The sequence below is a fragment of the Homarus americanus genome, unplaced genomic scaffold (assembly GCF_018991925.1).
Source record: "Homarus americanus isolate GMGI-L3 unplaced genomic scaffold, GMGI_Hamer_2.0 scaffold56333, whole genome shotgun sequence".
Taxonomy (NCBI): domain Eukaryota; kingdom Metazoa; phylum Arthropoda; class Malacostraca; order Decapoda; family Nephropidae; genus Homarus; species Homarus americanus.
In genome coordinates this window covers 9,225,766-9,297,854 of record NW_024734940.1, presented here as the reverse complement: position 1 = coordinate 9,297,854, position 72,089 = coordinate 9,225,766, and the positions used below count along the sequence as shown (strand labels likewise).

Genomic DNA, 72,089 nt, shown 5'->3' with positions numbered 1-72,089 from the left:
TTTCATTTATCACTTAGATACTGTGTTCACGAAGGTAATCAGATAATATTTGATATTTAATGAGTAAAAGTCATTAAAGTTCATTTTGGCATTGGTGAGCTCCAAAAGAAATACCAAATTTTTTTATTCACATCTTTGAAAAATTACTACAGTACCAGCGACAAAGTTGACAATCAGCCGTGTGTGCCATTTTGTGTTATGTTCATTGAAAATGCTATTATGTACTGTGTATATATTTAAGAAAAAGGCAGGAAAATATCTTTCCATAATATAGCAGTCAGTTTATATGTGTAGGATCTGACAATGAAAGAGTGTTTCATACAGCACTGCATTAGCTATAGGGACAACAAAGCTGATAACATGGCTGTAGGGCTGTTCCAATACTGTACTTTCCTCCTTCCGATGCTGCCGGGAACTAATGTTTAATGAAAAGTTTACTATTGTTATCTAGACATGCAATTTGCAGTGAGGTATGGACGGACATGGCCAAGCAGAGAAGGAAGCTAGCGAGGTGCTTCGCTCGTTTAACATCATCGGGGCTCCCCGCTCCACACAGGTGAGTAGTATCATCCACACTATTTTAAATTTTAATTTTTTTTTAGTATTTCATAATATTTAATATGTATAGTTAGAAGCTGAACCTATGTAGAGCATTAATTTTGTGGGAGGATGACAACATACTGTACAGTGCAGTACAGTACTTCAAATGATCTATCAATGGCCCCACAAACACATACGGGTATTATCTGAAACCTAAATACGGTATTCAGGTTGAGAATCCTTTATCCAAAATTCTTGGGGGCGAATGTGTCATAGAACTTTTTTTATTTTAAACTACATATTGAGACATACAGTCTACAACTAAATGTCTAACCTAGTAAAATTATATCATAGCCCCTGTACAGTATTGTACCCTATACCAGAATATTAATATTATAATTCTGTGCAACCAATTTCTAACAGTATGTAGTGACAACTGCTTCCAAATACAGAATGACTGGATATTTAATTAGACATGAAATATGTATTATGTTTCATTTCTTAGAGAAACATTCAATATTTTTTAATACAGTATGTTTCTTGTAATAAGTTATTAAATGATTACAATACAGTACAGTACATGAAAAATATAAGCTCAGATTATTTGTCCTTATTTTCATTAGTTGTCAATGTGACGAGCACTCTTAACTTTGTTTATGTAATGATTAGGTATAAATTATCAGAAATTTTATTATATCTTTCCAATACTAGTACAGTAGAGCAGGGAATCAGTGCTAAGACTAAGCAGGCATATCATTATACGGTATATTAGTAGTTAAAAAGAAGTAATGATTGTCCACATTTTTCTCCACGTACTGAGCTTTTATTTACATAAGTAATGAAAGAAAATAAACTGAAATATTCATTACTTTTTAATGATAGCTGTTAAGAGTAAAACAAAAAAAATATTACCAAAGTTGTAGTCGCAGTTGGTTTGCTATTGAGGAAAGGGAAGGGGAATGTCTATTAAGTTGTGAGATTCTATTAGGAAAATAGAGTACAGTAATTGTGAAATGTGCTGTGTACTACTTTTTTATACAGTATATAGGAATAGGTATAACTTGCAAAAATGATCATTGTGCCCCTTCATTTTATAAATCCTGGGTATGTCACTGGTTAGATTATGTACAGTACTGTACTAGGAGAGGTGGGAGCAATCAGTCAACAAGAGTGTTAAACCCAAGATATGAGACTGTTGTCAACAGAGTTGTAACCAGGACTGTTTAGGAGAATCATGGAGAGGTAAAGGAAAGAAGGAAACTATTTCATCATTGTAGATTTTTTTTCCTGATTGAGAATGTGACCGTATGAATAGGACAGTAGGCTATCTTTATTTGTGGAGTTATCCGTCAGTGTTCCTTCTCACTTAAAAAATGTCTTGTTGCATTGCATGTAGTATTTTGGCATTTGAAAAGTTAATTATCTGTTATACAAAGGATGTTGACATGATGTTAATAGTTAGTGTATAAGCAGAGTTTTACATATTTCAAAGTTTCTCAGTGAATTGTGATGATGCAATAAATTTTTTGACAGGCACACTACACTGTTTGTGACATTGTTTGGGTAGGTTATGTCATGCTGCACTGTAGGTTTTTAAATGTTGTGTGCAATATGTGTATCCTTAAGGGTTTCACTGGGTTATATGTAAGCAATTTCACTGGTAAGTACTGTAATAAGTTCATTTGTATAAGACTGTATAAGGATACTAATGATGTTTTACAAAATCAAATGTATAGTACAGTACTCTACTGTATATTGAATTTTATAATATTCAGTTGCTTATGGTTTATATAATTTTAGACGTGTTGATGAAGCATTTCATGAAATCTGGTAATATTCCATAAAGATAAATAATTGCAGAATGAACCACAGAACCTTTCTACAAGTACTGGTACCTCGCAGCCCATGGTGATGGTGCCCCCACACCCACCACCACAATGGCACATCCATCCACAGCCTGTACACATAATGGCTTATCAGGTAAAGAACTTGTTATTAGTTGCTCTTGTACTTAATGGTTAATACAACCTTGTTTACTTTTATTGATTTTTATATAAAAATATTGACGTAAAACATAATATACCATGAATCGGTCCTTGTGTCTTGTTGTTCGTAATTTTTTCCTTGTCGTAGGTAAAGTATAATAATTCCATCTTTGCTGGTGTGTAGTTGAAATTTCACATGAACATAAATTGTTACTAGACTTAAAAGAGCAGATTATCAGATTCAAAACCTTGCACAGTATCTAAAATCAGTCATGCCCAAAAATCTTTGGTCAAATATGGCAACTGGCATATTATATACCATGGCACTCTTTGTTTTCACACATGTTATGTTGTCACAAGTTGAAAATACAGTACTGTACAAAAGTAAATTTTTATGTATGTATCTAGCAACTGAATAACAATTCATGGTACAATACAGCACCTGCATATTGAATACCTTAACCTTTAGTCCCCGGGTGACGTTCCAGTATGTCCGACCAGCACGCCCCGGGTGATGTTCCAGAACGTTTGCCTATTCCCGCCACTTTTTTCCCCCCCCGGTTTATCGGGGATGCCAGCAGCACCCTAACCCAGGGCTTAAGGATTAATAGCTTAGGGTTAGGTAATGTTGAAATTTTCCCTTGCGCCGAAACACTAATACAGTTTTTAGTTTTCCCTCATATATTCTGGCTCTACAAGCGGTGGATTTGCTCTTACATAATTTACTTTTTACCATCCACATTTAGTTTTTTGGGGCTAATGTTCATATCTACATGGTGAAGATCATATGAATGCTTACATCACAACGGTAACATTGTCCTCACATGTTGAGGTAGGAGGTCTGAGAAACGAGGATAATTTTGCTGTTATATTACAAACAATCACACGATTGCCTTCCTCTTCTTCTTTTTGTATAACTTTTTGTAGCATTAATGTCATTGCTCAGTTCCTTTGGTATGAATACAGTATACTCTCGATTTAGTGGAATCCAATATAACGAACTCGAATTAGCGGAAGGAATTTTTTCCGTTATTTTTCACTCGATTTAGTGAACTAGTTCACTAAATCGAGATTAATTCTCTTAATACACTCACCTACGGAAACACCTCAGACACATGATGTGTACATTATACCTGGCTTGCTTTAAACTTGGGGGGTTCGGTGTTTGTTTTAAATTTTTTCTGTAAATTCCAAACTTTTTTCCAATTGATAGCCGCAATCTTTTGACTTTCGCCCCAACACCACTTCCCATCTGAGACTTCTCAGAGACTATCAGCATGATGTCTAAGCACAGTCATTAGTTGACCGAGATGTAGCAGTGAACAACACACACGGTGGCGGCGGGACACAGACTGAGCGGATGTAAACAAACCCCACGCGAAATTTAACAGAAGCTTGCTCCATTTAGCGATTTCGCTAAATCAAGCGAAAATAGCGGAAAGTTCAAATTTAGCGGAAATTTCAATTTAATGGAAAGGGGTGGCTCGAATTAGTTTGTTAAATTGAGAAAATACTGTACTGCACAGGGACTTATGTAATTCAGTGCAGCTGTACGTTACATGTCTAAAATTAACCAAAAACACCAGCTACCAATATATTGTAGAGTGGATTTGATTGGTGGGAGGGAAACAGGGTTGAGCTGACTTTATTTCTCTTCATGTTTTGGGCTACACTGAACCCGTCTTCAGAAACCATACAACAAGTGGAAGAAGTCAGAGACTTATGTACCCCGGGTGCACCTCACCTCGTGTCGGACACTGATTGGCTGTCATTTACCTGACATGATTACCTTACTGTGTGACGTCAGCTAGGTCTTTGGCATGCTTCGACCAGCACATAAAACCCTCCCTCTGGTTTGTTACTTCACTTTTACAAATATATGCTGATTTTATGGCCTTTCTTATCCCCTTATCTAACCCTTTCTGCATAATCATGGCGCCCTGCCACTTAGCCAACTGTTGACATTGTTCCAAATGCCTAACTAGAGAATTTGAGGTGTTATGTCTACATGCATCTGTTTTGTGTCAGCTCAACCCTGTGTTTCCCTCCCACCCATCAAATTCACTTGTCCTGGATCAATCACATACTGTAGAGTGTATACAATAATGAAAATACTAATTTATGAAATATGTATTTAAAATTTTTGCCCCCTAGTCTTCTGTTCTTGTCATATGACATATGTTTACAGGGCTTCGGTTCACTTCTATGGCATTTTGTAATTGCGGGGTACTGTTTGAATCGCCACAAGGACCTGGTTAGATTATGTTGCCAAGTAGGCAGTTGATCTTTCACTTGCTCAACTTTTGTAATGTAGGGCTCTTACTCTTGGATTTCACGCACCTCACGACATGTTGCTACCCCCCAACCCCCAAGGAGGGAATATTAGTGTTTACCTTAAGTAGGCTTTGTGTGGCTATACACTAACGAACTGTCTATGACAGACAAAACATTCCTGGTGCCAATTTATTGTATATAGATTTATATTTGAATAGTACAATAGTTAATCCAGTATGACTTATGGTAGCAATAGTTAAGTGACCAAAAATGCCTATATCGTGTGAGATGGATATAAAGTTGTGTGTTACATTCATACCCGGTAGGTGTATTTTTTGTGCTACTCTGATTATTTTCAGAATATTTATATTGGGTTTACATCTAATAATTGTATTTTAAATTGGTAAGAAAACCACTTGAATTAAATTATCAGTCAGACAAGTTGGTATATCTCTGAGATTGATATGATTCATATGAAATACAAAAGTTTGTTTTATTTTTAGCCTCAAGGAAATCCTCCAACATCTCAGAGTGACAATAACAGTAACCAACAACCTCCCAGTGGGCAACAACAACAGCAACAACAACAACAACCACAGCAGCAACAACAACCACCACAGCAGCAACAAGGTCCTCCACAGCTGGCCCACATGACTGCAGATCAGCTGTCTCAGCTTCAACCTCCCCCCTTAGAGCACTCCATATGGTCAACAACTGACATGGGTAAGAGGCTTCATTGATTCTTCTGTCTTATAGTCTTGCAATTCTTTTCCCCAGGGTTTTGTTAAGCACCAGGACCTTGGTCAAATGACTCACTTATAGTTTTCTTGCTTGATCCTGGCGCGCTCTACCTACACATTTGTATCGTTACCATAGCATGTGTTTTGTTGGAAAACTACTTTAATCAATTTAATCATAATATATTTAAAGCAGTGACACAGTACTGTGTTTTGACTTCTAAATGAATGGAATGACAACACTGCCTGACAGTTTCAGTCAAAACAAACAACTAGCATTCTCCAAAAATAATATTGATACTGTAATATTATTGATATGTCCTTGTTATAATCAAAGCAACATAACAATACATCACAATTATTATGATTCCTTTCCTGTGGCTGTGGCTGTGTTACATGAAGAGTGTATTACGCCCAAAGAATAAATTTGGTGCCTTCAGAAATAATGTTAGTGTACTGTATATGAATAATAACTTCAGAGATACATTGTGACTACTTGCCAACTTATATATGTATGCAGGTACAGTACTGTGTTTAGACGAATTTTCTCTTTCCGAGGAAAAAATTGCACAAACTCATAAGTTTTCAAGGCACTGTTGAATGTTTTTGCATTGGACTGTAGTTGGACAGGCACAGAGCTGTATTTATTTATGCAAATGTACTACTCTAAACAACAATATATTGAAAATAAACGAAATATACTACTGTATACATTAAACTGTACTCACCAGGTGATACAGTACAGTACTGTACATACAGTACTTTCACACTTACTGAATGTACAGTACAGTATACTTAACTGTAATCACTTTTTATGTCTTAACACTGCTTTAACGGTATTCTTGGCAGATTATATGCTGGTACAGTACTGCACAGCACAGATTGTATATGAAAACAGCAGTGAGCGAGCAAACAAGCTTGTAGAATGGCAGCAGACAATGAACTAAGTGCCATGATGCTAAAGTTTGAGGAGATAGGCTGCGAGATACATCAACCAATCATAGGCATCCCATGCACTCACATGACAGTAGGAGCCAATCCGTGTGTTCGGCATGTGATGCAGTCTCCCAGATTTTTATAGGTAATGGAGAGTTCGAGGGATCAAAAATTCTGGCTAACGGAGAGATTACTTTGTGTGTGTGTGTGTGTACACGTACAGGAGGTCCCTGACTTAGGAATGCCCGCTGATACGAATGGGGTTAAACTTGAAATTTATATTATTTTATTTACTTGATTTATTTTTTACTTTCATTTGCTGTATTTTGACATTCTATTTCTTCTTTTGTCTTAAAATGAGTGATTTTAGATGTATAGAAAGACTTAGGCTACGATATAGTGGGGTTTTAAACATTGATATACAGTACAGTGGTCCCTCGGTTAACGAACAGTAAACAAACCCAGACTGAACCTGTACAGGGAGTACTGCATATAATATTATCATTATGTTAAATAAATGTTAAAATGACTAATAATTTTAATATAAAACATTCAAAAATATTAAAAAAGCTCAAATTTATTGATACAGGGTATTTACTCCATTGGAAACAAATTTAAACATAGAACAGATTATTGAATTGGCTGAGTACTGTACCCCCTCAGCTGATTCTCACAACAACAAACTGGTATGTGAGTTCCCTCTACAGTACTGCATATATTATCAATATTTAATGTTAAAATGACTAACAATTTTAATATAAAACATTCAAAAATATTAAAAAGCTGAAATTTATTGATATTTTCTCCATTGGAAACGAATTTAAACTTAGAACAGATTACTGAATTGGCAGACTGAGCCATCAGCTGATGCTCACAACAAAACGTGATTTTCGTAAGGATTTCGTTAATCGAATTTTTGTTTGTTAACCGAATTGAAGATTCTTATGGAAGGTTATTTGTTAACCTAGGCGTTCGTTAACTGAGGGACCACTGTATGTATGTATGTGTGTATATATATATATATATATATATATATATATATATATATATATATATATATATATATATATATATATATATATATATATATATATATATATATATATATATATATATGAGAGAGAGAACAATGGTAAAAATCCCACTATATCATAGCCTAAGTCCTTCTATACGTCAAAAATCACTTAATTTAAGACAAAAGAAGAAATGGAATGTCAAAATACAGCAAATGAAAGTAAAAAGTAAGTCATCAAGAAAATAAAATACTGTAAATTACAAGTTTAACACCGTTCGTATCGCCGGGCGTTCGTAAGTCGGGGACCTCCTGTATTTTATGTAAGGCATAGCTGCTTCATTTCTTAGCAAAACCCCCGCTTCTTACTATGATGTTGAGTGGCTGGGCAGGTACTCAATCCATGATTCACAGCATTCAACAGGTAGAGGCTTACCCTACACCCTTGGCAAGATGCTACTCCACTGAAGGGTTGTTCCTACAATTCTCAGACAGCTCAGGTACACCCGCTGGTGTACTCACTTTATTGCTAAATGTTTGTGTCTGTCCATTAAGAAATCCGATCCTTGCTATACATTTTCGCCCCCCAGGCCCTGATGTGGGTCAGTGACCTGTGCCCGGGTGGGCTAATCCCCATAAAGAAAAAAATTATATTACTTGTGGTGGTAGTGTTGTAGCTCGAAGATTGGAACAGATTTTAAAGGGAATGAATGTGTGGCGGATTAAGGAAAGCAAAATCGTACCCCTGTACATATCATTAAGTATTCGACATAAAGTAAATGAATGGGGAGATGTAAATGGAGATAGATTGAATTGATTGCTATGTGTTTTAATGCAGTATGTGTGAAATAATAGTGAGGGTACATCACCAAGAGACTTGATAGATGCCAAGACTGTCTTTATCCTGAGGTAAAGTTATTATAAATAAGTGTTTTAACAGTAAAAAGGTTTGTACATTTGTTGAATAATAAAGTATAATTGATTAAACCTAAATCCAGTAAGTGGTTAAGTATATAGAATTTTGGAAGAAATTTAAGAATGACAACTTACCAAAAAAAGACTATTGGTTGCAATTGTGTGAATCAGTTCATTAATCACCTAGAGGAAAGTATACAAAATGTAGTCAAACAAGTTGTGCATCCATGTTGCTGTGGATGCTTTGTACTTGCATGTGTATTTTTGCATGAGTTTCCCTGTAGATGTTTTTATGTAAGTTCACTAGAATCAACCACAGAATGTTTTATGATCTCAGAATGGGAAAAACACTTGAAAACTAAAATTTTAGGTTTCTTACCTCCTTACATTCTTTGATATTATTGTACATTGTATTATTGAATCATTCAATCAGTCACTTAGCTTGGGGTTACTTTGCTGTGTGACGAATAAAATATTGAAGGAGTTCCCTTACTTGTTTTGGGGGAATGTGAATTATGGAAGGGAATAAGGGATTTTTATTCAGGGCTTAAATGATTCTAGTGGATGTGGTATTTTACAAAGGCAAAGGCAGTAAAGGTCACTATGAAGATTTTAGAACAATAGCTCATAAAGCTTGGGGTCTTCACAAGGGTTGTAATTATAAGAATTATTTTAATAAACTTAACGTGTTGCCACGTAACTATGCCTGAGGATATGGAATAAAGGAACTGTAGCTACCAAGTGATGGGAGTAATGATGTACTTGTACCACTATTTAAATACAGGTATAGGGGTTTGTAGAACATAAATAATTTTGATTCAGGTACAGGTATCAGCTTAATAAATGTTCAAGAAAAAATATATGAAAGACAAAATTAAGAATTTTTATGCCTAATGCCTCAATTAAGCAACTACAGTAATGTATTTCCCATAAAGTCTAGAGGTTGAAAACCCGGGTAGCCCTTTAAATTATTGGGTGTACAGTAAATATAACGACGATACAGGGTTGTAAGTCTTGAAGACAGAAGCTCTGCAAGTTGCATGCAAATAGTTATATATCTACAAGTACTAAGAAGTGTAAGTTTAGAATAGGATAGAAAGTGGGAATGTTGCTTAATGCTTTGGACCTTTCATAAATAGTTGATGAGAGTTATTGACAATCAAAGGCAAAAGTCGTCGCGGTATTGTCCGAAGATTAAATATAACTCGTAAAACATGAGTGCCCCCTACCGCAAGGCAGAGCGCATCAAAAGTTTACCCCTTCGGCATATGTTTTCACCAAATTTCACAACATGACTTTTGTCTTTCATTGTACATTATGGAAAAAAATGGGAGATTGTGTGAGGAATAACTGGAGAGTTATCCTTGAGAAGAGGATTCAGAGAGGCTCGACTGGAAAGAGTTTAAGAGATTTTATAAAACATCTCTGTACGAGTAATGAGTATTGGTTTCACCCAGCCCATATCTCATAGAGGTATTTCTATAGTGTAGGAATAAGACTGACATGAGGGAGATAGTTTTCTCTATACCATTTGCTTTATATTATTCAGATTTATGCTTATGCTACATCCTGTAATCTGCAAAATATTTTTGCTCACCTGGAACATATAAGAAAAATATCCTATCTTTCTTTTCCTTGCTTCTGTAACATTAAAGATTTTCTTTAAGCTAACCAAACACACAAGCTTGCTCACTCACCTCGCTCTCTCTCTTTATATATACAGTAGACCCTTGCCATTTGCAGGGGTTAGGTTCCAAGAAATAACGCGAATTGGCAAAACTGCGAATAGCAACTTATACTACCTTAGTGCACTAATGCACAGCTGATCAGCTGCAGCAGCACAGCTCCCTTTTAATTTATCTAATAATAAAACTTTTTTTGTCAGGGTCATCACTGACTTCTGCTTTTTACATTTCATTCCACTAACACTGACACTGGGCAGTCTTTTAGGGGCCATTTTACACAGAAACACTAAGGCCCGAATTCAAAACGATGATTTGAGCCTGAGATTTGATCTCGGCTCAGGCTTGCGAATATAAATTCCTCGATTCGAGATTTCCTGGAGTGGGTTACCCATATTCAAAACATCGACTTGAACCCCTGATCGAGTAGTCTGCTGCATTATCTTCAATTACAAACAAGGATTCGAACACTGAAATTCTAGCCAATCACGTTTCAGTTACATCATTACAACAGCCAATCACCGTCGAGAGTAATGTTTACAAGATTATGGTGGCAACTATGACTCAACAAGTTTTTACGGAGGACGAGAACTCTCTCCTTGCACATCAAAAGTTACTTATATTACTATAATTGCAATCAAATTATGATAAAATTATAATGATTTATGGTACTGTGTTACAACGTGCTGTGTTGTTATATGATAACAAAGAAATTCATAGAGGAAGAACAATTACATACAAATTGTAGATATAATCTGAAACAGGTGTCAATATTCATAACCAAAGCAAGATGAATCAATGCAGGGCGTAGTAACCTTGCTAGGTTCAGTGAGGTTAGGTTTCTTTCTGTTCTTTTTACCCCACATTTCCCCTGATTAGTAATGTTAAGAAAAGACTTTCCTTTATTAATACATTAAAATCAAAATACACTCGGCATTGATTCAGTTATATTGAAAATACATCAAAATAGTTTTCCCAAAGAAAAATACCCAGAATAAAGAAACATAAGTGTTCTTTACATTTACCTGCTTGGTCTTCATGGACCCTAAACACGAAAGTGTTGTAGCACGTTACTATAACTCATTCAGTAACCAGAATCTTTCTTACTTGGAAACTATTCGTTGCGAAGAATCTCAAAACAGTCGTCAGCTGATGAATGGGAGGTAGAGGTGAACCATAGCCAACAGGTCTGTCAAGTAGTTGCTCCATATCACAGAAAATATCAAGGAAGTCTCCCTTGCTGAACCTATATTGTTGTTTAAATTGCATGCCTTCATAAAAATTTATAGGATTCTGCCTATGTACCATTAGTCTTCTCTCTACAAAATTTCCAATTTGATGGTATAACCGAAAACAGCGCTCTGTCAAAATTCATGTCGACTTGATGTCTTGAATGACAGATCGACCGTTAAACCTGCTTCCAGGCTGAATTAACGCGAGGATCGACAATTCCGATCTCAAACCCGATTTGAAACTTTGTGTTGGGTCAAGCTAGCATTCTGAATACCAACAATCTTCGCTCGATCCTTGGTTTAAACCTTCATGTGGTTTCAAATCACTGTTCTGAATTTGGGCCATAGTGTTCATAGTGCTGGAAAAAGAATTTTGTTAATACATTACATCCCTACTTTTATATGGGGAAATTATGTGATGGAAAGTAAATAATAACTAGTAATTAAGTATGGTATTGCTTTATATGTAATGCAATAGGACTAAGTTATATTTTCTTCTCTTGTAGATGGCCAGAATGGCATGAACTCCAACTACACCATGAGTGATATTCAGAGCCAGGAAGGAGATACCACACTCAACACCAATGATATTAATGAAGAAGAACCTGAAACTAAACCGAAAATCAAGAAAGAAGTTAAGAAGAAGAGAAAATTGGCAGATCTTTTAGCGGAGGGTATTGACCCCACAAAATTAGAGGAAAATAGTGATCAAGTGAGAGAACGTTTTGGGAAAGGTTGTGAGTGTGAGGGAGACAATTGCTTCAAAAATATGAATCCAGAGTTTGTGTTTCGACACAGATTAAATATCGCAGAATTAACCAAGAATGAACACGACATGTACCTAATGGGAGTGACAATGGCATGTTTAGCTAATCCAGAAGAAACTTCGCGTCACAAAGAAAGGAAAAGACTCAGGGCATCGTATGTCTTCCAAGGGAAGAAAGTATGCCTAGATGCTTTCTTATACTTGGAAAACTGTACACATTATCAACTGAAAGCCATTAGAAAGCATGTTATGGTTAATGGTGTTACTCCTAGAGTGCATGGCAACCATGGTAAAAAACCACCAAACACATTTCCTCTTGACACCTATCAGCATGCTGCTGCTTTTTTACAGAGTTACATTGCTAGATATTCCCCAAACACGAACACTCCTAAGAAACCGAATAAATCGGGCAAATCTCCTCCAGTTTATCTACCAGCTGATATTACAAGAAAGAAGATTCACAATGCCTATAAGGAATATTGTGAACATTTTGAGCCAGATGTCAAGGTAATGGGTTATTCATCTTTCAGACATTTCATGAAAGAGCAATTTCCCAATGTTAAGTTCTTCCGAATGGACAAAAAGGCTGAACGTGCTATGGGTCCAAGTGATGATGACGACGAGGAAAATGACAATGCCACTGGTGCACAGAATCCACCGGCTCAGCCACAGGAACAACAGCAGCAGCAGCAGCAACAGCAGCAGCAGCAGCAACAGCAGCAACAACAACAACAACAACAGCAGCAGCAGCAACAACAACAACAACAGCAACAACAACAACAACAACAACAGCAGCAGCAGCAACAGCAACAAAATCAGAGACAAGATCAACAGCGTGTAGACACGGGTGCTCAGCAGGTGATGCAACAGCAACCAGCACAACCACCACAGGAGCCCCCAAAGGATGCTCGTAATACACCTCCAGTAACAGCAACACCTACTGCTACTGTTCCACCGAACACTCATCCTGGGGTGCCTGTTTCCATGCCACATGCACCCATCAGTACTAATTACCCTGCCTATTCTCACGTCCAGTTACCCCTCAATTTACAGACACAGCAGCCTTTATACTCTGCGTGTATGCAGCCTGGTATGTTTGCCCCAGGACAAGCACCAACTCAAGTACGGCCTACAGGTTTCCCTTACACTAGTCTGTAGGTAACAGAATCACATAAGCAAAGTGTCACACACTTGTATATGAGCAGATCATGATTTTGTTTGGTTATTTAACTCCAAGAAAATGGGACCAGGACAACTGTTTCTGTATATGATGTCTCCAGATATAATTAGTCCTGTTTGTTAGGAGGTATAGTACTGCTAGACTCAATAAGTAGGTGCTAGTAACAGCCAGCACAAGAGTGCCTCTACCACAAATGTTCCCATCATTAATTTGTATGGGTCATTTGAATATTACTTACTAATGGCTTCCTGAACATAATTCAGGGGTTATAACCAGAATTTGGGTGTATGCAGGTTATTGAAAACACTGGGTGCAACATCATTCAAATTGCAGTGCCTAGTGCTCCTCTGTCCTCTGGAATTCTGTTGTAATTATAAGAGGCAGAGTGAATAGTACCTGACAATGCGGGTTGATGTGTATATTTGGCAGCTGATCTTTCTAAACTGTTTCCACACACTTCACTGAATCATCTGGTGAGACCTAGCTCTAGCAGGTTATGGTCGTCAACATAAGAGTTAGTGTTGATGCAAGATCTCGATAAAGGCTGTGGATTTTTTTTTTCCTATTTCATAAGATAGAATATTATAGGTTAGTATACCCATGTCAAGAGAATATTTATAGTTACTCAAAAACCCATTTTATGTCCAGACCTTTTCATTGTCGAGCTAAGAATAATTTTTTTTAAGTAAGTACTGTAATGTGTTTATTGCAAAATCTCAAAACATTTAAAAGAAAAATCCCAGTTCAGTATTGAAATATGTACATATTTTTATTGAAGCTAGAATGCAGAGCAAGGGGATGGTTTATAAGAGTTGGCTAAAGATTATGTGCCTGTTCCATTTCATGTTTTCATACAATATTTCTCATCATCATCATTTCTTAATTTAGTGTTATTTCGAGGGAATTGATTTTCAGCAGTGCTGCTGTGCATTTTTCATTGTATACCATAAGGGCATTGTTATGCATGGAGTTCCAAGCCACTGTATAGGCCTTAGCTTTCCAAGTACAGTATATAAACATAGATAATTTGATATGAGCAGTTAAGGTTTGCAGGTAATTATGAATAATTGTTCATTCCAAATGGGCATTAATTTCCATATCCAGTTGCCAATAGTTGCCTCTCAAAAGGAGAAGGTAGATTACTGTGTACATTGTTTGTAAATATAGTATAAAGTTGTGAGGGGGGGGATGAACTATTTTTCATTTGGAGTAGTGCCATGGAAGGCAAGATTGAATGACATCTGAGGAATGACATGGGTAAAGTATATTTACTGTGTTACCAGGTAAAATTATAGTATACGTTACAACAAACCATGCTGGTAATTCGTTTGATATTACCAGATTCAAGTGCCAAACGAGCATCCATTGTGCTCTTCTTTATTATTGTTATTATTATTATTTTTTTTAGTGCCGCTATGCATATACCCAAGGTAATTTTACCTTATGTTTTGGGAAAGGATTTTTCATGAAATCTTCATGATAAAAGATCTCTCAACTTATTTATTAAGATAATTAACATATTTACCTTTTACTTAATAAATTCTCACCATTTGTCTTGGTAAACAGACTAAATCTTGCTTCCATACATCACTTTTTGACAAATTTATTGTGGCAATTATTTTCTCACACCTTTGTTCAAAATGTAGCTCTTGTATATGCATTTCTTAAAAAATATACCTAGGATTTGCCCTTAGGGGTCATGCCATGATGAACAAGAAAAGCAGGACAGTGACAAACACCTTCACTATTTTTAAAATATTGGAAGTCATTAGTGCAATGATGATCTATAGCAGTTACCAGTCAGTACAGAGGCAAGATTTCAATACCTTTTTTTTTATACCACATAGCATATTGTTTGGAATAAATGTCCAAGCCTGTGTTTCATAAATTCACTTTGTCTTTGATATCTTTCATCAGTTTAATAAATATTTTTTTCTATCATTTTATTGAGTTCATCATTACGTTACATAATATTACTCTTACCAAATATCTCTGCACCTTGCTACAATTGTTTTGATAATTCAGATTTTATTCATGCCTCTGCACAAAAAAATCATTGTTGTCATTCATTATAGTGCTGGTGATAAAGATGATGTGCACACATCACTGAATTGTTTGAAGGATAGTGAAGATGATTATCACGGTCTTGGTTCTTATATGCATTAATCGTGAACATGTCTCTCACTTGTAACTTATTTATACTGTACCTGTAGCTTTAAATTTTCCCTTATTGTCTCATCCTCTGGCTTTACAACCTTCACTGCAGGGATGAGTTTGGCCTCTTATAACCTGAGTTGTTATTTTTTTATGAAATATTTAATGTAAGGTTTTCTGTTTTTCAGTTAAATGACAAATAATTTTTCAGTAATGTCCAATTTGTCTTTTATCATAATGACATTTAAAAATGATTACTTAATTGTTCATTTACAATCTACCTCCCTTTCTAGAAATCAACTTCCTCACCTCAAGCTTGCCTTCTCTAGTCTCAAACAGTTTTGCTTTCCTCTGTCAGTTGCAAGCGGAGGTTGTTGGGTGGAATTTGTTACGAGCCAACAGTTTCTCTCTCACACAGCAAATGCAAGTTAATGGGAAGCCATTATATATATTCACATAAAGGGGTCTTATTCGTGTTACCTCACTCAAGTTTTGACTGTGTAGTCAAACAGTAATAAAAGTGGGGTGAATTAAGGTCGGGTGGATATTATTAATTGGGCAGCTTTTGTGTTGTATGTATATAATTGATCTCGGCAGTCATTAATTACAAATTCTTGTTGGTAATATTATAAAAGCATTTTTGGTTTATTTATTTTTTTTAACTTATTTTGTTTTTTCTATGTCCCTCATTGTGATGTCTTGTAGGAGTCTGATGGAAAACCTTGGAATACTTTTGTATTATCATTCCTAACTCATCCTCCCAGTATTGTGATAGATGCCATCCTGATCACCAGTACCCCATCATAATGATATCATCCTGATCACCATTAACCATCATGGCAGCACCATTCCAATCACCAATGACCATCTTAACATTCTTCTAATCATCATCATCATACCAACACCATCCTTATCACCATCAAACCATCATTCCACCACCATTCTAATCACCATTAATCATCATAGCTTTACCATCCTAATCACTGTTAAATGTCATAGCACCACCATCTTAATCATCATTAACCATCATAACAACACCATCCTAATTACCATTAACCATCATAGCTCAGCTTCCTAATCACCATTAACCATCAGAGCAACACTATCCTAATCTGCAGGAAGTCATCATTGAGTACCTTCCTGATCACCCGGAGCCCATGAGAGCACAAAATCCATTCAGTATTAAATTGTATGATACTTTTTTTTTTTTTTTTTTTGCTTCTCTTTTATGTATCTTCTTATTTATACAAATTTACTTGGATGTTATGCATTGTTATTTCAGTTTATATATGAAATGCACTTGGGATGTCTCATTCTCTTTTCTACTCCAACTATTCTTATGCTGATTGTGTCTTGAGTGTTTGATAATAGTGAAGAAAAGATTGTCCAAAATATAACTTATTTATTTTTATCTTTGTCTCGTTGAATGTTGGTGGTTTCTTGTTTGCCAAGTCATCTTTCTCTATTTCTCCAAACTACTTTTTGGTGGTGTCTGTATCATTCCTTATTATTGTATTTTATTTATTGAAATTAAAAAGCCTTCATCTTGCAACATGGCATAAAGAAACATGTTCTTTAGTACTTCAGGGGAGTTGTAAAGCTAAATTGGCTACTGTCATATACAGGTACCACTATGTATGCTGAGTGTCTTTAATGCCTACTTTTTCAAAGATTTAATTTTTGTTTTTATTGCCAGTTTTTTTTAAAGTAATGGAACTCATTTTATTTACAGTAACTTAATATATTGCAAGTCAAAACGTCTATAAAATATAAATTATACTCATCTTTTCATTGCTTTCAAGCTTTCACTTTTTAATTTGTTCCAATTGAAAAATGGGGAGATGGTAAATGTGACAAGGTGGAGGTATATCCACAATATCCTAGAAGTAATACGGGAGGCCCATGGGATCACTAATGTGTTGTCACCCGTATTGAACCAACCGCCTTACAGCAAGTTGTAGATACATACAACTGGGTGTATCCACGGAAGATTTCCGGAAGACTTAGAGTAATTTTTGTATAAAATGCTAACAAATGTAATAGAATAATAAACTGTGATATGAAGGTACATGTCTTTGTTTTTGTATCTTTAATAGGTACTGTATTTAGATTGTGGAAAAGTTTGTATCATAAAAGTATTACAGTATATTTTTTTCCAAAGTTCATTGGAGTTTATTTTTAACTGCAAGCTATCATGTCATATCCTTTTATGGATATATATATATATACAATATATATATATATATATATATATATATATATATATATATATATATATATATATATATATATATATATATATATATATATATATATATATATATATATATATATATATATATATATATATATATATATATATATATATATATATATATATATATATATATATATATATGTATATACTGTATATATATATATATATATATATATATATATATATATATATATATATATATATATATATATATATATATATATATATATATATATATATATATATATATATATATATATATATATATACAGGGTTAAACTTGAAATTTGCAGAACGAACAGTATTTTATTTACCTGATGACTTATTTTTTACTTTTATTTACTGTATTTTGTCATTCAATTTTTTCTTTTCTCTTAAATTAAATGATTTTAGATGTATACAGTAAACTCTGTTATTCGGGGGGGGGGGTTCCAAGGAATGAAGCAAATAGGCAAAACTGCGAATACCGTAGCAACTTATACTCCCTTAGTGCACTACTGTATACCTATACCAAACAACCATGGCAGCACTCATCCCCTCTTTTAACTTATATTATAATTCAACTTTCTTTGTCAGGGTCATCACTGACTGCTGCCTTTTACATATCACTCCACCAGTACTGACGCTAGGCAGTCTTTTAGGGGCCAATTCACACAGAGACACTAAAGTTTTGATCGTACAACAAGAGATGCTGCGTCACATGCAATGGTTCAGTGCGAACAGAGCGAGAGGAGACGCTGCTGGTGCATGGGTGACTCATTGGACTGCGGGAAAAGGCTCACAAGCTAGCCATCATCTACTTACCGCAAATTGTTGAAATCGCGAATGGCAATGGGCTACTGTATAAGGACTTGGGCTATGAATATACTGTTCTGACTTAAAAACAGGGACCCCTTGTACAGTCCTTGTATACTACTGTACTGTACTAATGGTTAGTTGTAACAAGAAAACACTCGGTTGTTCATGGTTTTTGTTAAAGAACTAATACAGTAATATTGTTTGCATTTAAATAATAACAGCACTTAGGCAACAGTGTATGTTTTGTAACTTTACAATAAGTCGATAGGTTCAGTGCGGCACTTGTTTGCAGTGAGCTCGGGTGAATTATTGCCTTTCTTCTTTATAATGTGTTCATTGTAAATATTTTTTGATTCGTGTACATCTGTGGTACTGTATTTGTTTGCTCGATGGACATCATATTTGTGAATCTTGGATATGATATTCTTAATGAGCCATCGAACTAATAATAATAATAATTATTTACGGTTTATTGAAAAAGTTCAGTAGCCTGAAGGCTGAAAATATACATTGAACAGAAATGACTTATTACATACAAAGACATGGGGTGGGTGGGTCATTTAACAAAAGCTTTCATTACTAAAATGAGAAGGTTCATGAATTGAACATACAAATTATAGTTACAGTTGATGGCAGGAGCTGGTATATTGCCCTGCGGTGTGAGGTCACATAGGCCATGTACTGCAGTAACCCGTCCTTGGATGTTGATGAGGGACCTCACGTGGTCATGGAGACACCGGGTGGTGTGGTGTCCACGTGGTGCAGTAACTCGTCCTTGTGTGTTGATATGAAGGACTTTTCGTTGTCATGGAGGCATCGTGTGGTATGGTGTTACAGTATGAGACACCGGGTTGTGTGTTGTAATGTGGTATCACAGTACCTCACTCTGCTAAGTTGTGTTGTGTTATTTCATGGTCAGGTGTAAAGCAGACCCAAGATTGCTCCCAGAGTGGACTGATTAACATTATACCGACTGGTCAGAAGATGGTGGTCGGTTCTCAGGGGTGCTTATCTCAGGGTGTGGGCCTCACTCGTAGGTTACGGCTCTTGCTGGTACTGTGTTAAACACTGTTCAACACTGATCCACTTCTTTCCAAAATGAAATTTTTACTTTTGGCAGGATTATGTTGATATCCTGGTGGGGAAGAGTGGTTGAGAGGAGGGACTTGGGGAATGGGCCAACATTAGCCAGGGCAGCTGCCGCAGCTGGAGTAACGCCTGATAGGTATTGACCCTCCCGTGGCCAAGGATGTAGCTGCTGGAGGTTTGCTTTGGGGTCTTATGTTGAGTACCTACTGCTTCTGGCTGGGTCATTCTCTGTTTGGCTGTCATATAGACAAGGTTACTGCACCTTTCACAGTCGATCAAGATCAAGGCCATGTAAGTGCTTAAATTTATCTTATCATAAGTTGTTTGTTTTCCTGCAGTGATATAAAAGTTTGTGATGGATAATGAAATATTGGATAAATAAACAGAAAAGTTTTGGATCCCTGAGCCAGGATGTAAATCCAATTTTCCCTACTTTCACTTGTTATTATTAGCTTGTCAAAGACATTGTAGCTTCTGGAGAAAAAAATTTGCATTAACCACAAACTTACAGCTTACAGGTGTACTCAAATAGCTTTGGTAAATGGGTTTTATATAATTTAACACATACTTCATTCTGTGTGTAAATAATAACGTACACTACAATACTTGGAGTTTAATGTGCAGTTTTTGCTTGGGGCATATGATGTAAAATGGAAAAAATCATTCTCCAACATGAAATTAGATCTTGCTAGTGTAGTGAATGACAATTGTATGAAAATACTTTACTTGAATGTGAAGAGAGATTTGAAAAGGAAATGAGAATAAGTTTCTCATTTATGGTGTTTTTAAACACACTGTATTCGGTGTATTGTTGAATGGCAGACTGAGTATAGGGTCATCATTATCATTGTTTTATGGCCATTTTTCATGCTAATGACAGTTAACCATAACTACCTGCTTGTACAGTCATAAAAAAAAATTCTGCACCCCTTGGTCTGATGGCCTCTGCAACGATCATTGACTGAGGCCATGTTAATTTGGTAAGGTTGGTATTTCTGGTTGTGTGATGCATTGTATAACCAGTATGATGTATTTTTTATATCACATAGAGTTAATATAGAGAAATTAACAAGAATAACCTGTGTAAATGAGTGTTGTTCAGAATTCTTGGTTTGGTGTGTCATATTGTATAACACCATGAGGGTGCAGAATTTTTTTTTGTTGACTGAACATTACAGTTGTTATTAGTACCATGTGTACAGTACTGTACAGTATATTTGGGTTTGAATGATATTCATCAATCATTTAAGATTTTTGAAAGTGTTTTTAAAGCCTGTCCTCAGTCTATAGAGTCTGCAGGTTGCAACACAGGCTAACACATGTCCTTGATACTGGCACTAATTAAGCAATTGCAATACTGTAATACAACTTTCCTCTTGCAACCCTACCTTCAAGATGGATCAGTCACATGAAAGTTTACTACTTAGGCAGAGAGTCAAATAACTTTTCGATGCTACAATAGCTTGTGCACACAGACTGTCCATTGTCTGCTGATGGCCCTACTAGATTTCTAGTACAGTACAGTATCAAGCCACACTCCAGCCAACTTGCTTGAAGTGGGTCATTCTGGAGAGCTTCTGGTCAGAACATTTAAAATGTGCTTACACTCCATATTTTTCTCCCTGTGTTGATAGCAGATAGTATTGAAGAGGCACAGTATTGGGAGAAATTTGAGAAATGAAGGATGGAATGGAGTCAAAGGGAATGAAAGTAAATGTGGTGAAAACAAAAGTTTTTACTAGTTATTTGTAGTGGTGTGGGTGAAAGATCTGTGTTGGAAAATGGCATGCAGTATTGTTTATAAGAAGGCTATTGGCAGCAACTCAGTAATGTCCAATGAGTGTGGAAGGTGGGTACACAAAGAGGTGCAGTGGTGTATATGACACACTACATAATGTTACTGACTTTAAGCATACTGTTTATGTACAAATAATGGGAAGATCCCATGTAGAGGTTACCCTAAGAGGTCAGGAGGGAGGAGAGTGAAACATGGACAGTTAATAAAGGATGATATAGTACATATTATTGTGTCAAAGAATAAGGTGAGTTTCATTATGAGGTTAGGTGTTACCTTTGGTCGCAAGTGTGGGAAGGTCAGCACGACAAATGACTGCTCGATGAAAACGACAACTGATCTACCTCTAAATTTTCTTACCCTTGTGCATCTTCTGACCCATTTGGTCTTCTCCACTCTTTCCACTTCCTGGTGAATCTGGTGCAAGGCACATTCTGTTCACACTCTGTGTACACTTTCTTATCCATAAAAAGTTGGTATCGATGGTATCGAGCCTGTTATCAATTGTCGATAGTGCAATAATTTAACAAACATGTAGATAGTTTGCCTGATGTGCCAAGTAATCGAAGTGTTCAGACTTGTCATCTAGTCATAAGAACTCTTGTCAATTTCCAGAAATAGTGTTGACTGCTGCAACGCGCTTCATAACACCCTTTCCTCACTATTCTCTCATTGTGGACTTAGGGCTCGTTGGAAGGTAAACATCCCAAATTATGTCAACTCTTGTTACATGATTGAGCTGGGATTTGATGTAGGGTAGAAACACTGGTTTGACATTCCTTGAAGGTTTTTGTGCCCATTGGTTTCAGCATATCGATGATTACAACACCACCCAGTATTATAACATCGACTACTGAGTCATCTCCACTGAATGTACAGAGCTTGTCCAGGTATTCTGTGAGATCAGCCTTCTAGTTTCTTTCTCGTGTGCTGGACAGTCACTCTTAAGAGACGATACCATCTGGGTTGCTTGAGATGGAACCCTCAACGGTGGTCGACTGAACAAAGGCATGTTGTTTTTCTTGAAAAGGGTCGCATACATGTCTTGTTCTTTTCACAATCCGCTCTGTAACATTCTTCTCGTACTTCTTCTGGCCCATCTTGTTGTGTATGCATCGTACAGTGTTGACTACTGCCTGTCAACGACATCTCTGCTGCCCAGTACTAGCAGCTCCTTGCTATCGTGAGCAAATGTGGCCTGTGCAGACAACATAAGCTCGTGGTGTCAAAGACCATCCTGGTCGGTGCTGTTTCCAAGGCAAGCACTTTCAAAAGTCATTTATCACCCTCGCAAGTTCTGGTCCTGCTACCATCCACCACAAGAGAGCTCTTGGATTTTGCATTAAACCGAGTGCCCTGCCATCTTCTTTTACAACTGCATTGTTTTGCTCACATGTATGATTTATAGCTAATGTTGAGAAAGGACCATTCTTCTTGTGAACAACAAAGCCACCCTGCGCTAATTACCTTGCTATAACTGGAAGTCTTTGATGCAGTGTCGCCATATCACGTATGTGAACGGACAACTATCGAGATTAGTGGTGTGGTTTAGGGAGAAAAACTATGTTGCTATTACTGTTAAAACAAAAACATAGAGTGGAGAGTTGGACTCACGAAGACCTCGCATACACGAGGAGCTCAAGCTGCATAACAGTAAGCCAATACTGGAATTGTGGAGATGCATCAACTTGTTTTCCTCAGTGCTGTATGCATCATAGGCTTAATGAAGGAAAATTGATAAAGTACCTCGTGTGACCCTTGTTCATTTGACGTGTGAGTATTTAAGAAAGGAGTCAGCCATTCCAGATGTAGGAATATTGGCATGAGTCGACATTTGTCTAACCACTACCAGTGTACTTAATATTTCGGGTACTCTCCAGAGTTAAGGAAGGGTTTATTTGTCAGCTCCATCTTAAAACCTAACCATACCTAAATAAGTCATTCAAAGGGTTGAGTTGGCAGTTATGTATTTTATTTAAGTAATAATGGACTACTGTTGTGTATTGTGACACGTCATTATCACTAAGGTGTCCCGCGAATGGCCTCTGCGAGAACAGTGATCGCACCAAGGTACCCACCACCTGTATTAATTGTGAGTCGTGAACTGCAGCTGGGCTGGTCACTACTCCCCTCCTCCTCCCGTTACATCACTCGCCTTTGGGCTGCTGGTGAGAGAGTGTACCCTGTTTTGGGGTAGAGAGCATGGGCAGACCGGAGAGGTCCCACGTTGTGAGGGAAGACCATGAACAGACTGTTAGTGAGGTAGGGTAACAAACTCAACCAAAAGGGGAGAGGGTGAGTGGTTGTTTCATAGTTGCGGATCCTGTGGAGGTGTGGGTCTGGCTCGCAGGTCACGCCTATTTTGTGGTCAGGTAGGGGAGGTTGAGCTGCACAATATCTGTTGGCGCATATCCTAAAAGTTATGCTCCAAGTTTCGAGGCGTCCCGCCAAGTACTGTACTCTCAAGTATAGTTGGGATGTCTCACTGTAAATAGTGTCGACTAAGTCAGGAACAGCTGAAACATTGAAGGGCGCAAAGCTGGATACACCCTCTGCTAGGTTAACACTGACCACTGTAATTCTTATCTGGAATTGTTCAAGAGAGTTTATGTCTGCACTTGAGAGGAGCTAAAGATGGAGTTTTTTGTTCCTGGCCTTCAGGGACATAAACTCTTCAGTCTCAGAGAGAACTACTCTGGATCTTTAATAACGACCAGGAAGTCCTTTGTCTTCTCAGAATAGGAGTTCCTTAGAGCCAGGTAGGCAGGGGGACCTGGTCCTGTCCCTGTACTTTGGGCTGGTCTACAGGTATTTAGTATTCCACCAGGTGGTCTGAGACTTTATGGATCTTATCTGGGAGCAACAGAAGTCCTTATCGGATAGCGCGTATGGCTCAGGTTGGGACCATGGTCAAGATGCATGGGGTGGCTTTCTTCAGTACAGGACTAGTAATGGCTTATCCTCTTCATTAGTTCGCATACTCTGCAGTAGGAGTAGGGCGCGTGGCCTCTCGTACCATCTGTCCTTTTTGTCTTGGGGTGTTCCGTGGCAGATTGTTTCACCAGTTCTGTCACCAGTCTTAGATATTAATTTCTGGTCAGGGTGTGAGGCTGGTACATAGTCGACGTAGTCAGAGGTTGTGTGGTGTAGGAGGGAGGTACTGTCATGAGACAAGAGGCTGGCACTCTTGGAGCTGGAGCAACACTACAGTAAAAGATTGGAGGAGAAAAAAGATGGATGGAGGGCAGGACAACCAGGGTTGTGGGGCGTACAGTATACTCAAAAGTTGGTCACACCTGCGACTCAAGAGAATCTTACAACCTTTAGTATTAAATAGTGAAAAGGTCCACATTAAACAAGCCACTTTTACGGATCATGTTAACTTAAGTTAAAAGTCATCACTTGGTCAAATTAGATACCCAAGATGCCTGTATTTGTTGACTATACTACCATCAAAGTTGAAAGGTGACTTGCTGAAGTCTACCCCAGGGTGTGATACTTTCTGAACGATGGCACGTGAGTTCCTCTCCCGTACATTGATCCTCTTGAGTGTAAATTGTACAGTCATTAGCATATGTACCATTCTGTGGGACAAGATTATAAATGGGAGATTTTCGGGATATGGTCCTTTTTAGGAACATATGAAAATGACACCGACTAAACTAATTAATTATCGCGGAGGTTTATTAAGTTACCTACTACCCCGTTAGCTCCGCATTGTTCAGCGCTACAATACAAATAGTGGTGGTTGATCCAAGCCAAGCCAAACCGTGCAGAGGTTCAGGTGGTGTGTATTTACTAGTGGATGATTACTGTTCCCTGACTAATATAGTTGTTTTATTCGTATTTAAAACTATAAGCACAAGAACAAATATTGGTATAGAAAGCAGATACAGAAGCAAAGGGGGGGGGACAAAATCCCCTTGGCTCCCCAGCGGACGCCTATGATGGACCCAGAGATATTATTGTCGTTTTTCTAACATTAATTGATGGATGTCCTGGACATTTTGGTGCCTTAACTTATATATAAATAAATGTTTATTTATAAACTACTTCAGCGAATCTTTTACTCCCAGGTTTGTAATCAACATGTTTCATAATCATTTCACACACATTGTATGTCAATACAGTATATCCGTTCACTTAACACTTAACATACATTTCCCACTGTTAGTTTAATACAGAGTGAGATAAGCGGCTCCTTCCTGCGACCTTGAACCAGGTAATGCAAGGCTGTAATACGCCCACCATCTATTGATTTCTGCCTGCACGCTACCCGTCTTAGTTGAGCCTCAAGAGCAGTTCATGCCTTGCTCACAAGGACGGTACTGAGTGTATCAACTTATTATAATAACTGGAAAGCTCTTGTGTGTTAGTGTACTTGAAGGCTGTTGTAATTATGGGCAGATCCTTAGAGTCCTCCTGTGCAGCAGGCTACTCAAGCCTTTATTCTTTTTACCAAATATGAGAGTAATGAGAGGGAACAAGTTTAAAATGTCACATTTAAGTCCAATTTAAAGATTTTTCCCCACACGGGTACAACTGGTGGTGAGTGTCTTATCTGGGGAGCTGGTCGAGAACGATGAGTTACTTTATCGTGTAATGAGGGGGAGTGACCACAGTTTGGCCTCGGATTGTTTGACCTAGTTGTTATATTAGGTTAGATTGACCTAGGCTAAGTGAGGCGTAACACTGCTCTCGGTGCTGTTACAACGGTAACGAGAGGACCACCCCGCTCTAGCCTTTATTTGGGACGTCACCTGCTGACGTCGGTCACAACTTTTAAAGACGACCACCAAAGGAACATTTCTGGATAGATGACGAGCAGGTGACCGTAACAATACTTATATAATTTAACACCAGCGATTTTAGGCAACGACTCGTTACTTTAGGCGAAGGTCCTCATAAATTTGAGGATCAAAAATGCTTACCTGATTTATCCTTTACCTTATAAACACAAATGAAAGAACGACTATTTTCCTCTTTAATTTTCTATAACATCAATTAGTCTGTGAAAAGAGATTTAACTTTAAATATACCCAAGTTAATTGTGTACATATTTCTGCCAGTATTTTATGAACAAAGATAAAGGATATATTCATATTAGTGTTTTGTTTATGCCAACTTAATGTTTATTTAGATACATTATTCTTTACAATATAAACAAATATCATATGGTACAGTACAGTACAGTACAGTACATTACAGTACAGTACAGTACATTACAGTACAGTACAGTACATTACAGTACAGTACCCGTAGTGCTGGTAACATAAGATTACATCGTTGCTTAGAAAAATTCCTTTGTTCAGATCGGTTCATGATTGTTTTCGGCCCTTATGTCCATTGTGTGGAGTGAACAAGAAGTGTCAAAGTCGACTCCCAAACTGGGGGTCATGACCCCCTTGGGGGCCGTTTGCTCGTTTCAGGGGGTCGTAAGGTAAGCCTTGTGGGCAATCACGAAATGTGTCCTGAGAGGCTAAAGCTCTGCCTAATAGGAAATATTGTTTCATGTTTTCACTACTGCCTTACACAATGAGAGATTGTAAAAACATAGTGTGTTAAAAAAGATAATCACGGTAATTATTTTGGAATAAGGTGGAGTGAGGTCGTTATGAAAGTAATCATCGGGAAAAGCTATAATGACACAAAACAGTTTGGACCACTGCTTGGGCAGCCAAGTAGTTGTGTATTTCATTATTTGGGGACATCACTCAGAAAAGCATTTTTCCACTGGAGTTGTCTCTTAAATCTTGTCATTTGTACGTCCGTTTGACGAGAATGTGAACTGTGATCTTAATATATTACCAGTATGCAGACGACTGAAGGAGGTTGTCTTATTTCTGTCTCCCGGCTAAAATTTTAATTTTGCCAGCCTGAAAATTACAGTGGAATCAATCATTATTATCACAGTTACTTCACGTGTAGGAAGTAAAGGATGGACATTATGAAGGTCAAAAGAAAACTGGGAAACAGAGTTGGGTGGTATAGCTGATGCCTGTCTCTGTGACGACACGGGTTCACCTCCACACGACTCAAATGTGACAATAATAGTGTCTACTGGGACCCTGATGCACATGGCAATCTTTCTCCAGATACTCCAGGTTCTTCCTCCTGCACTAACACTACCCCTGCAGGGGATGGCGCCGTCACAGTCCCAGTTGAGACTCGAATATATGGGTGCAGGAACCACAATCCATGATGTAACACAAGGGTTAAGTTATACCAGCAGGCAGCTGAGTCTCCTTTATGACAATACCTGTTAAGTTACTTGATGTTGGATATGGCACTAATGACGACATAAAGATGGCACTAATGACGACATAAAGATGGCACTAATGACGACATAAAGATGGCACTAATGACGACATAAGGATGGCACTAATGACGACATAAGGATGGCACTAATGACGACATAAGGATGGCACTAATGACATAAATGGATGGCACTTAAGGATGGCACTAATGACGACATAAGGATGGCACTAATGACATAAGGATGGCACTAATGGCGACACCAATGACGACATAAGGATGGCACTAATGACATAAGGATGGCACTAATGGCGACTTAAGGATGGCACTAATGACGACATAAGGATGGCACTAATGACGACATAAGGATGGCACTAATGACATAAGGATGGCACTAATGACGACAGGATGGCACTAATGACGACATAAGGATGGCACTAATGACAAGGATGGCACTAATGGCGACTCACTAACGGATGGCACTAATGACGACATAAGGATGGCACTACGACATAAGGATGGCACTAATGACGATGGGATGGCACTAATGACATAAGGATGGCACTAATGGCGACTTAAGGATGGCAATGACGACATAAGGATGGCACTAATGACATAAGGGCACGGATTTAATGGCGACTTAAGGATGGCACTAATGACGACATAAGGATGGCACTAATGGCGACAAGGATGGCACTAATGGCGACATAAGGATGGCACTAATGACGACATAAGGATGGCACCAACGACATAAAGACACTAATGACGACATAAATGACACACACTAATGACATAAGGATGGCACGACATAAGGATGGCACTAATGACGACATAAGGATGGCACTAATGACACATTTGGCACTAATGACGACATAAGGATGGCACTAATGACATAAGGATGGCACTAATGGCGACTTAAGGATGGCACTAATGACGACATAAGGATGGCACTAATGACGACATAAGGATGGCACTAATGACATAAGGATGGCACTAATGGTGACGGATGGCACTAATGACGACATAAGGATGGCACTAATGACGACATAAGGACGGTGACTTAAGGATGGCACTAATGGCGACATAAGGATGGACGACATAAGGATGGCACTAATGACATAAGGATGGCACTAATGACGACATGGATGGCACTAATGACGACAAGGATGGCACTAATGACGACATAAGGATGGCACTAATGACATAAGGATGGCACTAATGGCGACTTAAGGATGGCACCAATGACGACATAAGGATGGCACTAATGACATAAGGATGGACACTTAAGGATGGCGACTTAATGGACTTAAGGATGGCACTAATGGCGACTTAAGGATGGCACTAATGACGACATAAGGATGGCACTAATGGCGACTTAAGGATGGCACTAATGGCGACATAAGGATGGCACTAATGACGACATAAGGATGGCACTAATGGTGACTTAAGGATGGCACTAATGGCGACATAAGGATGGCACTAATGACGGCATTAAGGATGGCACTTGAGCCAACATTAATGAGGCCACTAAATGCTGGACAACGATTAGTACAAAGGGGCAATAAGGTATAATAAGAAGTGATATAGAGTGGCACTAGAGCGGCACTTGAAGCAAAAAGAGACGTTTGAGAATGTCAAGACTACTTTAAGGATGACGCTCGTGGCATTGTTGAAGACCCCACAAAGGATGAAATTTTAAGGTGGGTCTGGACTATCTGGGAACACACACACACACACACACACACCATCATTGTGCCAGTGTCAACATGCTGTCACACCTCCCACTGACCCCTGTCCTTCCACGGCCTATGATGGATCAAGCCTTCACGCCCTGGTATATGGATGAGTCTGGGATATAGATAACATTTGGATATGGATGAGTGGGAGAATAAGGCTGAGATAACAGTAGTTTATAACCTCATCCAAGCTATAACCTTCTAGTTAAGTTAGTAAGGTGAGGATAAGAAGTATATTAACTGGGAGGGGGGGGGGTCGTTAAAGAGGAATTAGATGTGGGTCATTGCAAAAGAGTTTCAGGAAATCTTTAAGACGACAGTAGAGGAGTGTGTACCCTGGAAATCAAGGAAGAGAGGGAAGACCAGGGAAACCACCAAAAGAATATATTATACTTTATCTATGAAGGAAAAACCGGAGCACAGAGAGGCCTAAATTTTCCCGATCAGGAAATTAGATCAGCTAAAAGGCACTTCAAGGGGAAATTAACCCAAATAATAAGAAATATCCCATTTTTTCATGTATATACCAGAAGCAAAAGAAAAAAATAACGTATGCTGTTGGCTCTCTAAAGGACAAGAACAGCATGACCCAGGAGGAGGATAGACACATAGCAGTTGTTCTAAATCACTACTTTGCATCAGTGTTCAAACAAGAGACCATGGGTAACACGTCAGTAACCAGGAGAAAGTATACCTCAGGGGTGGAAAATGAGTTGAGCGATATAGCGGTTACAAAGGAAATCATCAACAAAATAACTCAACTAAGGCCTCTATTCAGGAAAGCTCTCCCTTAAGGTAAAGTGCCTAGTAACTGGAAACTTGCCAGGGTCGCCCCAGTATACAAAAAGGGTAAAACATGCAGCAGAAAACCACAGGCCGATCAGCTTAACATCATTATGTAAACTCTTTAAAAAAAAATTGAGGGAAGCCATCATCAAAGCAGACCGAGCTCAGTCTCAACCCACCACAGCTTGGTTTTATGTAGAGAAAATCCTGTCTGACAACTTGATATATACTGTACATCAGTGTGTGTGTTTGTGCACCCAAAAAATTCACAGGTGGCACATGATATACCTGCATGTGATATGAAGGTAAAAAATCTGAAACAGAAATAAGAAAAGATCCAAAACTGTCGCTATGGTTCACATCTTGAGGGAATAAATTCAAGACCTGAAGTTTTAATCGTGAACAGGAAATCACTGAATAGAAAACATAAATATTCTGAATCATCTGACAGTTTTTTCAGTGTGATTATATTACATAGTTTTGATAGGGTGTATCTTGGGAGCAACAGAATTGACATTAATGCTCTCTGCTTTAAAAGTAGATGCATTAGTTAGAATATTGACATGTAAGTGTAGCAGGAACCGTTACTCAGCCTACACCGGCAGATGTCTTTTATTCATCCATGTACAGTGCAGTGGTAAACAATCTGAAAGTGCAGTGGTCTGGAAGAGAAAGTTTAAGAGCGGTATTTGAGGTATGTGACTCGATGTATCTCTCTTGATTCTTGATATTAGCAAGTTTATGTCCTAACCTACAATTAGTGCTGCAAGACCTTAGTTGTTGAAGCACGGTAACACATTTAAACGTGACTTAGTGGGTAAGATAGTGTAGCATACAATACGGTACTTCAATGTTGGGAGTGTCCAGGGAAGAGTTTTGGGTCAACTTATATAAATGACTCTACTCCTCAAACCTATCCTTAGAATGGTTTTTGTTATTACGTGTGCCAAGTGGAGGTGAGAAGGATGGTTTACTATTGAGAGTATCATTTTCTACATAAACAGCACTTGTATGTTAGAGACGCCGTTTGTCGGCTGACCCGCTACAAAAACTTAATGGAAGATCCTGTAATGGATTTAAAAAAAAGGATTTCTACCTTCTGCGTATAAACTGTTGTTAGATGATGAATGAATGACTGGCTTATATAGCTTACAAGGTTATAAGGCTCCGGCCCTTTAAGAAGAGAAGTGGAAGTAGAGATGGTCTGTTGGAAAGAACTGTTTGAATTAATTGTGGCAGTGTTCTTAGATGTCCTGGGGAGTGTCTAAAGAATGTTATGTTTCCTGGCTTTTCAAGGTTAAAGGAAACTTTTATTTAGTGTCTCGCGTTTTAAAAGATTTGTGTATTGCAGTTTAAAGCTGAGTTAGAGATCAAGTGTAGATTTTATTTTCCGAAAGCCATACTGCCCTGGGGAAAAATATATTTTTTCTAAGAACGAAATAAACAAGAAATTATTGATTTTTCTATAAAAATAAAGAAAAAACAGCCCAATGTCAGAGAGGCTGTTAATATATACTGTAGTTAGTTGGCGAACCCGCTAGCTTTGCGTGTCACTTGTAAACATAAATTTGATTGGACTACGTGCCTAGTAACTTACAGTTTGTTATATTGGGTTCGTATACCACGATTCTGATTGATTATTTATTATATTAGAGTATTAGTTTTATGTAAATAAGTAGTGGGTTTTCTGTTGGTTGAGTTTTGATTGCGACTCCAACTTTCATTTGGCGAAACGTTCTCCTTGCCACTGAGGTTCCATCTTTTTGATACCATGGTAGTTGCTCCTGGGAAGTGGAGCGCTTCTGCCTCTTCCATTATGGACACCTATGATGGGTTTTATCTCTAGGTGCTGTGGCATCTTAGGAGGTCTGGACGTCTTGGGTGCAGTTGTTTCTGTTGAGTAGGAGGACGGGACTGAGACTGTTGACTTTTTTTTTTTACACACTGACCACGAAAATGGATCATAATTTATCTGTCCGGCTTTCAGTGTGGATAAAGGCTAGACATAGAGGGCCGTGATGACTGATGTTCTCCATTGTAATTAACGTTTCGAAATGTATTTTCTGTACAAAAAGTTTTTGAAAGGGAGCACAGTACACACTGGATTATCAGAGTTGATGTTTATCTACGTATAATTTCCACAGGTGTTTGCAGTATGTTCAAAAAGTTAACATTTTCTACAGCGTCGTGGGGTAAGGCAGAAGGGTCGTATTTAGTAGGAAAGAAAACGTGTAATTAGTTCTGTGTGTGTGCAGCACCACAGAGACTTTTATGGGTCCAGTAAGTGAAGTAATGAGGTTTTATCATCAAAACTGGAGTATACTATTTTTAGGTAGACGAACATTTCAAACACTTTAACTTTTCTATTATGATTTCGTAACTGACAAGGGGGATATTTATAATGTAGAAATATATATATATATATATATAACAAAACAATTAAGTTGTCCAGTAGTAACTAATGGAGTGTCCACTTTATGTTGTTTATATTTCGTCTGTGAACTATTGTACTTGGCTGGACTGTGCGACTCATTCGGAGACACATTGTGGGTAGCGGACTCTGCTGCCCCGCACTGCCTTAATATCTGATACTGCAGTTGTGTCGAGGAGATGCGACATCGCAGCCTAATATAGTTTTTAAGGCATGATCCTCTTTATCATGTCAGACTGGATATTTTGATGTCAAATCCGAAACTATTTAAGCAGTGAAAGGAAGTTCAGGGCGTGAGTCTGTAGGTGGTATTAGATGTGCGGTGCTGGTATGTGAATCTGGGTGTAGAGACGAACTTATACATTGTAATCTGTGGAGACAATGTAAATATATACAATACATTCTCTCTTACCTCACGATCCTTTTACTGTCATGTGGATCTTAATTTGGGATTCAAATAGATATGAAGTAGTGGAAGAGGATTCGTGGCAGGCTTGGACGTTTGGAACTCCATTTATGAATGTTCTGAGAGGAATCTCACCCCTGAAGATGTGAATTCCACGAAAGCGGTTGGACACTTCGCGTTTTCTTTTTTCTTATGTGGTTATACGCATGCATGTACATGGATCACATGCACCTACTGTGCAGTGATTTATTTGCATATATATATATATATATATATATATATATATATATATATATATATATATATATATATATATATATATGTGTGTGTGTGTGTGGACTTATTTCTTTGCAATGGTTTTTACAAAGTCAAGGAGTTCATCAACTTCTGTGGCTTTCTTGTGGCTTCTGGCGGCTGGTTGGTGACGTCACGGGTGTTGTGTTGAGTTGACCTGGGATCGTTTGTATTATTATTATTATTATTTTTTTGCAGATGAATTAAAAAAGAGACAATACACGTCTCTTAGTGTTCGTGATCTATGTAGAGTGTGTGTGTGTGTGTGTGTGTGAATACAATAACAGTCTTGATAATACAGGGTGTACCAGGCAGCTGCCGAGACACTACCTTCAAGTTACCCGCTTCAGTAAGGGGGAAAATCAAACTGGGGTTAACACTACCAAATAAATTGTCATTTAACAAAATCCTAATGTTCGAATAGGTTAGGTTAGTTTGGGCTCGTCCAGGTGAGATAAAGTAAACGAATGTTTTGTTAGGCTCAGACAGATAATTATGTTAGGCAGAATTAGCGTAGACAGTGATAGATTACAGTCAGTTACTAACTGTTAGAGAAGACAGTCTTATATTAAGAACACAGTAGTAAGTTAGGTTAGGTTAGGTTAGGTTAGGGTAGGGTAGGGAAGAGAAAGTCAGGTTATATATTCCTGACTTAAGTATCGTAGTTATGTTATTTTCATCTATTAATTAACCAGTTGATGACCCTCAGACCTGTTTAGGGAATGTTTTTTTGACAGCAGACACACAAACACACAGTTCCCCCCCCCCGCCCCCCCACTCACCACACGGGGACTACACCTATTCAAACTTGACGTCAAACACTATTATTAAGTTTTAAGTCAATAAACGAGGAGGTGTTAAGGTCTAACTTAATATTAATCACCGTCATGAGTAACTAAGCCAACAATTGACCTGAGTTATTATCTCTTAGGTCACCTGCACCTACCCACCAACACCTAGCCACCACTACCTACCCACCTACCTGCATCTAGCCACCGACACCTAGCCACCTAAAGCTACCCACCTGCGCCTGGCCACTAACATCTAGCCCCACCATCTAGTCACCTAAAGCTACTCACTTGCACCTACCCACCAACACCTAGCCACCACTACCTACCCACTGCACCTAGTCACCTACACCAAGACCACCTACACCTAGCCCCCAGCACCTAGCCATCTGCAATTAGCCACCCAGGAGTTTTTTCTGGCCTCTACCGTGACATTAATTAACCCCAGTGAGAGAGGTGGAGAGGACCCTGAGTCAAGGGGGAAGATAGTGCTAACCAGAGTAAACGGGCTGGGTCAGTGTGTGACGTTTGTACACACACTGAGTTTAATGGAGTTTACTGATAATTTGACTCTCTCTCTCTCTCTCTCTCTCCTTAACAAGACACCCTGTAGCAGATTACAAGTTTCTCTCTTTCTTTCTCATATAACAAGAGAGTTCAACATGGTAGAGCGAAAGTATTCATATATTTAGCACACTATAGCAAGGTATAGCAGAATATAGGATGGTAAAGTATAGCTTGGCTGGGCAATTTTTTTTTTTAACACTTGAAGCGGCTAGTTTATTGTGCACCCCATACTCATCCTGTGAGCGGTAGCGCAAAAGAATTAGAGTTCACAAAAGGTCTGTATAACTAACCCTCCGTGGTCAGGATATTATGTCATTGACTGCTACACAGTATTTAATATACAATGTTTGTTTAGTTCTGTACATAAAGGGTGACTTATTCACAGCTGCGTGAGTACAGGCGTGTGAGGCAGTATGTCTGGCCACACACTTTGTTATTCACCTTTGTGTGAGAGGTATTCAAGCACATTGTGTGTTTGGTTCTATACATGGTAACTGATACAGCTACTGAGTGCAAAAAAAGTGGATACAATCTTAATACGTCGGCTGTCTTGCCATTAGAGATAAAGTGTTGTGCCATTTCACACAGTGTGCTTGTTTATAGTGAACGAAGATGTTATAAAAAAAATAGCATACCCATATAACAATGCATTAAATAACAAAGTATAGCATAGTATAAGTAGGTAGTGTATCTGAAGCAAAGTTTACCATAGTTTGAAAAAGACATCTTTTCCTGTACGTGGGAGTACCTTACTGTAGTGTGGATATATATGTTCACGGACACTGTAGAGAGATTTATCATTGTGTAGAAATGTATTATATGGTATAGCAATGTAGAGCATCGTATAGGCATATTGCTTGTGGTATAGCAAGGTATAGCGGAATATAGAAACATAAGACAACCTGAAGATTAGCCCGAGATTATTTTTCCTTAAGATTAACCACCCTAACCTAACCTAACCCCCAGTTAGTGTTAAGGTCGTTAATGTGAAGGTAAAATAAACTAGGGGAGGGTGATCTTCAGGTACTTCGCAATATATCTCGGAGTATAGTGAAATATAGCGTAATATAGACACATACCAGGTGTTAGAGGTAAGGAAGGTGAGATACCAGGTGTTAGAGGTGAGGCTGGGTAGTGGCTGACTCTGGGAGGTTGAGCACAGGTAACATGAGCCTTATATAAGACAGTGATGACGGCGACGACCAGTGGTGAGTGTTGGTGATGACCAGTGGTGAGTGTGTGTTGATGATGATGACCAGTGGTGAGTGTGTGTTGATGATGATGACCAATGGTGAGTGTGTGTTGATGATGACCAGTGGTGAGTGTGTGTTGATGGTGATGACCAATGGTGAGTGTGTGTTGATGATGATGACCAATGGTGAGTGTGTGTTGGTGGTGATGACCAATGGTGAGTGTGTGTTGATGATGATGACCAATGGTGAGTGTGTGTTGATGATGAGTGTGTTGTGACCAGTGGTGAGTGTGTTGATGGTGATGACCAGTGGTGAGTGTGTGTTGGTGATGATGACCAGTGGTGAGTGTTTGTTGGTGATGACCAGTGGTGTGTGTGTGTTGATGGTGATGACGACCAATGGTGAGTGTGTGTTGATGGTGATGACCAGTGGTGAGTGTGTGTTGATGGTGATGACCAGTGGTAAGTGTGTTGGTGGTGATGACGACCAGTGGTGGAGGCTGTGTGTGTTGGTGGTGGTGACGACCGGTGTTGGAGGCCTTGTGGTGGTGGTATTGGTGTTGGAGGCTGTCTGGTCAATACCACGAGGACCATCTGGTTAGAATTCTCCACAATATCTCAGCACAGTGGGGCCAGGAAGTTGTACAAGAGACGGCCATTATCTAGAGTCTGCTTTCTGTCACTTGTCACCAGCCACCTGCAGTAACATATCTTAGGCTGACCTATAATAGGACCGTAAGCTGTTTCAATACGGACTGGCCGGTGCTGGCTGAGTAAACTGTGACTCATATTAGATGGCTCCAATTTCCAATGTCTCAGTTTAAATGGGTTCCACTCCAGATCTCCTCAAGCCTAATGTTCACTGCCATACCGAAGTAGTGACTATTACTCTATCACATTGTATTGTTAATTTAACTGCTACACAACAAGGACTCCTAGAGAGGGTGTGGAATAGTGCCTGCGAGACTATTACCCCTCCTCCTCCCCTGTACTCCACTTGTCAAGAGGCGCTCGGTATCTGGCCCTCCCAACTCTCTCTCTGATCATCACCGTGACCTCATTCTGTCAGTTTGGGACAAAATTACTACACCATCCTCGCCACTAACCACCAACTATCATCTGAGATCCCATGTCTGTGAGTAGTTGTGTCAACACCATACAGCATCCAGCCAATACGAGGTGAGCAACTTGTGCCACCATATGTACAGTACAGTACCACCGACCGGTTAGTTGACAGTGGATGAGGATCACCGAGACTTGCTTGAAGGAACTGGACACAGGAAACTGATTTACCATAAAGGTGTTCAGTTGAATGTACCTGAATGTACCATCAAGAACTGAGGGTCGGGGTGGGGCTGTCTCTCTCAGATGATGCGATTGATGGAGAGGATGTCTAGCAGTCAGGGTCCACAGGGTGGTATGGATCCGACAGCCTCAGTGACCTCACACTAGCGACTCCACCACTGGAACTGTGTTAACACCATCGCTTTTTCATTTAACCTAACATGACTTTTCTTCCATCATATAACCCAAAGTGTCCACATTATCACAGTTCTTTGTTGACCTCACATGATATGCCGCACACAGTGACCAAGAATGACAACAGTCTCTTTCCCAGGCAGACTTGTGACCAACCTCACCTGTGACCATTCCATGTTAACCTCACATGACCTTCCGTCTCACGCAGGACCCAGCAAGCAGTGGCGGTGTCCCCTTTAAGTAATGTCAGGTTAAGCAGGACGACTGTGAACATGACACTTATGACACTCCGTGATCAAGTGTGTTTAATAGTAGGATCCTCTTCTGAACTTGAGCTAAATGACTGAGAGGGAGACCATGTGGTTCCTCTGCTGCCATCATCACATAACCAAAATCATTACATGTCATTCAACATTACCCTCACCAGGAGCGATGTTTGCATTCATGGATATTTCGGTATATTATCACATTATATTTCGGTATGTAGTAATACCGGCATAAGGACACTAACACAATCGTCATAGTTTATTACATCTTTTGTTCTGTGTGGATGGAGGTCATTAGGTTTGTGGTTGAATTGGTCTCTGGAATAGTGGCCGTTTAAAATTGTCTTGTTCTGGAATGGGGTTTACTGAAACACATTTGATTTACTTCTTTCAAAATTTATCCCGCTCATAGTCCCACCAGTCCTGCTGTTGTGTACCAGATAACGATTTATAGTGGAAGTATAATTCCAGCAAACTCACCCACAGTGCTGTACGTCACAACTACACAGGATGTTCTGTCAGTGAGGGAGTGAGCCAAGATTGGTCTTCACTGAGATAACTGAAGCAGCAAGTAACTAAGCTTTGAAGTATGATACGTGGTGGCACTGGCAAACGGATATACGAGGGTAATGCTTGTTACATTCTCTATGGAAACTTGTGTCGGTGTTGAGAGCACAAGTATAACCTTTCTAACACTGTAAGTATAAAAGAAACAGTTTGTATTCAAGTGGTCGTTCCTTCTCAGTCTCATTTCCATCCCAGAAGATCCTATTGACAAAACAGTAAAGACCAGACACACATTTACTTAAGTCACCGTAGTGTAAGTTTTAGCTTCTTACGGGGAATCTCTTAATCCTACTTACTTTTGTGTGTTTGTTTTTTTGTAGGTCACTAATTCCAAGAACAGAGGCGCTTAAGTTGTAACCTCGACGTTTGCTTTGGTGTTTGTGTCTGCGTTGGCGGCTACATTAGTGTCTGCGTTGGCGGCTACATTAGTGTCTGCGTTGGCGGCTACATTAGTGTCTGCGTTGGCGGCTACATTAGTGTCTGCGCTTACAATGACATCTGCGTCTACGTTGGCGTTTGCAACAATGCCTGCTTTGGCATCTGCGTCAGTGTTAGTGTCTGCTTTGGCGTCTGCGTTATTGTCTACGTTGTCGTCTACGTTAGTGTCTACGTTTACGTTGGCGCTGTAATAGTGTTTAGGTTGACGTCTGTATTACTCTCTGCGAGAGTGTTGGCGGCTCACTTAGGCAAAGTTGTGGACTGAAGTGTTTCGAGTCTAAATTCCTGACATAGAACTTTTGTTAAATTTGCAACCATTATGTGGAATTTTTAAAAATATTTGTTCTCTCTAATACTAATGGATAACTGGTAGAAGTGTATGAAGGTTTTCCATGAATATTTAGGAGCAAGTTGGTTGTTTTACTGAGGGTGTCAGTACAAAGCTGATTAATGGAAGACTGTCGGGTGAGTCTTTGTGACACGCTCTTACAAGATGCTCCGTGTTTTAAGTTCAAGTCTTCCTCAACATCCTTCCACAACAGACAAAGAGAGACACGGGAGAGGGCCTCAGTCTCCTACACTGATGCTCAAGGTCACAGTGTCCTCGCCGACCCCCGTCTCCTACACCCCAAGATCTTCTTCACCCCCTCTCCCATTTCCTTCTCTCCCCCACCCTAGGTCTCCATTAGCCTCCTGCTTCCTGGTGTGGAAATATTCTAGCCAGCGCCTCGCCGTCCTTCCCCACAAATGTAGGTTGGAGGCTACATTTTATAATTTTCAAGCGTATGCAAATTTTCTTGGGTGGTCGAGGCTATTCACTTATTCCAAAAGAGCCGAAAGAGCGTCTTCCTTGAGGCCGTGAGTGGAGCGACGTACTCAAGATTCTCAAAGGTTCGTATGTTCAATTTTTCGCTCTTAACTGAAGATGTGAGAACGCAGCTGTCTGATTCACGTAAGCGAGGACTGCCCCCCGCGCCCGGATTTTCAAAGATTCCTGCGTTAGATATTTTCCTCTAACTGGAGACGTGAGTCCTGTCATAAGTCCTCCTCGAGCATTATTACTTTATCCCGGACCCGAATTATGAAGGACTTGTGCCCTGAATTTTTACCATGACCGAAGATGTAATAATATATATCTGACTGACTCACTTTTTAACTCCGTCATAAAAATGGTTACCAAATTGACTTCGAAATTGAACTGAGCTTCTGCAGTGTGTAGATTCCTTCTTTTTCTCAACAGTGAGGAAAAATGACACACGAGCCGATGAGAAAAGTGAACTGAGGTTTGTGGTGATGTTAAACTATGGGAGAAACTTGTTGTTGGAGACACCGATGACTTGTGACCTCTCAGTTGTGATATAAGGCGGAAAATGATGTGACAGGGCAGTAGTGTAGGAGGTGATGTAGTAGAGGTATGTTGGGTGTTAGAGCAGACATTATTACAGGTTAGATGACAAAGATATTAAGCATTAGAACGAATATATATGATGTTAAAATAAATCGAGATGTTTTGATGAGATAAGGCGCGAGGGAGGGGAGATATTAACAGCTGGGAGTGTGACGGCTTGAGAAAGAATGGCCGGAATTTGACCACGATGTTGGGTAGAATGACGGTAAATATTAGTTGTAAGGAAGACTAATGGTAATATTGATCTCACCTGCAGGAAATAAAGAAGAGCTATGCCATCCCTAGGGCGTCGGGGTTGCGGATGTGGTTGTCTTTGGTTGTGGTCGTGGATGTCGTTGGTTGCGGTCGTGGTTCTCGTTGTGGTCGTGGATGTCGTTGGTCGTGGATGTCGTCGGTTGTGGTCGTGGTCCTCGTTGTGATCGTGGATGTAGTTGGTTGCGGTTCTCGTTGTGGTCGTGGATGTCGTTGTGGTCGTGGATGTCGTTGGTCGTGGATGTCGTTGGTTGTGGTCGTGGTTCTCGTTGTGGTCGTGGATGTCGTTGGTTGTGGATGTCGTCGGTTGTGGTCCTCGTTGTGATTGTGGATGTAGTTGGTTGCGGTTCTCGTTGTGGTCGTGGATGTCGTTGGTTGCGGTCGTGGTTCTCGTTGTGGTCGTGGATGTCGTTGGTTGCGATCGTGGTTCTCGTTGTGGTTGTGGATGTCGTTGGTCGTGGGTGTCGTTGGTTGTGGTCGTGGTTCTCGTTGTGGTTGTGGATGTCGTTGGTTGTGGTCGTGGATGTCGTTGGTTGTGGTCATGATCGTGGATGTCGTGGGTCGTAGTTGTGATCGTGGATGTCGTTGGTTGTGGTCGTGGATGTCGTTGGTCGTGGTCGTGGTCAGGGTCGTGGATGTCGTTGTGGTCCTGGTCGTGATTGTCGTCGGTCGTAGTTGTGGTCGTGGATGTCGTTGGTCGTAGTTGTGGATGTCGTTGGCTGTTGTTGATGTCGTTGGTTGTGGACGTGGTTGTTGTTGTGGTCGTGGTTGTTGTTGTGATCGTGGATGTCGTTTGTTGTGGTCGTGGATGTCGTTGGTCGTGGTCACGATCGTGGATGTCGTGGGTCGTAGTTGTGTTCGTGGATGTCATTGGTTGTGGCCGTGGATGTCGTTGGTCGTGGTCGTGGTCAGGGTCGTGGATGTCGTTGGTCGTGGTCAGGGTCGTAGATGTCGTTGGTAGTAGTTGTGGTCGTGGATGTCGTTGTGGTCGTGGATGTCGTTGTGGTCGTGGTAATGGTTGTGGATGTCGTTGGTCGTGGTCATGGTCGTAGTTGTGGTCGTGGTTGGCGTCGTTGTCAGCAGCTCGTTACACACATCACTGTGGACAGCAGGAGAGGGTCACCCTCAACACTAGTTAACATATACGTCACCGCTCACCATGTCTTACACTACACTAAGCTTCGAGAAGTTCATTGTATTGTGTAAAAAAAGTCATGCACAGCCATGTGAAACCATTGTGACGGAGGTAGGTAGTGAGCGTATTGTTCCTGAGGCTTGACTATGTGTGTGTGTGTGTGTGTGTGTGTGTGTGTGTGTGTGTGTGTGTGTGTGTGTGTGTGCTACGTTCCATCCTCCGAATTCGCTGGGAAGACAAGAGAACAAATGCCAGTATTTTTGCTGACATCAACTGTAGGAGCATCGAGGCTACCATTATCCATGAACAACTACGCTGGACTGGCCATGTTACCCATATGGATGACAGTAGACTGCCAAAGCAGCTACTTTACAGTCACCTAACGAATAGTAAACGTAACGCCAGCGGGCAACTGAAAGGGTATAAGGAGAATCTTCAGACAAACCTGAAAAAGTGCCAAATCGACCCCCTCACCTGGGAGACGATTACTCCACACCTTATTGCTTGGATGAGCACCATACAAGAAGGTGCCAATACTTTAGTGTTAGCCCGACTGCATAACGAGGCAGGCAACCGGCAACGCCGGAAAGACGCTGCCGCCGCCCCTCCCGCACTAGATGTAGCCCCCCACATATGCAACATCTGTGATCAACCCTGCCGGCCCCGTATCGACCTCTTTAGTCACCTCAGAACTCACCAACCTAGGTGACATCCTTAATAACTCTTATCATCATATCATAGCTGGATGATCGTCATACTCGATTCCGAGTGACAGCAAAGTAGTAGTAGTAGTAGTGTGCTACTACTACTGTTATAAATAATAAGCTGAAAATATACAAATAGCATAAGTGGTACATGGAGAGGGTCACTTAACAAGGAATTTCAGCACAGTTACAGCACAAAAGTGAGATTGGCAAGAAGTGAACACACAAGTTGTCTACGAGTTGTTAATATTTTTTACAGTTGGGATGGGGTAGTTCTTGTAGCGGTCAGTACGTGCGGTGTTCACAGTCATGCCCCGGGATGAACACGGTCATGCCCCGGGATGAACACAGTCATGCCCCAGGATGTGCACAGTTATACCCCAGGATGCTCACAGTTATACCCAAGGATGCTCACAGTCATGCCCAGGGATGAACACGGTCATGCCCCGGGATGTTCACAGTTACAGTATGTCCCGGGGTGTTGCGATGTAGCGTAACTTGAGCATGACTGTGTCACCAGTACACATAATATGGAGTGTAGTGAGAGGTAATCACGTGCTTTTGTAATGATAATAAATTTGAATGATTAGGCACTACTGTAGCCCCAGGAGATGATGATAACATGAATCATCCAACGTTCAGTAGCCTGGGAGCGTTGCAGCAGTACACGTGATAGCGCGCGTGGAGGAGTAGTGGGCGGTGGAACGGCGCGTGTGCGCGTGCTCGGTGGGCGTGGTGGTGGAATGATGGTTGTTGGGAAGAAGCGCGAGGGGCAGCAGTGTTGGTGAAGCCGCCTCGCCGTCACCACCATCATCCTCCCCCTACCCCCCCGGCTACCACCACGCCCACTCGACCGCATACTGCCGTCACTACCGCTGCTGCTGCTCTATACCGCCGCATCTTGTGTCACTCCCACTCAGTTTGTCTCCCGCGCTGTAAGGAGTAACATCTAGTGTTGCGTGACGGTGGTGCAGGAGGGCAGGAACAACCCTGTTCGAGGTACTAGGGTCCTGCTGCTGCACCACGAAGGGCGTCGACGTCGGTCCTGGCCGCAACGAGGGGCGTATTACCTCGACCATTATCAGGGGGCGACGCGACCCTCCACTACCCATCAAGGAGATTGGTCGTCATTGTGTGCCCCATTCCAGGCCTTCCCAGGTCATCTAATATCATCTTAGGTCAGGTTCTATTGCCTCAGTGTTTGACCTAGTACACCGAGGTCACTTATCAGGCAGTGATAGGGGTGTTGGGACGCACTTTTCACGGTAAAACGTCGCCAGAAGGGACATGTACAGTAATTCTAAGTGAGGCGGTTCAGGAGAAACTACTGTACAGTACTTGTCTGAGTCTGTGGGGACGTCCGTCAATAAAGTGGTGTACGACATTTTCTCCGTGTGGATACCATAACGAGATAATTTGTCCGTGAAGACAGTGATGTCCGTAATTGTTCTGTAGATGAAGACGTCCGTTTTTTTTTTCTCTCCACGAAGACAACACAGCAAGGTAATTAATACTCGGGTATAATGTTATGTGGCAGGTGGCCGTGAAGGACATGTGTGACGTCAGACGTCAGGTCGTTCCGTGTGTAAACAGAGGTCAGAGGGAACTAATGATTGTGGTCATTTTCATCTGATCTGGTGACCTCAGGAAAGAAGTGTGATAAATCGCAATTGTTAACGTAGAAAGACACTTGTTCAGCGTCACCACACCAGCAAACAGTTATTACTATATTGATGTATTCAGTGGAATGTAAGTGTGTGGTCGTCATATTCAGGTTTATATACTGTGTAGTGCTGGACAGATGATGCCACAAACTTTGTGTGTGTGTGTGTGTGGTGACGACCTCCGTGTGGGTTTGTAGGCTGAACCCATAATTAAAACTTTTGTTGGTGTACACACTAATGGACGACCCTCGTTCTACATTATGAAGCTTAACACCGTCTTGAAGATTCTTACTGACATAAGACTTTGTCATGAAGGTTTTAGTGTCACATTTTTACCATTTACTGTAGATTTTTTTTTTTTTTTTTGGCATACCATTAAGCTTTCTACTATGTTAAAAGAGCTCTTGATATATTATGCTTTCTTGTCATTAAGCTTTTTGATGTGATATTTTTTTATGTAAAATCAAGGTTTTCAATTTGTCGTCAAGATGTTTAATGTCACAAAACGTGATCAAACTTTTTAATTACATTAATCTTTTTCTTCATTATAATTTTTTTGTCATATGCCATAAAGCTTCCTATCTTAAATATTGTTTATGTCTAAAAGCTTTCTAAAGACATAACTTTTTCAATGTCATGAAACTTTTTTTCAGTATGGCATTAAGCTTCTATGTTTTAAAACTTTTTATTATGCCACTAAGTATTCCAATATGTCATATAGTTAATAACATAGAACTACTTTCTATCTTATGAAAATTTTTAACGATTCAGAATTTTTCAATGGGTCTGAAAGCTTTCTAATATGTCGTAAAGCTTCTTAATGTATCATAAAGCTTTTCGATATTTCTTAAATCTTTTTAATATACTAAATCTTTTAAATATGGATCTTTTTATTAATTTCTTATAATTCTTGTTTATTCAGTTACATAACTTATATAACATGTTATAATTTTTTTGGTCATAAGCATCATAACATGTCATAAAATTTTTAACGTCATGAATTTTTAACGTCATAAGCTTTAAAACATGTCATAAACTTTTTAACGTCATAAACTTTTTAACATGTCATAAACTTTTTAACATATAAACTTTTTAACATGTCAAACTTTTTAACATGTCATAAACTTTTTAGCATGTCATAAACTTTTTAACATGTCAAACTTTTTAACATGTCATAAAATGTCATGAATTTTTAACGTCATTTTAACATGTCATAAACTTTTTAACGTCATCAACTTTTTAACATGTCATATACTTTTTAACATGTCATAAACATTGTAACATGTCATTTAACATGTCATAAACATTGTAACATGTCATACAATTTTTAACGTCATAACTGTTTAACATATACAAATTTTAACGTCATAAATTTTTAACATGTCATAAACTTTTTAACATGTCATAAACATTATAACATGTCATACAATTTTTAACGTCATAAATTTTTAACGTCATAAACCTTTTAACGTCATAAACTGTTTAACATGTCAAACTTTTTAACATATCATACAAATTTTAACGTCATAAATTTTTAGCGTCAAACTTTTTACCGTCATAAACTTTTTAACATGTCATAATTTTTTTAACATCAAAAATATCTTAAAATGTCATAAACTTTATAACGTCATATTTTTTTTACGTATCATAAAACTTTTTAATGACAGGAAACTTTTTTAACAAAACTTTTTAACATGTAATGGAACTTTTTAACATATAGAACTTTTGAATTAGAGAGGAAACTTTAACACGCGGTGCATCCTTATAAGATCTCGATGTGTCATAACAAAAGCTTCATCCTGTGGCCTCGGTCACACCTCAGCTCCAGGCGTTATATAATACGTGCGTTGTTATTATCTTAAGAAGTGTATATTTTTCTCTAGACCAGATCACCTCATAAACACATATATAAACATTCACACGTTGTCATTTTGTCGTGAGGGATATAATTTTGTGAAAACATTCGTGTATGACAACATCCTCAATTTTTTTTTTTTGTAATTTTGGGTGAAATATATTGCTTCTGGTGCTGTATTTTATTTGTATATTTTTGAATAGTCGGTGTGTGTGTGTGTGTGTGTGTTCAATCTTTGTTGTGGTATGAATGTTCAGTGGTATTCGGTTCCGTGGGGTGACGTCATCGGGTAATACAATACACGGACTCAGTGTTGTTCAGAGGCAGCTGTCAGTGTACACATCCCGTTACTTACTGTTCAGTAGTCCACCGTCGTTAGGTTCCTGCTGCTGATGTGTGCAGTGTCTTACCGTTGTGGCAATATACAAGGGCTTACTGTTAGGGGAACATACAGGGGCTTACTGTTGTGGGAACATACAGTAGCTTACCGTTGTGGGAACATACAGTAGCTTCCCGTTGTGGGAACCTACATTAGCTTACCGTTGTGTACAGGTAGCGTATACTAGCATTATGACGGCATTCATAATTAGCGATAATAGTTACGGGAGAACTTACGATAACATCTATAAGTCTTCATGAGGACTAAGACTCAGAAGCATACAGTACTTATAATAATAGAACTCAAGACTCAAAATATGGTAGTTTTATGCTTAGAAATGACATACTATAAGACTTAATGCTCAAATTTATGGTAATAATGCTCATGAATGACCCAGAGCAAGAATTAAGACTCAAGGTATGTCAATAATACTCGGGCAGGATTTACGACTAATCTTAAGCCGGGTTAATAATGCTCAGGAATGACTTACGGTTCAGGATAAAGTCTTAATTATCGAGGAGGTCTTAGATAATGACTTAAGAGCTAATCAAGTCTTAGGAAAGTGGGTTAAGCAGGTCATTTTGGTGTAGTTTATGGGTCTGTGTCAATGTCTGTCTGTGTCTGTCAATGTCTGTCTGTGTCTGTGGTTGGCTGTTTGTGTCTCGTAACTGGGATGATTGTGTGTCTTTTTTTTTTACTGTCTTTGTCGGTCTGTTAAAACTGTCTAACTGTCTGGCTGTCTGTTAAAACTGTCTGGCCGTCTGTTTCTGTCATAGCTGCCTGTCTGTCTTATTTAGATATCTCTGTCTGTGTTTTGTTTGTACCGGTGTAATTGTATGGTTTTCCTGGCTCTCTGTTAATGTCTGTGTTAGTGATTATGTTTCTCCCAGGCAATGTGTGTTAATGTATTTATCTGTCTGTACGTTGTGTTTCTATGTACGTGATGTGTCTATGTCCTTTGTGTGTGTGTCTACGCTATCAGTACGTACGTCGTGTGTCTATGTACAGTCAGTCAAAGATCCAGCGAACGCAACCTGGGTCTCGTAGTGGCAATTTTACCTGGCAATACTTGGTAAAGGAAGGCTGTATGTAAAGGTGGTTGTGATTGGTGGATTTATTTTCGCTTGTATCACAATCAGGATAAATATTAAACGAACCAAATTAAGAATTTTTATAATAAGAAACTATTCATTGTTATTAAAGATCAGGAGAAGTTTTCAAATGTTCGTATATTTGGTAAAATAATGAAGAAAATTATATTAATGAATTGGCAACACGACTACAATTAGGGCTGCCACAAGATTCATCATGTGTCTGGCTACCTCACAGTGCTTGTGTATTTTCTAGTGTGTGGTTCTGACTGGCTGTGTATGCCTCTGTGTTTTGTGATCGCTAAGGAAAACACCTGTATCGGTTGAATTTGTATACCTTTGTCTGTGTCTGTGTTTGTCCACTGGTGTTTGATTGAGTGTTCCTGGTGTGTGTGTGTGTGTGTGTGTGTCGCTCATCTATCTTAACAACTTATCAGAATCTTGAAGTTGATGACACATTAAAACTCTTCCAACAGTTGACAGATTATGTGTACTGATAGTCTCCCTCCTCCCTTTCTTCCTCCCCACGCCAGGTTACTCCCCACGGCCAGTCAGTTCCTTCCCTCCTCCCCACACCCTCCCTCCTCCCCACACTCCCCCCCTCCTCCCCACCCACTCCACCCTCCTCCCCACACCCTCCCTCCCCACACTCCCCTCACACCCCTCCTCCCCACTCCCCTTCCCTGCCCCCCCCCCCCCACCCCCTCCCCCACCCCTCCCCCACACCCCCCTCCCCCACACCCCTCCTCCTCCCCACCCCCCTCCTCCCCACACCCCCCTCCTCACCACACCCCCCACCCTCCCTCCCTCACCCTCTCCTCCTCTCACCTTCCTCCCCACACCCCTCCTCCTCACACTCCCTTCCTCCCCACACCCCTTCCTCCCCACTCCCCTTCCTCCCCACCACTCCTTCACCCCACCTCCCCCCTCCTCCCCACCCCCCCTCCCCCCACACTCCCCCTCCCCACCCCCTCCTCCCCACACCCCCCCCTCCCCACACTCTTCCTCCCACACCATCCCTTCTCCCCACACCCCCTCCTCCCCATCCCCTCCTCCCCACCCCCTCCTCCCCACCCCACCCCCCTCCTCCCACACCCCCCTCCTCCCACCCCCCCCTCCTCCCCACACCCCCCTCCCTCCCACACCCCCTCCTCCCCACACCCCCTCCTCCCCACCCCCTCCTCCCCTCCCCACACCCCCCTTCCTCCCCACCTCCTTCCTCCCCCACACACCCCTTCCTACCCCACCCCTCCTCCCCCACACTCCCCTTCCCTCCCCCACCTCCCCTTCCTCCCCACACTCCCCTTCCTCCCTCCACACCCTCCCTCCCCACACCCCCTCTTCCCCACACCCCCTCCTCACCACCCCTCCTCCCCACACACCCCCTTCCTCCCCCACACCCCCTTCCTCCCCACACCCCCATTCCTCCCCACACCCCCCTTCCTCCCCACACCCCCTTCCTCCCCACTCCCCTTCCTCCCCACACTCCCCTTCCTCCCCACACCCCCCTCCTCCCCACACCCCCCCTCACCACACCCCCTCCTCACCACACCCCCCTCCTCCCCACACTCCCTTCCTCCCCACACTCCCCTTCCTCCCCACACTCCCCTTCCTCCCCATCACTTAACACCATCATCGATCAAGGTCAGATGAAACTCTACCAGGTCTTAACAAGAGTGTCCTCTGGGGAAACTCTATTACCATTGATTACCGCTTAGGAAACAACCCACTTGGTCCCTAATGTTGACAACTTTAATCAATTATGTTAATGAGTAATTATGAAAACCCTGAGACAGAATGAGTCGACAGCACCGACAGCGCCCGACAGCCTTCCCTTCCTCAGGCTTAAGTAATATTGGATGACTAAGATTTGTACATTATATATTTATTTGTCTTTGTCGTGTTGAAGAGAAGGTATCGACTATGGACGCGAGGTGACCATGGCAGTGTGATCTGTTATATAGGTTAGGTTAGGTTAGGTTGGGTTGGGTTGGGTTGGGTTGGGTTGGGTTGGTTGGTTAGGTTAGGTTCTAATATAAATACATTTAATTCGTCGACTATTAATTTATATACAAACCGCAGGTGATTATATTCCAACTATTAAATTCAGGCATTGATATTATACTCGTGATCTCTGTCTCATGTCAGGTGTGTGTGTGTGTGTGTGTGTGTGTGTGTGTGTGTGTGTGTGTGTGTGTGTGTGTGAATTAGCAACATTTTCAGATTGCTGTAAAAAAAAAAGTTATTAAGTTTTTGTTACGGCGCCAGTGTGTGTGTGTGTGTGTGTGTGTGTGTGTGTGTGTGTGTGTGTGAGAGAGAGAGAGTGTGTGTTATGGTGTAGACGGTTTACCCATGCAGCTGGTTCTCTCTCACTCCTGGTCACAGATGGTCACCAAAACACAGTGGAAATAGAACTCTGACTATTGCAGCTTAACACATTTTCTTTCACCCTCAACCATAAGAAAAAAAAGTTTAGTTTGCGAACTTTGACAAATCTAGGTCACGGATTTTTTTTTCTAGCTGTTTCAGGGGTGTTGCGTGTTTGTGTGAGAGAGAGAGAGAGACACGCACAATTTTTCTCGGGGGAATTAGAGCTCAGGCGTCGTCCTGACTCCCGAAATTCCAACCAGTCATATAATTTGTGAGAAGAAAAAGCTGGGAATTTTGAGGAGAGAGAGAGAGAGAGAGAGAAGGACGAGAAAGAGAAAGACAAAGTATGAGTGAAAGGGAGAGAGAGAGAGAAAGAGAGAAAAATAGAGAAATAAAGACAAAATTGGAAATACAGACAGGTTGAGGGACAGAGAACTTCACAATCGCTGTGATAAAAGTAATATTTTAGGCTCGTGGTCATTAAGGTAGATTAGGAAGGTTTAAAATTACATCCCTCTAATTAAAGAGTGATACTTGTTTTGTTAACAATCCAACCCCTCTCGTTCGTGCTCCCCTGTGTACCATAACCTCCCCTCTGTGCCCCCTGTGTACCATAACCTCCCCTCTGTGCCCCCTGTGTACCATAACCTCCCCTCCGTGCCACCCTGTGTACCATAACCTCCCCTCCGTGCCCCTGTGTACCATAACCTCCCCTCCGTGTCCCCTGTGTACCATAACCTCCCCCTCCGTGCCCCTGTGTACCATAACCTCCCCTCCGTGCCACCCTGTGTACCATAACCTCCCCTCCGTGTCCCCCCTGTGTACCATAACCTCCCTCTGTGTGCCCCTGTGTACCATAACCTCCCGTCCGTACCCCTGTGTATCATAACCCCCTCCGTGCCACCTGTGTACCACAACCTCCCCTCGTGCCCCTGTGTACCATAACCTCCCCTCCCGTGTCCCCCTGTGTACCATAACCTCCCTCCGTGCCCCCTGTGTACCATAACCTCCCCTCCGTGCCACCCTGTGTACCATAACCTCCCCTCCGTGCATGTGTACCATAACCTCCCTCCGTGTCCCCTGTGTACCATAACCTCCTCCGTGCCCCCTGTGTACCATAACCTCCCCTCCGTGTCCCCTGTGCCCTCCCCTCCGTGCCCGCGTCCTCCCCTCCGTGCCCCTGTGTACCATAACCTCCCCTCCGTGTCCCCCTGTGTACCATAACCTCCCCTCCGTGCCCCCTGTGTACCATAACCTCCCCTCCGTGCCCCCTGTGTACCATAACCTCCCCTCCGTGCCCTCTGTGTACCATAACCCCCTCCGTGCCCTCAGTGTACCATAACCTCCCCTCCGTGCCCTCAGTGTACATAACCTCCTCCGTGCCCCCTATGACATAACCTCCCCTCCGTGCCACCCTGTGTACCACAACCTCCCTTCGTACCCCATGTGTACCATAACCACCCCTCCGTGCCCCCCTGTGTGCCATAACCACCCCTCCGTGCCCCCCCGTAACCACCCCTCTGTGCCCCCTGTGTACCATAACCAACCACCCCTCTGTGCCACCCTTGTGTACCATAACCACCCCTCCGTGCCCCCCTGTGTACCATAACCACCCCTCTGTGCCACCCTTGTGTACCATAACCTCTCTATAGACTAACTCCCCCCAAACTGTATTATATCCCGGTCGTGTTCCCGCCAAACGTAATTATTGGATCACTTAACTACACTTAACATGTATAACAAACAACTCCTGACAAATATATCAAAGAAACTCCTTGGAAAATATGCCCTTAGAAGACAGTAAAGCAAGATAGTAATAAAGGTGGGAACTAGACAGTAATAAAGATGGGAACAAGATAGTAATAAAGGTGGGAACAATATAGCAATAAAGGTGGGAACAAGATAGTAATAGAGGTGGGAACAAGATAGTAATAAAGGTGGGAACAATATAATAATAAAGGTGGGAACAAGATAGTAATAGAGGTGGGAACAAAATAGTAATAAAGTGAGAACAATATAGTAATAAAGGTGGGAACAAGATAGTAATAGAGATGGGAACAAAATGGTAATAAAGGTGGGAACAAATAGTAAGAAAGAGGAACACTATTGTAATAAAGGTGGGAACAATACACTAATAAGGGTAGGAAAAGATTGAAAGGTGAGAACAAGAACAACCACGAACATGAAATGGCTATAACTTTATTAATGATATAACGCTAGATGTTGATTTTTTGTTTGTTTGTTATTGTTTTTGTTTTCGCAAATAGATGACTGATATTAGTGATAAAAATAAACAAGACAATTATTTACATATCTGGTCACAACTAAACTGTCTTGAGATGGCAACATTGTATAGTTACTGTGTTGCCATTATCACCGAAAGCACCATATACCATTATTAAGCACCATACACATTGCCATGAACCACCATACACCATTATTAAGCACCATACACATCACCATGAACCACCATATACCACTATTAATCACCATGACTTACCATAAAGCACCGTTAACCACTGAAAATTTACGAACATTTCTAAAACAATATTATTAACTTTTTATTCTTACTTGGAATGTTATATGAAATTCTTTATCGATTTTTTTTTATGAAATGACGAGAAACCATTGATATTCTTGTTTAATCGGATCATCTCCGCTTTGCATCCTGTTCCGTAATAGATAGTGAATGCTTAAGTGGGGTTCGATAAAATGGTTAGTTAGTGTCGTATACTGTTAGTTCTCACGCCGAACTAGACCAGATGGGTTTATAAACACAAAAAAAAATCGTAATACCTAATCGTTTTTCCTTGTGGGGACTATCGAAAAAATCACATTCTAAACTTTTTTGTAATTTAAGGCTTTTTTTTTTAGATGGGTTTTATTTCTTGGGTTTCGTATAACTGCTGACTTTTGGTGACTAAGGTGTGTGAAAAGGTATATAACCTCGGCGCTGCTAATTTGAACACGAACCCATAAAACAAGTGAGTGTCAGAAAGCAATCAGAAGCCGTCTTGTGTATGCTTATAACAACAGGGAGGCAGCTAGAGTGGTATTGGGGGTATTGGGTACAAACAAGGGTGAATAATAAGTGGGTAGTATTGTACACACCTACAGTACTATATTATATAAAAAACTGTAAAATGTATAATATGAAAAAAAGAATACAAAAAGTTATAATGAGTCACTGACGTTAAGAACTTGGCCGTGAAAATTTGAGTTGGCTGTTAAAGAATGTTAGGAAGGCTACTGACTCCCTGATAATTAAGTGTTCCAGTGTTAATCGTATTGTCATAATAGCCTGAGCACACTTAATAATAATAATAATAATAAGAAGAAGAATAACAATAGAAATAATAATAATAACGCCACAGTGAACAGATTGTCAACACTCTGCGGTACACACATTCTGATTTCACTAACCTGTTGTCGCTTGTGTAGTGTATCCGTAGTGCCTTAATGCACGTTCGTAGGTCACTGAACGTTGCCTCAATTCACCCGCCAGGATTCTCTCTCTCAATTTCATCCTGTATTGACTTTACTGACCACAGGTTGATGCATAATTGCCGAGATCCTCAATTCAAATAACAATACGTATCTGGCAGGAACACAGTGACATGTTTGTGTTTACAGCCAGCAGCGGGTCTATGGGGGTCAGGAGGTATGGCTGCCCCCCCTGACCCCATCACCCCTGCATGGCTTTGGTATATAAACGTCCGTGGGTTTGTTTATTAGTTTGTGTGTCTGTCTGTGAGTCTAGAGTTCAGTCCATTCGTGAGTCCAAGTTTCAGTCCGTTCGTGAGTCCAAGCTTCAGTCCATTCGTGAGTCCAAGCTTCAGTCCATTCGTGAGTCCATCCGCCAGTCCAGGTGCAACTCCATCCGTCCGTCCGTCCGTCCGTCCGTCCTTCTCTACGTGCACTTGTACTCGAAGCCTTTGAGGACGTGCACGGGGCCCTTATGCTTAGTCCTTGTGTTAGCCCATCGCCCTCAGAGTCTGTGAGCGCGGGGCCCTAAGTAAACCCTGGTGGCCTGTGACTGGTGGTGGTGTTCGTCTGTGCTGCTCCACCCTGGACTACTGAACGATGATTCTTAAAAAGCGAATTTCTCTTTTGAGGAAGTATTGATCCTAATTACATGTCACCAAAAATATTAAACATAAATTAATAACCATGAAATCACTTACACCTATAACTTAAAATTGAATACATGTGATAAAATTCAAAATAAAAATAATATTTGTACAAAGAAAATGCAAATAATGTCAATAGAAGTGTAAGTTATAATAAACTAATCGTTAATAAATATAAGATAAACTAAAGAGAATATCCACGATTTCAACAAAAACAAGTAATAATGAAAACAAAAATCGTCAAACATCCGATACGAACAACATTTAATTAAAGTTGTTTGTTTATAAAGGCTTACGGTCACTTTTAGTATTTTTTGCTAACATTGTTTGGCGGGGGTCTTATCTAGGCGCCACAATCATTGATCCACTCGCGAATGTCGATAACGAGGAAGATAAGGCTCGAGGGTGAGAGCAGTTATGGGGAGGGAGGGAGAGAGAGACAGAGAGAGGGTAAGAGTAGTCATTATGAGAGAGAGAGTAATATGGAAGAGGGAGGGGATGAGGGTCGTCGTGTCATTAAAGCAATATATGGCCTCCTTCAGCATGCTTGATGTCGCTAAAACCACACGTGACGACATCTTACCAGGGGGTGGCAGTGTTGTGATAAACCTGTGTGTGTTTAGGCGGGAACTGGCTAGGATCTGTTTGCTGTACGAAAATTATATGATAGGTTAAAGATGCACATGGAGGAGAAAGGTTAGGTTAGGTTAGCTAGAACAAGGGTGTTTATGATGTTAATATTTTACATTAAACAAGGAAGAAAAATATATATATATATTTTTTTGCCAAGTTGGGGTAACTTTTTTCTTTTTTAAACCTCCTGGAAAATAGTTTATTCATGGTAAAATTTTGTGTTTTAATTTTACACGTCATTAACTACTGTAACCTGACGAAGCTTACTGTAATCTGACCAGGCTTACTGTAACCTGACCAAGCTATACCTTTAGTAATGATGCTGTTGATTGATCGTTTGTGTTGTGATGATGTACAGTGCATTAGTCTTTCCTTTATACGGTATATACCTGTATATATTGAGAGCCGAGTAGTGTAGTGTAGTGTAGTGCAGTGTAGTGTAGTGTAGTGTACTGTAGTGTAGTGTAGTGCAGTGTAGTGTAGTGTAGTGTAGTGCAGTGTAGTGTAGTGCAGTTTAGTGTAGTGCAGTGTAGTGTAGTGCAGTGTGTGCAGTGTAGTGCAGTGTAGTGTAGTGCAGTGTGTAGTGTAGTGCAGTGTAGTGTAGTGCAGTGTGGTGTGTAGTGTAGTGTGTAGTTTAGTGTAGTGTAGTGTAGTGTAGTGCAGTGTAGTGTAAGTGTAGTGTGTGCAGTGTAGTGCAGTGTAGTGTAGTGTAGTGTGTAGTAGTGCAGTGTAGTGTAGTGCAGTGTAGTGTAGTGCAGTGTAGTGTAGTGTAGTGCAGTGTAGTGTAGTGCAGTGTAGTGTAGTGTAGTGTAGTGTAGTGCAGTGTAGTGTAGTGTAGTGTAGTGTAGTGTAGTGTAGTGTAGTGCAGTGTAGTGTACTATAGTGTAGTGTAGTACAGTGTAGTGTAGTGCAGTGTAATGTAGTGCAGTGTAGTGTAGTGTACTGTAGTGTACTGCAGTGTAGTGTAGTGCAGTGTAGTGTAGTGTAGTGTAGTGTAGTGCAGTGTAGTGTAGTGTAGTGCAGTGTAGTGTAGTGTAGTGTAGTGCAGTGTAGTGCAGTGTAGTGTACTGTAGTGTAGTGTAGTGCAGTGTAGTGTGCTGTAGTGTAGTGTACTGTAGTGTACTGTACTGTAGTGTAGTGCGAGGTTCTGTCAGTGATGCTCGTATTCCTTAACGAGTAAATGGGAAAAATTATTAGGTTCAAGAGTACAGTATTTGCCCAGTTACATGGAGCGTCAACTCTCTATCTGTGGTTTAGGATGTAACAGTAGTGTGATAACTAACAACACAAGGGACTGGTGATAACACAGGACACGCCAACAGTCTACAGGGAAGTGATCTTTATAACAACATTCTAGCATTTATTGACCAAGTTTTTATCAATATTGTATTTCCATTTCGCATTCACATAGATTTTCCGTATTTTTTCCCAGTCATGTAGCACCGACAACTGGTGGTTCTCGCCGTATTATTGATTATGTTGCCAGAAGCCAATACAATGATCAATGTCTAATACTTGTAAACAATTTAATACTGTATTTTTGGTTATTGTTTATTTCAGAATTTTTTTCTCGATATTTTAGTTATTTTTACAATAAGCCTACATGGTCGGATATTGTTTCAGTAAGTTTAACAAAAGTCATTTAAACCCAACCCGCATACCTCCCCACGCCCCTAAGAGCCCGGCTGTCACCCGTGATACATCCCGCACTGTCCCGATTGAGAAAAATTGTTGTCCCTTTGAAATGGCCGCCATCTGTCTGTCCGGTATTAATGCAAAAACTCTAACTGTAGGCGATTCCCTCTGTGTGTGTGTGTGTGTGTGTGTGTGTGTGTGTGTGTGTGTGTGTGTGTGTGTGTGTGTGTGTAGTGCACGTCTTCCCTAAACTCTTATAAACAACCTTATTAATACGTGTTATGTCACCGACCAGTGCATCACTTTGTACACCTACATCGAAAAATGTAATTGATAAAGTAATAATATTTGTGTGGTGGGAACCCCACTGTGTGTTAAGTGTCACTACTATGGCCGTGCCAGAGGTCTCAGTAGTCCCATATTGCCTCCAAGGTAGTCCCCGTAGTCCCATTTGGCAGCGGTGAACGGAAATAAAGTCACAGGAAAAAAAAGGTCACATGACTTGTACACATTGACAACACATTATATATATGATGGCATTGCACGTAGGTTAGGTTAGGTTAGGTTTGGTTTGGTTTGGTTTGGTTAGGTTAGGTTTGGTTAGGTTAGGTTAGGTTAGGTTTTCCGTGCCTTTTTTTTCTGTGACTATTTTTCCTGGATTCGTGACCCCATGGTAATCATGTGTGGTCCCAGTAGTTCCAGTGGCCTCGATGGTCCCGTATGTCTCTACATAGTCCCCATGTCTCTACATTGTCCCATGTGGTCTCGTATGTCCCTCCATTGTCCCGTATGTCTCTACATAGTCCCATGTGGTCTCGTATGTCCCCCACAGTTCTGTGTGGTCCCGGTAGTCAAGGTGGCCCCAAAGGCATTGTCTTGCCCCGGTTGACATTATTGCGGGGTAAACCTGAGTGTAAGGGGTGGGTGTAGTGTGTAGTGAGGCGGGGTGTGGGGAAGGGGTACTGATACATGAGACTTAATGGTCAATGTGTCCCCCAGCTGGGAGTGTGTGGCCTTGACCAGTGTTCCCGCTCCTCTGGTGCTGTAGTGCCGTGCTTGTTCCTCCTGCGGTCCTTGTCTGTCCTGGACCCCTTACTACTGCTGCCTCTGTACTTGTGGAGTTAAATAGTTGTGATGTTTGTCAGAAATGTCGTGAAAGAGCTGCGTATAGAGGCGTAGAGCCGTCGTCTACAGTAAAACTTGGGTACTGAGTGAATGGCGAGGGGGTGGGGCCGTGGAGTCCTGGGTCGCTCTCAGACGAAACTCGGTGCAATATCATGCATTCTGGGGAATTCTTAAAGGGTTTTCTTACCTGTCATAAAAGGATTTTTTTCAAAATGACGCATATTTGTTCGATGCAATTATAGACACACCAAAAGCAGCCGGTGCCTTGGAATTGTGTTGTTGGTGAAAACGACGGCTGGTGGTGTTGGTGGAGACGATATTGCTGCTGCTGCCTCTGCTCCTGCTGCTGCTATTGTTCACGTTGCAACAGCTGCTGCTGCTTATATACTTCAACATCTTCTGATGTTGCTGCTACGCTAATGTTCTACTACTCTTACTGTGCTTTGATGTTGCTCCTCCTGCTGTTGACCTGCTGGGGGAGGGGTGTTGCTCTACAGTAGGACGTGTTATGGGTGTTTGATGAGAGAGGCTGGTGTAGAGGGGTGTTTTGTGGTCCTGGATATCTCAAAGTCGTGTCTGGTGTGAGTAAACAGTAAGCCAAGTGTGAGTTCCTTAAAGGGAAACTGTTAACAGAACTGGAAAACTGAGGGACGAGGAACTGGACTCGGTGTGACTGACCACTCCGAGATCTGCCACTTCTCTGCGTCTCCCACAACATTGTTCATGGCGGTGTAAGGTGATGTGAGGCCTGGCGGAGACCTGTGATTAACCGACACAACATGTCTTTGACCTTGTATGAACCGGTTTGACATCACCACAACACCTGACCTTAACCTTAGATATCACCACAACACCTGACATTGACCTTTGATATCACCACAACACCTGACCTTAACCTTAGATATCACCACAACACAACCTTGACCTTAAATATCACCACTTAACACCTGACCTTGACCTTAGATATCACCACGATGTTTGACCTCGTTTAATGCCACAAAACACGACAGATTAACATATTTTGATCCGGTACTAGACGTCAGGTTGAGAGAGGTCAGGCCAGGTCGGATACTCCATCGCCAGATCGCGAGCTCCTAGAGACGCCCAACGAACGTTTATCTGGTGGTACCTGGTAACTAGGGGTCCCTCCAGCCCTCCCTCCCCCTCCTCCTCCCTCCCCTTCCTCCTGTCTCGTACAACACTCCCACACTCCATTATTCATCCTCCTCCGAGCACAGTGCTACGGGAGGCGGAGGAGGAAGAGGTTGGGTGAGGTGGTATCAAAGAGTAGCGAGAAAGTGTTGTGTGTGGAGTGGCCGGGGGTCGGGAGCACGACAATCAATATTGACTTGGCGATCCCCCCCATCCCTCCCTCCCTCCCTCCCTCTTCCCCCGCTCCTCCTGCCTGCCTACCTATCCTCCACCCACCCCTTCCTGACTGTCCACCTAGCCAGGCTATCCAGGAGAAACGCGGCATATCTCTACCCACCTTCCAGCTTCCGCCTGTGACCTTAAATAACTGTATCTGCTGATTATTTCGGAGTTAAATATGTAGGGGGATTAATTAGATGAGAAGTAACCCTCACCTCCCTTCTCCCCACCGCCCCTCGCCTCTCCCCTCCACACTAAGCCAGGAACCAACCTGGAAATGACGCTCCTTATACCTCCATCCCCAACATCCTCCCACTAGCCTCCCCTATCATAGACCCCAAGATCAACAGTACAGCCACGGACGATCATTGGTACGTACTGAGTCACAACCACAGATAACCCTCTTTGGAGTCTCAGACGTGCACCCACCAGTCAGTCAGTCACAAACAACCCCGATGTCCCAGCCTCAGCCAACGTTACACACACACACACACACACACACACACACACACACTCACAAACAGACAGACAGACAGAGACATCGATCAAACACTTTTACAACCACAGACACATTCTCACCACAGCCACAGACAGTCCTCCTTCAGACGCTTGACTCGAACTGAGGGAGCACCACACATCAACACAGGCCAGCTGTAGCACCGGTGCTTTGAGGGCGGCAGCAGACGGTGGTGGTGGTGGTGGAGTGTCACAGCTGCTGCCTCTATTCTCAACACCTATCACTCGCCTCCCTCCTCCCTCGGCACACCTCGGATTCTCTGAGGTTCTGTGGTCCTCTTGGCAGGTTTCTTCCTTGTCGAAAATTTGTCGCGTTTTCTTATATGCCATTTTGTTTATTAGTCAACATATATTAAATACTATTGATTGGTGTATTAGACTGCGTGAGTGTTTCAGTTTAACATTCAGCGTATATAATTCATACTAGATTGCCGAGGTAATGCCTGTGTGGCCATTGTTATTGGTAAAGGATGGTCAGAGGTCACAGAAGCCACTGTAAAAGCCCTGAGAATATTGATAAAGAATCATCTTAGACTTTCCTCTTATGTCTCAATTTTCTGAACAGATTTTCACCAGAAGGATTTTCCTTGTGTGTTCTACTTTTTAGGTCGAATATGTTTGAACTTGTGACCATCGAGGCTACGTTATCACCATGGAGGGTTAGTGCTTTGCCTCCCAAACGCTCTGAACTATTACCTTTAAACTTTTATAATATATTTTTAAGAGCCATCCCTGGAGGCTACGTGCTTTGGTTACAGAGCGGTTAAAGGTCAAGGTTACAGGGTTAAAGTTTATTGAGCGGGATGTTAGCTATTGCCTTTACATGATGAGGCTGAAGACTTGTCACGGAGGAACAATGGGTGTCCCTGCCAACCACTGTCTGAAACACGACCTGTCATCCGCCAGGTTGAAGGCTGAAGCTCGAGCAGTTAATGTTTGTAATTATACTAGAATTTATTTCATGAAGATATACAACAGACTGTCTCACAAAAGTCGAGGGCAATTTGTAAAATAAAACCATAACAGTCTTAGATTAATCAAAATTTGGTGATGTTTGGCCGACGGTCGAGAGCTGGTGTCTCTTAGGTCAGGAGTGTCATCCGTTAAGTTAATGGTCACCGCTTTATCAACTAATCTCACTGAATGCAAAGAAAAACCACTTTACACGCTTCAGCTTCTACACACAACCCGTGTAGTATATTTATAAAGTTAAGACAACCGAGCACCTGAAGGTACCCACACATTACTCGAGTTCTCGGCTACTGGGTAAAAGTCAAGGTATGAGTGTTTAAACGTCAACATTACCCAGGGGCTGTGTTAGGCGTTACGTCACACCATCTTGTGTACACAGAAAACAAAAGAACAACTGTGTTAATCGTCCCCTTTTTAGGCTTTTTTTTACAAATTCACAAAAAACTGTTGACACATTTTTTGTAATCGAGGACAGAATGTACTGGTCCATTTTGTACAGCTCCCACAAGATATAGAGATTGATAGTCTTTGTTATAATCCTCAAAAATAGAAGTAATTGTATATATTTTACTTTCATTGTAGCTGAGACTTAGTTATGAGTCGATGGTCATGTATCGTAACACCGACGTGAGCCTCTGTGTGATGTATAGTAATGAGGCTCTCTCTCTCTCTCTCTCTCTCTCATACCGTACACTAACTTCTATGCACTACACCTAATGCAGCTCCCCATGGATAAAACACCGAATGGTTTGCGTCTCACATCGTAACTTCAACACATACAGTTGTTCTTTGCTATCAGTTGCTGGAGGCTAACTTTACTACACCTCCAGCACAGGGAAACACAGACTGCCGTATGAGTTTTGGGCAGGAATTTTAATGTAAATCTTTCCGTTTTCAATTGAATCGTACCGTTAGCTGAGAGTTACGACTTGTGTGGTGGTTGTGCAAAAGAAGATAGAGAAAATATTGGATGATTTGTGTTACCCATTGACTCAAGTTCAGTGTGTTGCGTCCAGTATTTCTTTACCGTAAATGGCCAGCCCTACTTGTTGTTGTTGTTGTTGTTTTTGTCGCGGATGTAAAGAATAATATATAATGACGTTTTTTTATCATTGTTTCTTTAATTATTTATTATTTAATCTCGAAAAAACTAATAATTTTAAAATAATTAGTTTACTTTATAATAAAATTTATTACACAAATTAAAATATAAATAGAAAGATTTAAACAAGAATATATATATATATATATATATATATATATTGAAGGTTTAGGAACAAGAGAAAAATGGAATGAAAGAACATAAAATGAAATAGAGTTTAGTGAAAAAATATAAGTCTTAGTTAAGGAAGGAAGAAGAGAACGAGCAAAATATTAGACTTTAGATGAAACTAATTAAAAAAATTCGCTTTTAAAATTAAGGGAAAACGAGATACTAATTAAGAAAATAACAAAGATGAAGAATGTAAAAGAAACGGTAGGAGACGAGAAAAAAAGATGAAAGGTATATAATTATATTACTGATGAGAAGGATCATTTAGCTCAGGTGACTCACAAGTGACTCAGGTAACTCATAGGTGACTCACAGGTAACTCACAGGTGATTAATAGGTAACTCACACGTTACGCAAGGTAACTCACAGGTGACTCATAGGTAACTCACAGGTGACTCAAGGCAACTCACATGTAACTCACCGGTAACTCACAGTTAACTCACAGATGGCTTGGAGGAGGTGGGATTATGAAGCCTCTTGAAACCTATGTTAGTTAAGGGAGATTAAGACCAGACAGGGTGTGTGAGAGAGTAGGGTGAGGCAGGTGTGTGTTGGGGGGGGTAGGACTGCAGCAGGTGTGTGTGGGAGAGTAGGGTCAGTAGGGTGGGTGTGGGAGAGAGGGCTGGGGTAGGGGTGGGGAGAGTAGGGGCTGTGTAGGGGTGTGTGGGGAGAGAGGGTCAGGTAGGGTGTGTGGGAGAGTAGGGCTGTAGGGGAAAAGTAGGGCTGTAGGTGTGTGTGGGAGTAGGGTCAGGTAGGGGTGTGAGTAGGGTCAGGTAGGGTGTGTGTGGGAGAGTAGGGCAGTAGGGTGTGTGGGAGAGGGGTCAGGTAGGTGTGTGTGGGAGAGTAGGGTCAGGTAGGGTGTGTGGGTGAGTAGGGTCAGGTAGGGTGTGTATGGAAGAGTAGGGTCAGGTAGGGTGTGTGTGGGAGAGTAGGGTCAGGTAGGGTGTGTGTGGGAGAGTAGGGTCAGGTAGGGTGTAACGGAGGGAATGCGAGAAGAGAAAAAGAGACGGGGTAGGGAAGGTAAGAGAATGAGGTGGAAGAGGAGAAATTGATGGAGAGAGAGAGAGACAGACAAAGTGAGAGAGGGAGGGAGGAGAGGCGGTGGGACGGAGGCAGAGGGGAGTAGAGGGGGAGCAGGAGGAAGAGAGTGAGAAAGAGAGGGAGGACGGAGAGAGAGAGAGAGATGAAGAAGGCAGGGAAGGAGAGAAAAGGGAAGATGAAGGAAATAGGTAAGGGAGATAAAAAAGAAGAAAAATAAAAGACAAAAAGAGAGAATGAAAGAAGTAAATAGGTGTAATGAAAAGAAAGAGAGGAAAGTGCGAAGGGTAGACAGACATAAGAGAGAGAAAATGATATCAACAGAAAAAGGGAGACAAAGATAAAAAGAAAGAGGGAAAGACGACGAAATGGAGGAGGCAGTTGAAGAGAAAGAAGAGGGAGGAATGGATTAAATAGCCCGCGAGTATTGATAGTTTTCCGCTGATTGGAAGTGTTTGAGCAGCAGCTGATGGAGGGGACGGGGGGGATACAGGGGGACGGGGGGATACAGGGGACGGGGAGGATACAGGGGACGGGGAGGATACACGGGGAGGGGGGGGAGGATACAGGGACGGGAGGAAAGTTAAGACAGCCAGGGAAAAAGAGTAAGAGACCAGTAGGATGGTTGGAGCACACATTGAGTCCTACAGGATTAGAAGGATCGATGAATTGGATACATGGATTAGGTGAGGAGTGATCTATAATTGTGCAGTTACAAAGCTTGAGCGCCCCACACCCCACACCCCCACCCCACATCACATCCCACACCTTCATCCCATACTCCACATCACATCTCACACCCCCTCCCACCCCTTCAACCCCCGCCTCCCCACCCCTTCCTCTCTACCCCACACCCGCAGCTAGGAACACTGGCCACTACGCTAGCACTTAACAACAAGCATTGCCACATGTCTGTTAGTCTTCTGGTCGCCCATTATACACACTGCGGCAGACTTATTCAGCAGGAATCACGAAAGACCACTTCACTGAAAACACACACAGACACACACAGACACACACACACACACACATACCTGACACGTGGCCATTAATAACATGTCAGAAATAAATTAAGATTGTTTGTTTTCAATGGGGTTTTTTATTGTTTTTACTTGTATATGATTCTAAGTCATGACTGTGTGGAAATGAAAAATAAGGACTTTCGTGTTTTCAGGCCAAAATACGAAGACTATATGGGCCAGTTGCTTTCTACAATGGTATGTTGGACATTATACTTACAAATATCACAGTCTACAATTTTACAAGCGATACTTCCGACTATCAGCGCGGTACACACGGTACATGGTCACAACTTACTGAGATTATAATATAACCCGGCGTTGAATTATAGTTCGTCTGAGTAAGGTTTTAAATAAGCGCTCGAGACACGCAATCCATACTTACCACGATCCTGAATGTGTTCGTTGGTGTAGAAACTCATCACGGTGACAGCTCGAGGTTCACCTGCTTCTCCGACCTGTGCCACATAATACTTGTGTTGTCATGGCAAGAGTGTGAGTTGCTCTATAACCTCGTATGAAACGCCACAGTATAGAAGACTGCTGTAGGTGAGATGTGTGACACTGAGGGCCACCAAAACTTGAGAGAGGAAAGAGTCAGGTGTTTGTATATATATGCATTGTATGTTGAATAAAACCCTCAAGGAGTAAGAGGCTTATACATGGAGGAATATGCTCACACACTGCGGAACATTGTACGAAAGTGACGTGTAAGGTGAACCTGCCAGGAGGAGAGTTCCACAACTGAAGGCAGAGAGATTATTATGAATATTGTAATGAGAAGGTTTATATGGCTAACTTTAGGTATTTATCTTATTATTCGTGTTGTTTATAAAGTCTCTCGGGGCTGTAACGTTTATTCTGAATACACATTAAATCTCCTCATGGCTTCCCTTAAAATGGTTTGGCTGTGTTGTGGGGTTGGGACCCGGAAGCACTGACCCTGTTTATAAACACTCTTACCTCACTTAAGTCGATATGTAATCATGTCCATTCTCTCTTGTAAAACTATTGCACCACATAATCCCAACACTTTATGTAAAAACTCGTACAAAAGTCAGAGTTTTCAGCCAGTCAGCTTAATGTAGAATTTCTGGGGCGTCCTTCAGGTCAGATACGGCTAGAGAATTCAAAAGCGATGTTGAAAAATAAACTCACCAGTGGCAAGTTAATGTGGAAAAAACACAGATGGTTTGTGTTAATACTCGTGTTAAGAGGCGCATGTGTGGTGTCTGCTCTATAACACGGTCCGGGCTGAGTGGAGAATTAAATAGGTTCGTGTCGTTTGTCATTAAAAATAGTTTAAAGCTGCAGATTTATTCGTGTGGTGGAGCAGCACTTCGGCCACCCTTCAAAAATGTAGTCCAGTTGTGCATAATTTTTGTCGGATATCTCATTTACTGATGTTCCACCGGATATCTGTACAAAGGCATGCGTATGGAAGCTACGACAGACGGATGTTTGCCTGGCTTCTGCCCTCAATGACACTCTTAAATAGTCCTAAGTATATTATCCCCTCACTCACTAGGAGGGTCACGTGCTGCCCACCTCCCCTCTGCCTGTAGCCACACCAACTGTCGCCTCTTTTGTTGCACGGGTTTTATCTGTGGGTACTTACCGTGAGTCACGAGCTGGCCGCCTTCACTCACCTGCTGGGGTGCCTCACCTGGCAGGTGCTCACCCTGTCACATTAGAACACCCAGCAAGTTGAGAAACACCGCCGGGATAACCTCATGGTGTACCTCTAACTGTGTCTCTACAGTGTCCCGACTCACACTCTCACTAATATCAGCTGGAAAAAACAAGAACGCGCTAAATACTTTACCTAACTTATAAACATCAGTGATAGTCAAATTGATACCTGTGTTTATATTTTAACGTTAGTGCCGTTACTAGCCACAGTTGAAGGTGTTGGTGACTGTAAGAGCTGAGGACGTAGAGGGAAGGTTCGAGACACAATATAGAGGCAGGTGCTAAATTTTCACCATACTGAAAATAACACTTTTTCAATATCTTCCATGGCGAAAAACGTAAACAAATTGTACAATCTTTGTCGACCAATGAGAGTGCAGGAGGAGGGGTGACTCACCATCCATGACCAATGAGAATGCAGAATGAGAGAGGTGACTGACTCACTATAGTTAACTACTTAGTGAGAGGGGGAGAGGTGACTCACCATACATGACCAATGAGAGCGCAGGGTGTGAGGTGTGACTCACTAATAAGTCATATCGCTCACCTCACCCTAAGGGATGAACCGGAAATTCAATTCGGGGTTTGTTTGATGGTAGTCACCTGACGCCAAGACCGGACTCCTGGGTGGTTGTTGGTTGTTGATGGTGGTTGTTGGTAGTGGTTGGTGGTGGTGATGGGGATTGATGGTGGCGGCGGCGGCAAGTATACTGATGGTAATGAATGAAGGATAGTGGTGGTGGTGGTGGTGGTGGTGAACACTTGTAGCAGTAATCGTGGTTGTCGAGGTGTTGTAGTGGTTGTGGTGTTATCAGGTGTTGTGTGGGAGGGCTTTACGCTTCACCAGTAATAGAACAGGATATGAGAAAATCTTGTATCAGGTTTTACTGGAATGGATGTTGGGGGCAAGTGAGGACCTTCAGGCCCCCGAGACACGCTGAGTCACGCAAATGTTGGCCCCAAAGACACGACTCCTAGCTGAGACACGCATATGCTGGCCTCTGAGACACGACTTTTAGCTGAGACACGCAAATGTTGGTCCCTGAGACACGACTTTTAGCTGAGACACGCAAATGTTGGCCTCTGAGACATGACTCTTAGCTGAGACACGCAAATGTTGGTCCCTGAGACACTACTTTTAGCTGAGACACGCAAATGTTGGTCCCTGAGACACGACTTTTAGCTGAGACACGCAAATGTTGGCCCCTGAGACATGACTCTTAGCTGAGACACGCATGGAGATTTTGCAGCCACTATGTCCACTCTACCCGGCCACCGCACCCGACGAATATTAACCTCACTTAAAATGGAAAATTCGTCAGACCCGACTTTTTTAAATTGGACTTTTTGGGAACTCTTGAGAATTCTCGACTCCAGGAAATTTAGGGGACACTTGAATGATGTATTATTGTACGGCCAATAAAAGACCAGCATATTATCGTATGAATTTTCCTGGTCGTTTATAAAGTTTCCTTAGTCAAAACATAACAATTGTTGATGAAGCATAACACTAACATGTAGCTTCAGTACAATACACAACACCGAAATGAAAGTTTGTGTGATTAATTTTGAGAACAGAGTATTAAATGTTGTAGTATTTGTGTTATAATGTGTAGTAATCAATAGCTTGTTTTGGTGTAGCGTACAGAGGGACTGATTCAAACTCCAATTCAGAGCACAGTGGTTTAAGTAAGAAAACAGAAAATCAATGAACACAACAATAAACGAATGAGTGATAATATAACATTGATAATCATGGAATAATCAGCCAATGAACGAGAGAAACAACGGCGGTTTAGTGTTGATGTGATCCAAGCTGACCAAGGTGGAGTAACAGGACAGTGTGTCGGTCTTATGATATAATTAGTGCGCAAAAGAAAACAGTAAAAGTGGTGAAACGAGACAGAATCCTACAGGGAGAGTTTACTTATCATTAATTAAGACAGAACTACAGTATACTTACAGTGAACAACCATCAATATAGAAATACAAACGTTAACAGATATATCCAACCCAGGTGCAAGTGTCACTTCATCGGGACTCAACTATAAGTGTCACTGTGTCAGAACCTAACCATAAATATCACTGTGTCAGAACCTAACCATAAATATCACTGTGTCAGAACCTAACCACAAGTGTCACTGTGTCAGAACCTAACCATAAATATCACTGTGTCAGAACCTAACCACAAGTGTCACTGTGTCAGAACCTAACCACAAGTGTCATTGTGTCAGAACCTAACCGTAAGCGTCACGGTGTCAAAAGCAACCCACCAGTATTATTGTTTCAGAGTCCACCCACAAACTTTATTGCATGAGGACACAATCACAGCCGTGTCATTTTGTACCAAGCCAACCGAGATTCCAGGTACCTGCGGTCGACCAGGTACCCCCAGGATGCGTATTTTGGAGGTGTGGCGCCGGTGGGGTTAGCGTCAGCATGAATGAACAAGCAGACACCGACGTCGAGAATAACAACACCGACCAACCAGCTGGTGACGGTGGCTGCTCTGACGTCGATCTTGCTGCCTCCATCCACTCCCAGGACGCCGATGATGGTGAGTGTGTGTGGGAGAGGGGAAGGTGGTGGGGGGATTATTGGGGAAGAAAAGGGGAAAGGTGGGGGATTATTGGGGGAAGAGAGGGGGAAGGTGGTAAGAGAAGAGAGGAAAAGGTAGAGATTTAATGGGGAAAAATGTGAGGGAAAGTAGATTTAAGAGAAAACTAGATAAAGGGAAGAGAAAGAAGATGGTAAGTTGATAAAGAATTAAAGTACAAGTACCTCCAAAAGAAGTATATATGACTAGAATAGATGAAGGCAGATGATACCAAAGATGGAGACAAGATTGAATCCTGACAACACTGGGAGAATTCCTTAGTTGAGGCAGCGACACACGTACTCTCAAGTATAAACACAGAATACAGAATGAGAAGTTAGGTATATTGTACGAGGTGATGGGTGTGTGAGAAAACTTCTAGAATTCCTCATTGGTAGGGACAGGGATTCGGGAGGACGCAGGAGAGGTAGACAGTGTGTATGTAAGATTTTGCACTCGTGTAAGGTTATGAGTTGTGAGAAAGGAACAGGAAACTACTTGTTGAGTTTATTGACCTGAGGACGATAATGTAAACACAGGTGGACTTAAGGAAGTTTGCATCTTCAGTTGGCGAAGAAGATTGATGAACGCTGCTAGGAGTTTGTACAGAGGGAGCCGTGAGAGGGAGTGGTTCATGGTGTACGGTGGAGTAAGCAGGACTGAAGCATGTAACGTTTAACTGCTGGCTGCCTAGCACTGTACTGGCCTAGTAGGTAAACAGTGTACAGGAGGGAGGTAGGTGAACAGACAGTGTCCAGGAGGGAGGTAGGTGAACAGACAGTGTCCAGGAGGGAGGTAGGTGAACAGACAGTGTACAGGAGGGAGGTAGGTGAACAGACAGTGTACAGGAGGGAGGTAGGTGAACAGACAGTGTACAGGAGGGAGGTAGGTGAACAGACAGTGTACAGGAGGGGAGGTAGAACAGACAGTGTACAGGAGGGAGGTAGGTGAACAGACAGTGTACAGGAGGGGAAGTAGGTGGAACAGACAGTGAACAGGAGGGGAGGGAGGTGAACAGACAGTGTACAGAGGAGACAGGTGAACAGACAGTGTACAGGAGGGAGGGAGGCAACAGACAGTGTACAGGAGGAAAGTAGGTGAACAGACAGTGTACAGGGAGGGAGGTGAACAGACAGTGTATGTAGAGGGATGGGAGACAGTGTACAGGGGAGGGAGGTGAACAGACAGTGTACAGGAGGGAGGTGAATACAGTGTGGGGAGAGGGGAAACACATATGTACAGCAGGAGGGAGGTGAACAGTGTACAGGAGGGAGGAGGTGAACAGACAGTGAACAGGAAGCAGGTAGGTGAACAGACAGCAGGAGGGGGAGGAACAGGACAAAGCAGGAGGGAGGAACAGACAGTGTACAGGAGGCAACAGACAGTGTACATGGAGGGAGGTAGGTGAACAGACAGTGAGGAGGAACAGACAGTGTAAGCAGGAGGGAGAGGTGGAACAGACAGTGGTACAGGAGGAGGATGTGAAACACAGGTATGGTGGGAAAAGGGAGTGTAGGTGAACAGACAGTGTACAGGAGGAGGAGGTGAACAGACAGGCAGGAGGGGAGGTGAACAGACAGTGTACAGGGAGGGAGGGGAGGAACAGACAGTGTACAGGGAGGGGAGAGAGGTGAATAGACAGTGTACAGGAGGGAGGTAGGTGAACACAGTGTACAGGAGGGAGGTAGGAACAGACAGTGGCACAGGAGGGAGGTAGGTGAACAGACAGTGTACAGGAGGAGGGAGGTGAACACAGTGCACAGGAGGGAGGTGCAGGTGAACAGACAGTGTACAGGAGGGAGGAGGTGAAACACAGGCACAGAGGGAGGGGAACAGACAGTACAGGAGGGAGGTAGGGTGAACAGACAGTGTACAGGGAGGGAGGAGGTGAACAGACAGTGTACAGCACGGAGGTGAACAGACAGTGTACAGGGAGGAGGAGGTGAACAGACAGTACAGGGGAGGGGAGGGAGGTAAACAGACAGTGTACAGGAGGGGAGGGGAGGGGAACAGACAGTGTACAGGAGGGGAGGGAGGCAACAGACAATGTACAGGAGGGGAGGGAGGTGAACACAGTGTACAGGGGAGGGAGGTAGGTGAGCAAGACAGTGTACAGGAGGGAGGAGGAACAGACAGTGTACAGGGGAGGGAGGTGAACAGACAGTGTACAGGAGGGGGAGGGAGGTGAACAGACAATGTACAGGGGAGGGAGGGAGGTGAACAGACAGTGCAAGGAGAGGAAGTAAACAGACAGTGTACAGGAGGGAGGTGAAATAGACAGTGTACAGGAGGGAGGCAAAGTGAACAGACAGTGTACAGGAGGGAGGTAGGTGAACAGACAGTACAGGAGGGAGGTAGGTGTGAACAGGACAGTGCACAGGAGGAGGTAGGTGAACAGACAGTACAGGAGGAGGTGAACAGACAGTGTGGGCAGAGGGAGAGGTACAGGACAATGTACAGGAGGGAGGGAGAACAGACAGGGCAGGAGGGGAGGTAGGTGAACAGACAGTGTACAGAGGGAGGTGGGGAGAACAGACAGTGTACAGGAGGGAGGGAGGTGGAACAGACAGTTTAATGGAGGGTAACAGACAGCAGGAGGGGAGGTAGAGAACAGACATGTACAGGAGGGGAGGTAGGTGAACATGCAGAGGGAGGGAGGAACAGACAGTGTAGGGAGGTGAACAGGACAGTGTACAGTAGGAGGTGAAATAGACAGTGTACAGGAGGAGGTGAAATAGTCAGTTTACTGGAGGGAGGCAGTAGGGTGAACACAGTGTACAGGAGGAGGCAATGAACACAGCAGGAGGGAGGTAGGTGAACAGCCAGTGTACAGTGGGAGGGAGGTAGGTAAAACAGACAGTTTACTGGAGGGAGGTAGGAGAACAAACAAGCTTATCAAGGGAGGTAGGGGAGGCGAAGGGAGAGTCTGTAGGGCCCTGGAGCTGACTGGAGAGGTGAGGTGGAGGGAGGGGGGCAAGGAGGAGGGAAGGGTGAGGGAGGGAAAGAAGGAGGGGTGTGGGGGGACAAGGGTAGAAGGAAGGAAGGTGAGGGAATGGGGAGGGAGGGAAGGAAGGTAGAGTGAGAGTTGGAAGATAGTGGGGGGCATGGAACGGTGGGGTGATAGGGGGAGGCAAGGGAGAGAGGTGGGAGAGGAGAGAGGGAAGGGAGGCGGGGAGGGGAGGGTGGTAGGTGGAATGGGAATATGAGAGTCGTTTCTCGGTTGGCTGGTGCTGGGAGGGGCAGAGAGGAGGACGAGCTGAGAGGGGCGGTACAGGCTGAGAGAGAGACGGTACAAGCTGAGAGAGAGGCGATACAGGCTGAGAGAGAGGCGATACAGGCTAATAGGGACGATACAGGCTGAGAGAGACGGTACAGGTTGAGAGGGACGATACAGGATAAGAGAAAGGCGGTACAGGCTGAGAGAGAGAAGGTAGAAGGTGAGAGCGAGGCGGTACAGGTTGAGAGAGAGACGGTACAAGCTAAGAGAGAGAGAGACGGTGCAGGCTGAGAGAGAGACGGTACATGCTGAGAAAGAGAAGGTACAAGCTGAGAGATGATACAAGCTAAGAGAGAGACGATGCAGGCTGAGTGAGAGAAGGTACAGATTAAGAGAAACGGTACAGGATGAGAGAGAGACGATGCAGGCTGATATAGACGATACGGGCTGAGAGAGAGACGGTGCAGGCTGATAAAGAGACGGTACAGGCTGAGAGAGACGGTACGGACTGAGCGAGAGACGGTGCAGGTTGATATAGACGGTGCAGGCTGATAAAGAGACGGTACAGGCTGAGAGAGACGGTACGGACTGAGCGAGAGACGGTGCAGGTTGATATAGACGATATGGGCTGAGAGAGAGACGGTGCAGGCTGATGCTAGACAGTGCTGGGTGAAAAGAGACAGTACAAGCTGAAAGAAGGCAGATGGGCTGGCTGAGAGAGACAGTATTGGCTGAGAAGAAGGAAGCGGTACAGGCTGAGAGAGAGAGGCAGTACAGGTTGAGTGGGACAAGAAGGAGCAGGATGAAGGGGAAGGACCACTGAAGCAGACCAGGGGGACAGACCAGAATAGGTGCACAGAGAAGGGAAATCAATTGAGGCTGATGAAAAGTGTTGGCAGGCTGAGGGAGGAGGTAGGGAGGTCTGAGGGGAGGTGAGAGAGAGGGAGGTCTGAGGGGAGGGAGAGTGAGGAGGAGAGTCTGAGGGAGGAGTGAGAGAGGGGGAGGAGTCTGAGGGGGAGGGAGGTGAGAGGGAGGAGTCTGAGAGGAGAGAGTGAGAGGGAGGGAGTCTGGGGAGGGAGGTGAGGGAGGGAGGAGTCTGGGGGGAGGTAGAGAGAGAGGGAGGTCTGAGGGGAGTGGAGAGGGAGGAGTCTGAGGGAGGTGAGAGAGAGGGAGAGTCTGAGGGGAGGGAGAGTGAGAGGGAGGAGTCTGAGGGGAGGTAGAGAGAGAGGGAGGAGTCTGAGGGGAGGTAGAGAGAGAGGGAGGAGTCTGAGGGGAGGTAGAGAGAGATGGAGGAGTCTGAGGGGAGGTAGTGATAGAGGGGACAGATTGAGGGGAGATAACATGGGATGAAGCAAGCTGAGGCAAGGAAGAGAGGGGTCAGGGTAAGACGAAACAGACTGAGAGAGCGTAGGGGAGAGGAAGGACAAGCTGGTGGCATTCGTACTCAATAAGTTTCG

The 72,089-nt window shown here is 41.9% G+C and overlaps 2 protein-coding genes and 1 long non-coding RNA gene across 7 annotated transcripts in view; 2 read left to right on the top strand and 1 right to left on the bottom strand.

The window, feature by feature from the left end:
• LOC121870624 (mediator of RNA polymerase II transcription subunit 13-like) overlaps positions 1-17,481 on the top strand; it is a 22,084-nt gene extending 4,603 nt beyond the window's left edge. For 2 of the 5 annotated variants that reach the window (XM_042372478.1, XM_042372479.1), the window contains exons 2-5: positions 467-556; positions 2,413-2,520; positions 5,303-5,522; positions 11,820-17,481. In XM_042372478.1, coding sequence (XP_042228412.1) covers positions 473-556; positions 2,413-2,520; positions 5,303-5,522; positions 11,820-13,237 — 1,830 coding nt within the window. In that variant the 5' untranslated portion in view covers positions 467-472 and the 3' untranslated portion in view covers positions 13,238-17,481. Of the gene's footprint in view, positions 1-466; positions 557-2,400; positions 2,521-5,302; positions 5,523-6,388; positions 6,618-11,819 lie in introns of those variants that run through there. The other 3 variants (XM_042372476.1, XM_042372477.1, XM_042372480.1) reach the window with 2 other exon arrangements.
• Positions 17,482-38,465: 20,984 nt separating this feature from the next.
• Positions 38,466-41,088, bottom strand: LOC121870572 (cell wall protein DAN4-like). The gene is made up of 3 exons (XM_042372402.1): positions 40,216-41,088; positions 39,707-39,858; positions 38,466-38,742 (listed from the first exon to the last, which is right to left on the bottom strand). Exons 1-3 carry the CDS (start codon positions 41,086-41,088, stop codon positions 38,466-38,468), a joined length of 1,302 nt encoding a protein of 433 aa, XP_042228336.1.
• Positions 41,089-42,730: 1,642 nt separating this feature from the next.
• LOC121870623 lies at positions 42,731-66,943 on the top strand. The gene is made up of 2 exons (XR_006089735.1): positions 42,731-43,559; positions 66,461-66,943. It is a non-coding gene; the product is annotated as an uncharacterized LOC121870623 (long non-coding RNA).
• The last annotated feature ends 5,146 nt before the right edge of the window (positions 66,944-72,089 follow it).

What these genes read in the sequence shown, in the direction of transcription:
- LOC121870572 (XM_042372402.1), bottom strand. Translation starts at nt 41,088, where the DNA reads ATGACATCCACGAACACAACTACGACCCACGACATCCACGATCGTGAC. An exon ending in CTCTTCTTTATTTCCTGCAG is followed by an intron (nt 39,859 to 40,215) that starts GTGAGATCAATA and finishes TTTCTCCCATAG; the next exon opens with TTTAACATCACCACAAACCT. An exon ending in TTTTATGACGGAGTTAAAAA is followed by an intron (nt 38,743 to 39,706) that starts GTGAGTCAGTCA and finishes ACACTATTACAG; the next exon opens with CGCCAACGTAAACGTAGACA.